The following is a 72,089-nucleotide window of genomic DNA, read 5'->3' as shown; positions in this document are numbered from 1 at the left end:
CTTCCACTGTGGAGATCAAGGCCACTGGGCGATGCAGTGCCCAAAGAAGACGGCTCAGCAGCAGACCAACCCCAATGCTCCAACAAGACAAGGTGTACTGCAGCCGGCAGCAGGCAATCGTAACCAAGCGTACAACCGTGGAAAGGTGAACCACTTGGAGGCCGAAGCAATCCAGGATGCACCAGATGTGGCAGTAGGTATGTTCTCAGTCGAATCTCATCCCGCGAAAGTGCTATTTGATACTGGTGCAACTCATTCTTTTGTCACTGCAACATGGGTAGAATTGCATAACATCTCAGTAGAGGCAATGATGCCACCCATGAGGATTAATTCGGTTGGTGGCAAGGTGCAAACAGATAAAATATGTTCAAACATAATGGTGGAAATAAGGGGGATAGGATTCCCCAGTGACTTAATAGTAATAGGCACCCCTGGGATAGATGTCATTCTAGGGATGAACTGGTTAATGAAGTATGAAGCAAATGTTAGTTGTGACAAGAGGACCGTAACATTGAAGTCCCCGTCAGGAGAAGAGGTAGTGGCCGAGCTAAGGGTGCCTAAGTCAGAAGAGGGAGTCTGTCACCAGATTTCAGTTGATAGTAAGGAGCCCAACCCGCTCGAGGCTATCAAGGTTGTGTCAAACTTTCCGGATGTGTTTCCCGAGGAGCTAACGGGCATGCCACCCGAGAGAAAGGTTGAATTTGCCATAGAGCTTATCCCTGGTACCGCCCCCATTTCCAAAAGAGCCTACCGAGTGTCTGGACCAGAATTGGTGGAACTCAAGAAGCAGATAGACGAGATGTTAGAAAAGGGTTACATCAGGCCAAGTACCTCGCCTTGGGCCGCTCCAGTGTTGTTTGTAGAGAAGAAAGATGGTACCAAAAGGATGTGCATAGACTACAGAGCCTTGAATGAAGTCACTGTCAAGAACAAGTACCCCCTGCCAAGGATAGAAGATTTGTTCGACCAGCTCAGAGGTGCCAGCGTTTTCTCGAAGATAGATCTGAGATCAGGTTACCATCAGCTCAGAATCCGACCCTCAGATATACCGAAGACGGCATTCATCACCAAGTATGGGTTATATGAGTTCACAGTTATGTCCTTTGGTTTGACAAATGCGCCAGCCTTCTTTATGTACCTGATGAACAGTGTGTTCATGGACTATCTGGACAAGTTTGTGGTGGTGTTCATCGACGACATCCTCATATACTCTCAAAGTGAGGAAGATCATGTAGAGCATTTGAAGATGGTATTGCAAAGACTTCGAGAGCATCAGTTGTATGCCAAGCTGGGCAAATGCGAGTTCTGGATTCACGAAGTCTTGTTTCTGGGTCACATCATAAACCAAGATGGGTTAGCAGTGGATCCAAAGAAAGTAGCAGATATCCTGAACTGGAAAGCACCGAAGGACGTTCGTGGGATCAAGAGTTTCATTGGAATGGCTGGATATTACAGGCGTTTCATTGAAGGCTTTTCAAAGATTGCTAGACCGATGACAGCGTTACTAGCGAAGAAAGTTGAGTTTAAGTGGACTCAAAAGTGTCAGGAAGCATTTGAGGAACTGAAGAATAGATTGACTACAGCTCCTGTGTTAGTCCTGCCTGATGTCCACAAGTCATTCTCAGTGTATTGCGACGCTTCTTACACCGGATTGGGATGTGTGCTAATGCAAGAAGGGAGAGTTGTAGCATACTCATCTCGACAGCTGAAGATCCATGAGAAGAATTACCCCACACATGACCTGGAATTGGCAGCAGTGGTTCATGCCTTAAAGACCTGGAGACATTACCTGTATGGGCAGAAGTGCGACATCTACACGGATCATAAGAGTCTGAAGTACATATTCACCCAGTCAGAGTTAAACATGAGGCAGCGAAGATGGTTGGAACTGATCAAAGACTATGAGTTGGAGATACATTACCATCCGGGCAAAGCCAATGTTGTTGCAGATGCTCTGAGCAGGAAAAGTCAAGTCAATATGTTGGCCTCGCACCCAATGCCGTATGAGTTAGCCAAGGAGTTTGACAGACTGAGCCTCGGTTTCCTGAACAGTACACAAGGAGTAACAGTGGAATTAGAGCCCACCCTAGAGCGGGAGATCAAAGAAGGGCAGAAGGATGATGAAAACATCAACAAGATCCGGCAGCTGATCCTAGAACGAAGAGGCAAAGACTTTCGAGAGGATGAAGAAGGGGTAATCTGGTTCAAGGACCGATTGTGTGTTCCCGACCTCAAACCTATTCGGGAACTGATCCTCAAGGAAGCTCATGAGACAACCTACTCCATACACCCAGGGAGTGAGAAGATGTACCAGGATTTAAAAAGGAGGTTTTGGTGGTATGGTATGAAAAGGGAGATCGCAGAATATGTCGCCATCTGTGATAGCTGTCAGAGAACCAAAGCAGAGCACCAGAGGCCTGCCGGATTGTTGCAGCCATTGCGGATTCCTCAGTGGAAGTGGGATGAGATCGGGATGGATTTCATAGTTGGCCTACCTCGTACCCGGGCCGGCTACGATTCCATCTGGGTGGTTGTGGACCGCTTAACAAAGGTGGCCCATTTCATACCTGTGAAGACGACATACACCGGAGCAACGTTAGCTGAGTTATACATGTCACGAATAGTCTGCCTTCATGGTGTGCCGAAGAAGATAGTGTCAGATCGAGGGACGCAGTTCACATCTCATTTTTGGCAGCAGTTACAAGAAGCTTTGGGCACGCATTTGAACTTCAGCTCAGCTTATCACCCGCAGACAGACGGCCAGACTGAAAGAACTAACCAGATCCTAGAAGATATGTTGAGAGCCTGTGCGTTGCAAGACAAGTCAGGATGGGACAAAAGGTTACCTTATGCAGAATTCTCCTATAACAATAGTTACCAGGCCAGCTTGAGGATGTCACCGTTTCAGGCACTCTACGGACGGAGTTGCAGGACTCTGCTGCACTGGGACCAGCCTGGAGAGAGACAGGTGTTTGGCCCCGACATCTTGTTTGAAGCCGAAGAGAATATCAAAATGGTTCGGGAGAACCTGAAGATAGCCCAATCAAGACAGCGAAGCTATGCGGACCGAAGGAGAAGAGAACTGAGTTTTGAAGCGGGAGACTACGTCTATCTGAAGGTGTCACCTATCAGGGGAGTCAGAAGGTTCGGAGTCAAAGGCAAGCTAGCACCCCGGTACGTCGGACCATACCAGATTCAAGCCAAGCGTGGAGAAGTGGCCTACCAGCTCGACCTACCAGAGAGTTTGTCAGCAGTGCACAATGTGTTCCATGTATCGCAATTGAAGAAGTGTCTGCGAGTACCAGAAGAACAGTTGCCAGTGGAAGGTTTAGAAGTCCAGGAGGATCTGACATACATAGAGAAGCCAACGCAGATTCTGGAGTTTGCAGACAGAGTCACCCGGAGGAACACCATCAGAATGTGCAAAGTCAGATGGGGTCACCACTCTGAGGAAGAAGCAACCTGGGAACGAGAAGATGACCTGAAGGCCAAATACCCTGAACTCTTTGCTGACCAACCTTGAATCTCGGGGCGAGATTCTTTTAAGGGGGATAGGTTTGTAACACCCTGAATTTGGGGGTATAAAATTTCTTTGCTAATATTCACAAATTCAGGTGTTACTTCCTTTTCTCATCCTTCCTAATTCTTTTCTCTCTCATTTCTATAGGAGCTAAGTGCTTATTTTACTTGTAACTATAGTTTATTATGTTAAACCCTAAGGGAGTATGAATTGGTGCATCATGTTGAACCCTAGGTTTCACTTTTGTTTGGTGCATAATTCTCAAAAAGTCTAATTTGAATTTGGGGCTCATTTGAATTTGAATCAAATAGAATAAGTAAAAAGAAAAGGGAAAAACAATTCAGAATAAAAGAAAAAGGCAAAGCAGCCCACTTACCCGCCCTCCTCGGCCTTTCGGCCCAGTCGGCCCATCTCCCGCGCGTGCCTCCCTCCCCTCCTCTCTCTGCGCAGTGGGCCCGGCCTGTCGGCGCGGCCGCCTTCCGCGCACCCGCCTCCCTCTCTCACTGCTCGCCCGGCCCCACCTGTCGGCGCTGCCGCTTCCCCGCGCGCGCCCGCTCCCTCGCTCTCTCTCTGCCCGTGGGCCCAACCCGTCAGCCCCGCTTCTCTCGCGCCCGCACCCGCTTTCTCCTCTCTCTCTGCGTTGCGGGCCCGGCTTGTCAGCCCCGTCGTCCCCGCGTAACCGCCGCCGAGCTGCTCGCGCCCACCTTCCCCGCGCCCACGTCGCGCGTGGAACTCGCCCCACCTCGCCCTCGGCCACTTGTGCCCCGAGCCCCACTCGCCCTCACCCTCTCCCCCCATTTGCGCCCCAGTAGACCCTCTTTCCCCCTCACTGCGTGCACGCAGAGCGCCGCCGCCATAACCCCGCCGTCCCGAGCTCGGTTCCTCGTCGCCGTTGGAGCTCCGCCGCGCCCTTAGCCCCGCCGCCACCGTCGACCCGGGTCCCCGTCGCGTCCCCGTCGCCGCCGAGGAGTCCCCGGAGCCCGCCTTGAGGTAACGGACCTCTCCCGCCCCTATCGCCCTTTGTTTTGCTCTCTGTTGCGTTTGATTGCTCGCCGGAGTAGAGTAACCCCGCCGCCGAGCCGCCCCGCCGTGAACCGCCCCCCTCCGGCGCCTCTGCCCCGACCCAGACCCCACCAATGGAGTCCCCGTGCCCTCCCCGACCTCCCCGACCACTCGGATTGCCCCAGAGCCCCGCAAGTCGCCCGTGCCCCTCGTCTCCGGCGAGCCCTCCGCCGCGGGGACGAGCGCCGCCGCCCCAGCTAGCCGTAGGGAAGACCCAGGCCGCCCACCCGATCTCCGCCGTTCAACCCAGATCGGGCGGCCCTGATTCAACTCGCCCGGACCTAATCCTGGCCGTCCGCCAGCGATCCAGCGGCCCAGGTCCACTGCCCCCTCACCCCGTCCCTCTGCCCGCTAGGCCCCGCTTGTCAGTCCGCCCGCGCGCGCTGCCCGCCCGGTCCCGCTTGCCAGTCGCCAGCGCGCGCTGCCCGCCCGGTCCCGCCTGCCAGTCGCCCGCGCCCGCGCTGTCCGCCCGGCCCCGCCTGTCAGCCGCTCCCGCCGCCGCGCGCCCGCGCGCCCGCCCGCAAGATCTAATCCTAGCCGTCGATCTGAGATCCAACGGCTGTAGGCGCCCGATACCCCTTCGCCCGCGCATTTTCTTAAAGAGCCCCCCTGTTTTCTGGAAATTGCGCCCGCTGTCCCTGGTTTCTCGCAGTTAAGTCCCTGGCCCTTTTATTTAATTAAAAATAAGTCCTTAGGGTATAATTTTAACCCCTAAACTTGTAAAATTCATAACTTGGTCATATGAACTCCAAATTAGGTGCTTCAAATTGCAAAATGTTCATAATATTATTATCTATCTGTTTATACAATGTTTCCCTGCTGTTTCCATGTATTAATTAATAGCTAATCACTAGGATAGGATTAAGACTATTGAAACCTTATTTAAGATAATTGGAAATGAGTAGACTTTAATAAAAGTTGGATTACTTAAGTTTATGGACTTAAACACTTAAGTTTAGGAACTTAAACCAGATAATTATTTAATCCCACCACTAACTTAGACCTGATTAGTAGATAGTGAATCACTTTGTGTAGTCCTCTACCCTAGACCTAGGGAACACTAGAGTGCCTATCCCTTTTCTGTTATGAACTTGTGACCCCTCTCTGCTGCATATGTTTGGTATATTGTTTTTGTTTGTTATTTTCCAAGTGCATAGTGTGAATGATTGCTTTGCGTAGACAACGAGCAGTCTGTGTTTCCCGAGGCAGTTGCAGAGGAAGTCCCTGAGCAGCAGTTTGGTGAAGGCAAGTGTCCTCTGTCCCATTATGTCCTACTCATTCATAACTTACTATCCCGCATTACTTACTTGAAACCTAAGGATTGACTAGCTTTACACTTTACTTTATCCTTGATGACCTTATGGGCTATTATGGTTAGCACTTTGCTATTGCTTTAACATAATCAATGAACATGATGTGGCTATTTATGATACTGTTATCCTGTTGATGTTGATGATCTTGTGATACTCTAGGGGGCTCAGGCTGTTTCCTGAGTACCTCTCCGTAAGGACTGGTTCGTTGAGAGACCACCCGGGATAACAGTGCAACCATGAGGGTGAAATGGGATGCCCGTAGCTGATTAATTAGATGAACTAGAGGTGTAGTTGCTTAGCCGTCGTGCCGTCAATGGGGTCCAGGCACAGTGCTTGCTCTGCCGAGGCTGAGTGCCGAGGTTCTTTCGTTTTGCTCTTTGTTAGTCACTCTCCTGCGGGGAGGGGTACTGTGTTTATCAAACTGGAGAAACCTAACGGGCAGCTACGATCTCTAGGGAATCTTTGTAAAAGCTACGTAGTGATGCCCTGCCGGACCACCTAGGTAGTGGTCAATGGGGATTAGCTCTCCCCGGGTAGAAAGGGAATCATGACTCGTGGGTAAAGTGTGCAACCTCTGCAGAGGGTAGTGAAACTGGTATATCAGCCGTGCTCACGGTTAAGAGCAGCCTTGGGATCCTCTTTGATTAGAGATACAGATGGTTCGAGATACATGGATTATATTACGATTTTGGTTCGACTACGATGGTGATGATGATTTTCCTCGATGAGGAAATGGTTTACGGGTTGATTAATACTAAAATCTGGCTTCTACTAATGATAAATACCTGACCAACTAAAAGCAACTGCTTGAGCCTAACTCCACATAAAGCTAGTCCACCTTAGCCAAACGGGACATTTGCTGAGTACGTTGATGTGTACTCATCCTTGCTTTACCACAAAACACCAGGTTGTCCGCATTGTAACCACTGCTCAGGAGAAGGCGAAGCCGTGGAAGGAGACTTCCAGGAGTTCCAAGACTACGATGAATTCTAGGTGTGGGTTGGCGGCAACCCCCAGTCAGCTGCCTGTGAAGGCCTTATCTTTACTGCGTTTCGTTTAGCACTTTGATTTACTTGTTAAGACAATGACTATGTGGATGTCTACGACTCTATGATGTAATAAGTACTCTTTTATGTTATTATTCGAGCATTGTGTGATGATGTTCATTTATGTAATCGCTGTGTACGTGAGTTCTGATCCTGGCACGTACATAGTTCGCATTCGGTTTGCCTTCTAAAACCGGGTGTGACAATCATGCAGGCCCAATATCACAGGGTTTCATTCAATAGTCATTAAGCCTAATCATCTAGCTTTGATCTAGACGGACTAGAGTTTTTTGTGCATTTGTTAGGTGCCCAATTGTCTAAATCTCTACAACTCAGATGAGACCAAAACGCCTACTCCAATATTTAATCAGATTTAGTCCCATAAGTTGTATGAGTTATTATTTGTCCATTAGTCGCCTTCTATAGCACCGAAAGCATCAGTGTTCTTTCGGGGCTACAGGTACAGAACCAATCTCCCATGTTCAATTTATTTTGTTTTGGCTACCATAACCATTCTTTTTGTGTGGCAGATTAGCTTATTACCTCCATGGGTAAAAGAAAGTGGTCGTCATGTCAACAAGATAACCATAATGATTCTCTAGCTAGCAAAATAATGAGAAGTAGAATCCCATATCTTCCTGAGGTACCAAGGCATTAAATTCTGATTATTGCAAGCATATGCTCACTGTTACTGCACATCTAATTACTTGGGATTATGGTAGGCTACCTGAATATTACGATTTATAAACATTGATATTGTTTAGTGCTATGATTTGGTTAGTCATACATCATTAGTTCATTTATCACATTTCTATTATCAATTTAGAGCTAATAACCTTAGTTTTTTGTTTGATTCAGGCAACTTGACTCCACCAGCTTGTCTTCAAGTTTTTGCTTGTTTTCCGGCTTATCTTCATGTATTTTTTGGTTGAGATTTCATTTGGACTTAAGTTATTAGTACTTGGATCAAATAAGAGTTTTGGTTGCTTCATTTGAAGTTGCTCATATTTTTCTGTTTTTGTTTTATTCATATCGACCTGAGAGGGATATGGTAGCTATGGCGAGAATTGATTCAGTCTAACACCTTGTACAAGCAGAGAGATTTTGTTCCCTCCGTTGAGCAGATATAACAACTCCTTGAGCTATGTAGCCCCTGTTTTTGTTTTTATGTTCTTCCTTTTATGCTTTTATACTAATTTGAATTGGTCCTCACATGATCATGTATCATTACCCAATGATTTAGACTCATCTAATGCTTCTGCTTCCTCACATGATCATGCATCAGTTTCTACATAATACTTTGCATGCCAATCATCTCAGTGTATTTGTAGTAGTATGGTGTATAAATGTTGTTGGTCATAAAGCCACGCTTGATAAGGTGTTCTAAACTGGATTAAGGTATAATGTAATTAGTGATTCCTTGTACAACTTTTGGCCTCTAAGTTATATAGTGACACCTCCCGGTGACTAAGTATCTGAATCAAGCGTAATATTGCTTATACTCGCATATTTAAGCAACTATAAATTCCTTGAAGTTTATTACCCTACCAAAAATTAATAATTAATCCCTATATTTACCATCATTACTCCCTGAAAACGTTCGTGCAGTTAGTTTTTTAGGGGGCATTATTTATTGTCGCATATGCATCTGACTGAATCTGATTTTTAGTAATTTCAAATAACTGTCATTTGGTTGATGGTATTGGAGGTTATAATAAGTAGTCTGCATCATTTTTACATTGTGTAATTTCAAGAAAAATATAGTAGTGTCTTTTCAGACATGAGCAAGTTGAGTATACGTTGTAATCATTGTACAAACAAAAGATGGCTGCCAGTCATAAACAATTTGTTTCTGCAAGAGGTTTGCACATAAACATTTTTTATTGCAGTCTAGGCTCTAACCTTTGGTTGATAAACACTCTCACCATAAGTAACAAAGGAATAAGAATAAATGATGGGAGATGCAAGAATCTGAGAATGAATAAATGATGTGACAGGTTGTTGTAGAGCAGCATGATCTAAGTGAATGCATAACTCTACTCTTATATTATATCATTCCTCTCAATCCATGTCTTTTAACTGGTGAATCATTTTAGGTTTCTGTTTGATTTACTTATGCTTGTTTCGACGTGTCTTTATGCTTTATACAGGCTTGCACAGACCTGTTTTGACAAGAGCCGAGCAGCGATGCTTCCATTTCGGACCACGACCTAGCCAAAGGCTAATGGTTTCAAATGTCTGAAGTACCGAAGACAGGGCTAGCTGCTCGTTTTTTTCATGTCAAACAATTGTGTATGATTGCAACAATATTGGCAAAATATCGTTGTACTTTATATTTTGATATATTGTGAACAAAACAAGTGCCCTATGAGATCATCGTGATTTATGTATTTTCAAAATAAATTTTACGACACTTCTTGTTGTTTTTATGCTTCCATTAAAAAACAGTCTTACTGCGTTTTGCGCCAAATTTATGACACTTTTTGATGTGTTTTACAGCAATCTCTTGCGAAGTGAGATTGTGCGCGTGTTTTGCACTAAATTTTGTACTCATTTACGCTGTTTTAGCTCACAGTTTATGCTGAAATCATTCGAGCCAGAACCCGCACACGATTGGCTGCACGCGATTTTCACGTTGTAATTTTGGGCCTCGTTTGCTGTTACAAAACAGATATAGGATTTACGATAAATTTCGTACTCATTTACGCTGTTTTAGATCACGTTTTAACCTGGAATCCGCCCGAGCCAGAACCCGCGCACGATCGGTTGCACGCGATTTTCACGGCATAATTTTGGGCCCCGTTTGCTGTTACAAAACAGATATAGGATTTACGCTAAATTTCGTACTCATTTACACTGTTTTAGCTCACGTTTTATGCTGGAATCCGCCCGAGCCAGAACCCGCGCACGATCGGCTGCACACGATTTTCACGCCGTAATTTTGGGCTCTGTTTGCTGTTATAAAACAGATATAGGATTTATGCTAAATTTCGTACTCATTTACGCTGTTTTAGCTCACGTTTTACGCTGGAATCCGCCTGAGCCAGAACCAGAACCAGAACCAGATCGGGCGCGCCTGGATATACCTGACTGGGGCTTCCCATACTAATGGAAGCCCAGGGCTTCCATTAGCTCTTCCCTATATATATATTATGTATTTAGAGCCCTGGGCTTCCAATAGCTGAGCGGAAGCCCTGACCCGATGTTGCCAACCGGTTCAGCCGCACCAGGTCCAGAATGTCTATAAAAGAAGCTCCAGATCTCTAGCCGCTAGGGTTCAATTTTAGCGACGCTGGCAGTTACGCCCCATCCATGAGAGGCATGCGACGATGGATCCTGGGAGCAAGCGCGCGACGGTGGATCTGGGGGACACGCTCATGGCGGTTGATCCCTGAGGCGCGCACGACAGCGAGGTGGGAGCGGCTGCGACATCGGATCCCGAGGGCACGCACGCGGCGACGGCCCCATGAGGTGCGCACGATGGTGATGTGGCAGCGGCTGCGGCGGTGGATCCCGTGGGGCTCGAGCGCGACAGCGTCTCCCTGAGGTGCACGCGACAGCGACCCCTTGAGGTGCGCACGACGGTGACGTGGGAGCGGCTGCGGCGGCGCGACGGCGGATCTCGGGGGCATGTGAGCAACGACGACACCCCTAAGGCGTGTATGATGGCGAGGTGGGAGCGGTTGGTGCAACGGATCTCGGGATTCATGCGCGTGAGGGTCGACCCCTAAGCGCGTACGACTGCGATGCCATTCAAGGTAGGAGCAGCGATGGCGGGTTTCTCTAGGCGCAAGCGATGACGACATCCTCCCCTAGGCACGAACTAGTGGCGCATCCCAGATGCGAGGCGTCGGTTCCACAGGGCGGCGATCCTATTTTTTTGCTATTTTGTATACATATTTATGCCAATGTCAATAGGGTTTTACGACCTATATTTCAGTTCATGGCTTTGCTTCCATCTATTTGTGCGTTTATGATATTTCTATTCATATTTTACACAAACGATTTATTGATTGTATGCATTATCTCGTTTACTTAATCCAGTGTGTATTGGGTTCCTACCATTTATGCCATATGTATAAGATATATTTACGACCCACACATTTATGCAACAAAATAGAAATTTAGAAAATGGTAACCGCTCTAAGAAATGAGATCATTTGCCACAATTCCATAAATCTCGTGTATGCTGATCCATTTCCTTTTGAACTCACATTATTGTCATCCTAAATTTGTGCACATGCAGTAGAAAACTGATTTTTTACGTAGTCCACCGTAGGGCATAAATAATTTCACTGTGTTGTATAACTAGTATCAGTATATATCATAAACTGGTTATAGTGAGCCTTGATGCATGGATGTTGGAGAGATCCTATATTTATGGAGGAAATAAAGCATTTAAATCAGATTTTTTTTGTTTCCATACATGTTTTCGTTATGAAATAGATCGATGATTTACACTAAAATTTATACCCATTTATGCTATTTTGGTTCACGTTTTACGCTGAAATGCGTCTGAACTCCCACGCACGACTAGCTCCATATCTTCTGTTCCGATATATACGGTAACTTCCAGCTTCGTGGGCGCGCTAATCACGGTGGTGTGTGGATCCACCTGAACGAACCAATGAAAAGTTCGTTGCCGCTCTCATGTTATGCAAGTCTGAACCATTAAATATGCTAGCATAAACACGAGTAGGAACCAACTACCCGACCGGCGAAAACAATGCTGACCCACCTTCGTACATCCCAACTCGACCCCAACACGTGCACACCTTCTGTTTACGCAAAATATAACACATGTTTACACATGCATAAACGTGCCCCACAATCTCGCAGACGCACGCGTCCCACTGGTCCGACCTGACCACACGCGTGACCACTACCTTGGCTAGGGCTTCCCATGTCTATCTGAAGCCCAGGGCTTCTATTACCAACAACCTATCTCTACTAATCCTTAAGGGTGGACGAAGGGCGTCCACCACCTCACCGTGCCCCCGCCAGCGAGGCACGCCCCGCGTGCGTCGCCCTCCCGCGCCAGGCACCCCGCCCCCTCCCCCGGCGCGCTGTGATGCCCGCCGTCGGGTATCCCGCCCGCCCGCGTGTCCGCACCCGGAAATCTCGCCTCGGCAGCAATGGAAGCTCTGCGCGTCTGCCACCAGAAATCTCGCCTCTGCAACATCCGCGCCCTCCTCCTCTCTCCAGCACTGCGGGCAGAGCATAGATGTGTCCCGTCCTGTCCACGGGAACGGCCCCCCACTCCACGCAACCGCCCGTCCGTCACACCGCCTGCGCCGCCACCTCCTCCTCAGCCGCCGTCAATGGAAGGAGCGCGCGTCCAGCCCGCATGGAAGGTACACGCCCCTGCGCCCCCAAATCGCGCGGAGGCATAGAAGGTCCGCGCGTCCGCAGCCCCTACGCCACCTCCTCCTCGGACGCGCGGATGGAAGGTCCGCTGCCCTGTGCCCCTAAATAGCGCAAATGCATGGAAGGTCCGCGCGTCCGTAGCCCCTACGCCACCTCCTCCTCCTCATCTCCCCCTCACTGCGCCGCCAACTCCTCCTCGGACGCGCGGATGGAAGGTCCGGGTCCCTGCGTACGCTGCCATCTCGTGCGTGTGAGGAAGATGAGCTTCAACAAGTTTGTTGTTAATCTTCTTGTTTGATTGTACCATCTTATTTTGTGTCTGATTCTAACCTGCTATTGTTTAGTTAGCCTTTTAAATCCATCGCTTATGCTGTTGTGTTTGCCCTCTTTTTTTTGTTTGCTCTAACCATGGACGCAGGCTCTCACTCGATCTCCTCGGAGAAGAGCCACGCCGCCGCGCCCCGGCTGCCGCCGCAGGAGGCGGGCTTCCGCCCCTACATGCCATCGCTGAGCTCGGGATCCCGTAACCCGTCGACCAAGTGCTACGTGAGTCCATTCTCTTGCTACTTGGACAAGCAAGGGGGGTGTTCGATGGTTTGCCTGACCAAGTTTGTCTTGTTCTCCACTTCTCCTCCTGTTTGTGTCCTGCACGGCGACAGGTTCATCCCCGACAGATCGGCGATGGACATGGACATGGCACACTACCTACTCACAGAGCCCAGGAAGGATGAGGAGAACACGGCGGGCATGGTGGCATCCCCGTCCAAGGAGGCATACAGGAGGCTGCTTGTGGGGAAGCTGTTCAACAACCGGACACGGATCCTCGCCTTCAGGAACAAGCTGCCATAACCCGAGAACGTGTCTTTCACCAATGTCGCTTCCTCCAACCTGCAGGCCGAGCCGACCAAGCAGCGGCGCCACATTCCCTAGGTACGTGTAATAGCTCTTCTGATTCCACATCTAGCAATCTTATGCAACAGTGTAGTGGCATGTGAAAATGGTGGATCACTGACGCGGTTGAGTCAAAATATGTACAGTCTGCCGAGAGGACCCTAAACGCACCAGAACTTGTTGATGACTACTACCTCAACCTGCTTGACTGGGGGAGCAATAACATGTTGTCCATTGCTTTGGGAAACACCGTGTACCTACGGGATGCATCGAGGGGATCCACATCCAAGCTTGTGACCATCGATGAGGACAGCGGTCCTATTACCAGCGTTAGCTAGGCTCATGATGGTCGACACATTGCTGTTGGGCTCAACTCGTCCGATTGTCCGACTGCTGAAATGTGGCCAGTTCCCTAACGACGCGGCTGTGGTTTGAAATGCTCCGGCTCGCCGCCCACTGCCTCGTTGCACGTTGCAGGTGAGTGAGGTTCTTAGATTCCCCCAAACTCAGCCCATCTCTGACGATCCATTGTTCATCCATAAGAAAATGCATCCTTTTTGTACCCAGTTGTTACCTACCTGCAGAGATGCATGCTTTTACTGCCTCGTTCAGTTATGGTCATGTACATTTTTTGAAAACTAGACATGTTCAGGCAAAAAACTAACATGATCAATGAATGCCAGCGAAGTGACTACATCTACATATAAACCACATACTGGCAGTAAAAAACATCACATGAATACCTTGGTACTGCTCAATTAAATATCTTCTAAATGAGAAAATTATGAATATCTTTGATGGTCGTGTACATTTATAGTTGTCTCTTGGTGTGCTAATAGCTTCTCGATTTTTCAGTTGACCATCACTAACAGGCATGGGTTCAAGTTTTGTGTTAATAGCTTCTCAATTTTTTCAGTTGTCTCTTGGTGTATCCATAACCTTGGATGTCTACATGTAAATTATGAATATCTTTTGTTAACTTGGCGTTGTGTCATATGATTTGAAAAATGTAGATTATTTCTGTCCTGATTGCAAATAAAAAAGTAAAACAGTTCCAGAGATTGAAAATTTGAATAGTTCCAATACTTCAGAGTAAGTCATTTATTGCTCCCTAACCAATGGATACAAAGCAACTTGAATGAAGGTTTGCTGGTATAAATTACTTGGCATATTGCTATGATTGGCAACCCTTTTTCTTAATTTAACGAGGATATTTCCTCTGCTTCTATGGAACCCTTCTCTTACTAAAAGATAATTCTTAGTCCCAAGACATAATGCAGAGCTAATACTTGAAACCTCAGTTTTGAGCAGATTAATCGTGGTGCATGGTCAGCCTAGCTTGCCAATCTCTTTTGATTTGATCTATATTTGAGCGTGGCTCCTGTTGAGCTTCACCCAGTCATTGCTTTGTTTTTCATTTTTTAGAAATAAATCACATGTGTCAATGGTGATAGGTTTCATGATAGCCTAAATGCAAGGATAGCCTTAATCCTGAAACCTGTGTCAATGTAAAATCTTGAATCATGATACCTCGATTGGATGTGTTGACTGGTTCTTATTTTCCAGCTTACATAAGGAATGCTCAGATTCTTAGTTAATGTCAACCGATTCATTTCTGTAACTATGTTCTGTTTTTGCATTTTGCTAGAGCATTTCTCCAGCTCCACCAAAATCACTATCAGGTGCTAAAGATGTGCCTGTTCCTTCAAGGTCGCTGCAAATTGATAGGTTCATTCCAGCCCCCCCCCAAGATTATCGCAAGTTGATAAAGCTGCTCTGCCTTCTTCAGAACAACCACATATATCTCCAGCTACTAATTCTGAAGCCCAAGGGGCAACTACTTCTAGGAAGGTCACAATCAGCTCAGTTTTGGAAGTTGCTGCAGCATCGAGGCCTTCAAGTGCTCCTCTGTTACCCACACCAAGATCAACTGCACCAGTTGCTTCACATATTCAAACTTCCACGTTGCTTTCCCGCTCGATGAGTGAGGCAGCTGGGAGAAGGTCAGTAAATGATCCTTCCTTTTCTGACCCATCTTATACTCCCCAGACCTACCGAAATGCAATAATTGGTAAGACTGGTCTGGCTACTACCTCTGCAAGCCTTGCATATCAGTCCTATTCTCTGGGTCAAGATACTGCTCCTTCACAGCCTCTATCAGCATATGCATCAAGCACAACAGTCATGATGCCTCCTGCTGGAAGATCTGATCAATCATCAGCTAGGCATGGATTCAAGCCTGGGTCTGGTAAGCTAGAAGCACATGACAGCTGGCAGCAGTGGAAAGGTGATAATAATGTTGAAATGCATCTCTGGAGGGATCACACTCCCTATCAACAAATGACCAGGAGTCAAGCATATGACCAATCTCGGAGGGACGATACTTATCAGCAAACATGCAGTAGAGGAACAGAAAAGTTCAGCAGGCACGCAGGACTGCAAGCTAGGCAGTTCCAAACCGAGACACCCGCCAGCCATGTCTGGCACCAACAACAGGGGCAAGTGGCAGAAGAGTTTCCACACCTTGACATCATAAACGATTTGCTTGAGGAGGACCAGATCAACGGCAGTATACCAGAGTCATTTCATCAAGATTACAATGTGTTTGGCCTGCCATTTTCACCAAGAGGAAACTTGTCAGATATGGGAATGGCTTCTGTTAGAAGTCCTGCTCGGTTCAATTCAACCAAGTATGAGTATGACGGTGGATTCTCGGGGGCTTATGACATAAATGCGGTCAATGGGTTGAGGGAATGACAGTTTCCCTCGTTGGATAGTTACTCTAATGGCCTGTTTGACGTGAGTGCATCAAAGCCTTGGCTGAATGGCTCTCCCAGTCCATCGTTGATGAGCCTTGGGGTTAACACAAATGGATACCACCCCCAGGTTGCGGACTACCCCAGTCTGGGAAATGGGGTGAATGGAGTCTCCTTGTGGCGCCGCCATGCTAACGGGCACTGGTAATGCGAGGTTGTAACATCCCAAAAATCCCATCCTGAGGTTTGAAACCCTAACCCCCTAATTTCCCCCTTCATTTTATTCTTCTCCCTTAACTCTACCCCTAGGTCACCTAATCATATGCATACACTTAAAATGATTTGGAGCACCTCACATAGACCATATTTATCACCCAAGTTCATTTAGAGATTTTTTGTTGCAAGGGAAAAAGAAACAAAAAGACACAAAAGTAGACAAGGAAAAGAAAAGAATTAGAATAAGAAAAGAAAAAGAAACACTCTCTCCCCTCCCTCGGCTGGGCCGAATTCCAGCCCAGCTCGCGCGCGCCCGCATTCCCCCCTCTCTTCCCGGCCCAGGCGGCCCAATCCGCGCGCCGCTCCCTCTCACTGACACCAGGGCCCCGCCCGTCAGCGCCTCACCCCCCTCCCTCTCTCACAGACTCCTCTCGCTGGCAGCCAGGGCCCACCCGTCAGCTTCGTCCCGCTCGCCCATCCCTCACCGGCGCGATCGCCGCCGAGCGCCCCTCGCCTCGTCGCCTCGCCATTAATGCTCGCCAGCCTCCGCGACAACCCCGCCACTGTGCTTGAGCCTTCCTCTCACCCCCCTCAGCCTGCCCGAGCCGTCCCAATCGGCGTTAGCGCCATTCCCGCCATCATGGCGAGCTCGCCGGTGTTCACCGTCTCCCCCATCCCCCTCCCTCCCCGAGCGCCTATAAAAGGACCTGCCCGAGCCCCGTCTTCACCACACCAGCTCCGACCACCTCCTCTGTTTTCCCCCGCGCCAATCGAGCTAGCGCCGCCGTGCTGCCTACCTTGCCCCGGTGAGCTCCCCTCTCCCTCTCTCGCGATCTCCCGTTCAATTAAGTTATGCCAAGAGCTCCGCCACACTCTCACGTCCACGACACGCCACTTCCCCCTCTCAATTATGGCCGGAAACCTCACCGGCGGCTTCACCGCCGCGGGCACCCGCCACCGTGCCGCGGACCGGCCGCCATAGGCCCCCGCAGGCGAAATTCGCCCCACCCCTGTGATCCCCATCCACCACCCATGCTCCGCCACCGCTTCCCCGTCGCAAAACCGGACCGGTGGCGGAGAACCGCTGCGGAGCTCGCCGCCGACCGGCCCCGGTCGAGCCCTTTCCCCCCCCCTCCGTTGCCGTCAACGCCGTCAGCCCCTCTCTCTCCCTGGCTGGTGGGCCCACGCTACGGCGCCGTCCCCCGCCGTCGCTCCCTCGCAGCTGGGCCAGCTGGGCCGCAAGCGCGCCCGCGCGTCCGCGCCGAGTGGGCCGAAATCCCCTCCCCTGGCCCAGTTAGCTGGAGAATTCCTTCTCTTTTTCTTTTCCTATTTCTTTTTCTCATTTTCACATATATATTTAGATGCTAATATTTTATGCACCAAAAATTGTCTAAATAAATTATTAAGGCACAAAAATAATAAAGTATAAAAATTTGCACACCCCACAAAGGTCACTATGTTTGATGTATTGTTATTATCTGTGTTTAATTAGCGGAAGAGGGATCCGATCCTCTGGAACTCTTAGCTCTGGAAGAAGGGCAAGAACCCGACCCCTCCGAGATTAACCTCTTGTGCCAGGAAAGCTTCGACGAAGGCAAGTCCATCTTTCCCTTGATGCATTATTTCCCTATTTCTCTCTACCACTGCCTAAGCCTGGAATATGGGATGGGAATCGAATTGCATGGTGAGCATGAGAGAGCCCGCATTAACTATTACTTCGATTAAAAGATATGGGACGAGTGAAAAGGGTACAAGTGGAATGCTTTCCAAAAGAGTGCGATGAAGGGTACTCACCCTCATCACCTGGTGGAGTAGGATGATCAGGGACTCCCTGGTTTAGGGGAGGGCCTAAGGTCTTGGCTCAGCTGGTTTAGGCGTGAGCAGAAGGATCGTCCTCTCATATAAGGACCGGTTTGTCATCTTTCATTACCTGTACTTTCAAAAAGTACAACCACTCGAGGCTGTGTGGGCAGCCACTCAATCTAAACTCGTACGGTCCAACCCCAGGGTTATGAAGGCTGGGGTAGCACCGGGAGGATAAGGAGGGGGAATGTTTTGTCCGGTTTGGACATGGCAGTGGCCTGACTCCTTTCGGTATAACCGTTAAGGTTCGGACGTACAAGGAAGGAAAGAGTTTCGGATTCGAGTCTCATTGGCCATGAGATCGCAGAGCCGGACTAGTGGGTAAAGTGTACCCCTCTGCGCAGAGTCTAAACCTATTCGAATAGTCCGTGTCCACTGGTATGGACGAGTCTGGTATGGTATGATAATTAGTGTTTCTACTACAACCGGGAACAGGGAAATGTGTGTGTATGTCCTAGAAGGAAGGTGGTACCACGGGAGCGGGAAGCTCAGTGGTGGTCAAGCAAGTGTTACTTCTATTGTCTTGGGAAAACCTTAAACTTTGAGTACTGCCTTTCTCAAAAAAAGTATGAGTGACTTCAACTCCACCATATAAAGCATGTACAATATAGGTCACTTTCTCTTTACGGGAGCCGGGTGGGCTTGCAGAATACCTAGTGTATTCACCCAAATTTATTTATGTTTTTCAGCAGCTGAAGACTTCTTTTCTGCTATGCTTGATTGATGGGGCTGTGTCTTCACCCAGTTCTGCCTGTGGCCTGGGCTATTTTGTCTTCCACTGCGCTTTATGTTTTTCGGCTCACTTTCGAGCTTGTATCCCCGGTATTGTAATAACATTATTCAGACTCTATAACTATTTGAAGTAATGAATGTGGTTACTAGCCTCCTGGGACTAGTAATTGTATCACATTTGAGTCCCAAAGGATCGGGACGCTTCAGGTGGTATCAAAGCCTATAGGACTGGCCGTAGACCACAACCCTGACCTTAAAAGTTGCCTTAACAAGAAAACACCTCTTACCCCCCAAGAAACACTCTTCCCCTTTTCCCGATGTTAATAGACCTTTCTTTTCGTCTACCAGATGGAAAACCCCTGGGTGATTAGGACCTCCTATTGCTTAGAGGAGGAAGGCTTCCCTCACCTTCTTCGGAGTTGCACGCTACGCTTGGGGATCCGCAAGAAGCCCGAATATGTCTGGAAGGAGTACCGTGAAAATGGAATAGAAAAGTGCTCTATGGCGGTCTACTTGGGAGAAAGCCGGAACTACCTAAACCACCCTCCCTTCCAAATTACCTTCATCGGGCACCGCTTCCCAGACACTTGTCAGGGCGTTGCTCGAAAAGCCCTCAAACAACTGTGCCAAAACTATATCCGAGAGATCTTTGAGACCCCCCTCCGATATTTCCCACCCAGCAACAAAAACACCCCCACCTGGAGGAAAAGACTCTAGGCTCTGTCAGGAGGAAACCCCACAGAGGATGACCCCACTATCGTCTCATGGCCGGATACCTCCACACCCTCGACAACCACTATGACGAGCTCTCCTCCCACTGCACCCACCTAAACTCCCGAGTGGAAAGCCTAGAGCAGCAAGTCAAAGAGCTTAAGCAAGAGAAGGCATCCCTCCAGGAGAGTCTCAACATAGCTGAAGGCGAGGAAGCCAACACCCGTGAGGCCTATCGGAATTTGAAGATGGACTATGACAAGAAGCTAAAGAAACTCGCCCCTAAGAAGAAAATCCAGAAGAAGACCACCAACCAAGGATGCCAGACAGAGAAGAAGAAGAAGAAGGCCCCTCTAGCCCTACCTCCCCCCAGAATAGATGATTGGTCCGACGACGAGGATGTATCCCTAGCAAGCCTCGATGATCTTCTCAAGGCATTTGGGGACACCTTAGATAAGGAATTCGTTAGTACCTCGGGGAACGCTCTCGTGTAGTTCCACCTGTAGTAGTCTTATGCTTGTAATGTGATGGTGTAATGAATAAAATAACTTGGTTGAAAACAATTTGCATGTGCATAATAGTGACTCTCTTCCCTGGCAGATGGCTTCAGATAAAACCACGCCTACCGCCTCTGGGATTGGACCAGGGTTTCCCCTGAGAGCTGAAGGGGAAGTCGTTAGAGAAGAAAGTGAAACCCACCTCCCCGCACCTCCACCACTACCCTTAGACCTAGCCCAAGTTCTAGCCAATCAAACCCAACTCATCGAAGTCCTCACTCGAAATATGGAAAATCAACGGCCGAATGGTGGAAGACCACAAGACAGAATGGGGGATTTCCTGAGACTCAAACCTCCCACGTTCGCTGGATCAAGCAACCCCCTCGATGCAGACGATTGGATGCGCACGATCAAAAGAAAACTGGAAGCCATTGGTTGCCCAGAAAATCAGCGTGTTCAACTGGCTGCCCACCAACTTTCTGGGATGGCCTTAGCCTGGTGGGACACCTTAAACGTCACCATCAGAGATGCTACCTGGGCGGAATTTGAAGCAGCTTTCCGGGAGCACCATGTGCCCCAAGGACTTGTACAGCTTAAGGAGGACGAGTTCCGAGAATTGACTCAAGACGGAAGATCTGTCAGCGAATATGTGCACAAGTTCACAGAATTAGCCCGCTACGCGCCAGATGATGTCAGTACCGAGAGCAAGAAGATGGCCCGTTTCCCGAAGGGACTCAGGCCAGAACTCAAGACAATTCTGGCTAGCCAAGACTTCCTCAACTTCTCTCACCTTTCCAACAAGGCCATGCAAGTTGAAAGGGCAAAGGAGGAAGAAAAAGGGCATCTTAAAAGGAATTTCCAGGTTCTCCGGGCACAACAGCAGGACCGACACCAGAAGACTCGATCATTTGGGTTTCCACCCAAGGGGCCAAACTTCAGTAGACCAGCTGGACCCACTTCGTCACGATTCAGCCAGCAGAGTCAGAGCTCTTTCCATTCCCCCTCAGTGGCAAGCAACCAACCCCCGGCAAATGCTTGTTGGCACTGCGGTGATCCCAGTCACTTCAAGAACAACTGTCCGCAGCTGAAGCCACCAGTACCCGCCTACTCCAACTCGGTGAATGGCCCCAAGAATACCTCGGCATCCGCCCCCAAGGCGCCATCCGCCGTCAGCCAGCAGAACAAGGCTCCGTACCAAGGAAGGGCATGTGTAAATCACGTCGATGCCCAGGAAGCTCAACAAGCTCCGGGAGTAGTACTCGGTGAGTTCCTTGTTGAATTTACTCCCGCTACCGTACTTTTCGATTCTGGAGCATCCCACTCCTTCATAGCCACTAGCTTTGTGGAAAAGTATGGCATTCCCTCTACTCCTCTAGAGATTCCTTTGGTCACCCGAACCCCAGGGTCCGACCTTCTATGCCAGCTAAAATGCTCCCAAGTCAGAATCCTTTTAAGTGGGGTAGTATTCCTGGCAGACTTAACCGTCTTGCCATCCCAAGGATTTGATGTGATCTTAGGGATGGATTGGCTAACTAAGCACAGAGGCATCATCAGTTGCGCAGACAAGACGATCCTCCTCACCGACCGGCAGGGAAAGTCAGTCTCTTGTCAGGCACAGCCACCCGCCAGTGACCCAATGATGTTCAATCTAACAACGGAAAGTGTATCAGTAGTAGAAGAATTCATGGACGTATTTCCAGAAGAATTGCCAGGAATGCCACTAGAAAGAGAAGTGGAGTTCTACATAGATCTGATCCCTGGAACAGCACCCATCGCAAAAGACCATACCGCATGGCTCCAACCGAGTTAGCAGAACTAAAGCTTCAAATCGCAGATCTTCAGCAAAAAGGGTACATTCGTCCCAGCTCATCACCTTGGGGAGCACCAGTCCTGTTCGTCTCTAAGAAGGATGGAAGCATGAGAATGTGTATTGATTACCGATCGTTAAATGAAGTTACCATCAAGAACAAGTATCCACTTCCTCGGATTGACGACCTCTTTGATCAGCTTCAAGGAGCCAAGTATTTCTCCAAGATAGACCTAAGGTCTGGTTACCACCAATTGAGGATCAAGGAAGCAGACATCCAAAAGTCTGCATTTGTCACCCGATACGGGCAATATGAATTCACAGTGATGCTGTTCGGACTCACAAATGCACCCGCCTTTTTCATGAACCTCATGAATAAAGTGTTTATGGAAGAGCTAGATAAGTTTGTCGTAGTCTTCATCGACGACATCCTTATCTACTCCAAGAACCGCGAAGACCATAAGCGTCACCTTCGGATCGTCCTTGGAAAACTCAGAGCACACCAACTATATGCCAAACTCAATAAATGTGAATTCTGGTCGGAAAAGATAGCCTTCCTTGGGCATATCTTAACCGCAGAAGGGATAGAAGTGGACCCTTCCAAGGTGGAAGCAGTATCAAAATGGAGGCAGCCAACCAACATCAGTGAAGTTCGAAGCTTCCTAGGAATGGCAGGGTATTACCGCCGCTTCATCAAAGGATTCTCCAGCATAGCAAGATCGATGACAGAACTTCTCAAGAAAGACCATAAATTTGTGTGGACCCCAAAATGTGAAGGGAGTTTCCAGGTCATAAAGGAGAAACTTACAACAGCACCCGTTCTATCACTTCCAGATATTCATCAAGATTTTGTCGTCTTCTGTGATGCCTCGAGGCAAGGCTTAGGGTGTGTGCTAATGCAAAACGAGAAGGTCATTGCTTACGCATCACGCCTACTTAAGCCGCACGAACAGAATTACCCCACCCATGATTTGGAATTGGCAGCCATAGTGCATGCCTTGAAGATATGGAGGCATTACCTAATCGGAAACAAATGCCACATTTTCACCGATCACAAGAGTCTGAGGTATATATTCACTCAACCAGATCTCAACCTCCGTCAGCGAAGATGGTTAGAACTGATCAAGGATTATGACCTAGAAATTCACTATCACCCCGGGAAGGCCAACGTGGTAGCCGACGCCCTCAGCCGAAAACCATTCGGAATAAAAGGAACCAACTTTCTAGAAGATTGGAAGAAAGAATCAGCACAACTAAATGCATGTCTGGGAAACAACGACAGTCTCGAAGTCAAACCAATGCTAGAAGACCTCATCTGCAAAGCTCAACGTCTAGACTCAGAGACAGCAAGGCTTGTGGAGAAAGCCCGCAAGGAACAACTCCCGGACCTCAGGACAGATGACCAAGGAATCCTTTGGTTCAAACACCGTCTGTGTGTACCAAAAGGGGAGGCCCGAGAAGTCCTACTCAAGGAAGCTCACGACTCGGCCTACTCCATTCACCCAGGAACTACCAAGATGTACCTGGACCTCAAAACCAGATACTGGTGGAAAGGGATGAAGAAAGAAATAGTTCAGTATGTGGCCCGATGTGACATCTGCCAACGGACGAAGGCCGAACACCAAAAACCTGCAGGCCTATTACAACCCCTTCCGATACCTGAATGGAAGTGGGAAGAAATAGGCATGGACTTCATAACCGGACTGCCCCGGACGCAAAAAGGGAATGATTCCATCTGGGTAATAATAGATCGCCTCACCAAGGTAGCCCATTTCATCCCAGTGAAAACTACCTTTGGAGGAGCCACCCTTGCCCGGATTTATCTCAAGGAGATAGTCAGACTCCATGGCATCCCAAGGAAGATAGTGTCAGACAGAGGAACCCAGTTCACATCCAAATTCTGGACAAGCCTTCAGAAAGCTATGGGCACCAAGCTAGATTTCAGTACCGCTTATCACCCTCAGACAGATGGGCAGACAGAGAGAGTCAACAAAGTCCTTGAAGATCTGTTAAGAGCATGTGTGTTAGCTTTTGATAGAAGTTGGAAATCCAGTCTACCCTACGCAGAGTTCTCATACAACAATAGCTATCAGGCTAGCATCAAGATGTCGCCATTCGAAGCACTATATGGACAGAAATGCCAGACCCCTCTCATGTGGTCCAACGTGGGGGAAAAAGCACTAGAAGGACCAGTCTTTGTCAAAGAGGCGGAAGAGAAAGTTGCACTGATCCGCAGAAGGTTGCTTGAAGCTCAGAGTCGGCAGAAGAGTTACGCAGACAACAGGCGGAGGGAACTCCGATTTGAGGAAGGAGACTTCGTCTACCTCAAGGTTTCTCCAATGCGTGGTGTCAGGAGGTTCCAAGTAAAAGGGAAGCTAGCCCCACGTTTCGTAGGTCCCTATCCCATCATTGGCAGGGTAGGACCCGCAGCATACCGAGTGGAACTACCAGAATCCATGTCCGACATCCACAATGTGTTTCACGTATCCCAGCTCCGCAAATGCCTGCAAGCACCAGAAAGTCACCTCGAAGAAGAGACAGTGCAGATTCAAAAAGACCTTCAGTACCGTGAAAAACCAGTGAAGATTCTTGATTCAGCAGTCAGAAAAACCCGCACCTCAGAAGTAAAGCTCTGTAAAGTTCAGTGGAGCAGAGAAGGAGAAGAGGAAGCTACCTGGGAGAGTGAGGACTTCTTGAGGAGGGAATACCCTTATCTTTTCCCAAATCCAGTCTAAATCTCGAGGGCGAGATTCCTTTAAGTGGGGTAGGTTTGTAACATCCCAAAAATCCCAACCCGAGGTTTGAAACCCTAACCCCTAATTTCCCACCTTCATTTTATTCTTCTCCCTTAACTCTACCCCTAGGTCACCTAATCATATGCATACACTTAAAATGATTTGGAGCACCTCACATAGACCATATTTATCACCCAAGTTCATTTAGAGAATTTTTGTTGCAAGGGAAAAAGAAACAAAAAGACACAAAAGTAGAAAAGGAAAAGAAAAGAATTAGAATAAGAAAAGAAAAAGAAAAACTCTCTCCCCTCCCTCGGCTAGGCCGAATTCCAGCCCAGCTCGCGCGCGCCCGCATTCCCCCCCCTCTCTTCCCGGCCCAGGCGGCCCAATCCGAACGCCGCTCCCTCCCGCTGACACCCGGGCCCCGCCCGTCAGCGCCTCACCCCCTCCCTCTCTCGCAGACTCCTCTCGCTGGCAGCCAGGGCCCACCCGTCAGCTTCGTCCCGCTCGCCCATCCCTCACCGGCGCGATCGCCGCCGAGCGCCCCTCGCCTCGTCGCCTCGCCATTAATGCTCGCCAGCCTCCGCGACAACCCCGCCACTGTGCTTGAGCTGACCTCTCACCCCCCTCAGCCTGCCCGAGCCGTCCCAATCGGCGTTAGCGCCATTCCTGCCATCATGGCAAGCTCGCCGGCGTTCGCCGTCTCCCCCATCCCCCTCCCTCCCCGAGCGCCTATAAAAGGACCCGCCCGAGCCCCGTCTTCACCACACCAGCTCCGACCACCTCCTCTGCTTTCCCCCGTGCCAATCGAGCTAGCGCCGCCGTGCTGCCTACCTTGCCCCGGTGAGCTCCCCTCTCCCTCTCTCATGATCTCCCGTTCAATTAAGTTATGCCAAGAGCTCCGCCACACTCTCACGTCCACGACACGCCACTTCCCCCACTCAATTATGGCCGGAAACCTCACCGGCGGCTTCACCGCCGCGGGCACTCGCCACCGTGCCGCGGACCGGCCGCCATAGGCCCCCGCAGGCGAAATTCGCCCCACCCCTGTGATCCCCATCCACCACCCATGCTCCTCCACCGCTTCCCCGTCGCAAAACCGGACCGGCGGCGGAGAACCGCCGCGGAGCTCGCCGCCGACCGGCCCCGGTCGAGCCCTCCCCCCCTCCGTTGCCGTCAACGCCGTCAGCCCCTCTCTCTCCCTAGCTGGTGGGCCCGCGCTATGGCGCCGTCCCCCGCCGTCGCTCCCTCGCAGCTGGGCCAGCTGGGCCGCAAGCGCGCCCGCGCCCGCGCGTCCGCGCCGAGTGGGCCGAAATCCCCTCCCCTGGCCCAGTTAGCTGGAGAATTCCTTCTCTTTTTCTTTTCCTATTTCTTTTTCTCATTTTCACATATATATTTAGATGCTAATATTTTATGCACCAAAAATTGTCTAAATAAATTATTACGGCACAAAAATAATAAAGTATAAAAATTTGCACACCCCACAAAGGTCACTATGTTTGATGTATTGTTATTATCTGTGTTTAATTAGCGGAAGAGGGATCCGATCCTCCGGAACTCTTAGCTCTGGAAGAAGGGCAAGAACCCGACCCCTCCGAGATTAACCTCTTGTGCCAGGAAAGCTTCGACGAAGGCAAGTCCATCTTTCCCTTGATGCATTATTTCCCTATTTCTCTCTACCACTGCCTAAGCCTGGAATATGGGATGGGAATCGAATTGCATGGTGAGCATGAGAGAGCCCGCATTAACTATTACTTCGATTAAAAGATATGGGACGAGTGAAAAGGGTACAAGTGGAATGCTTTCCAAAAGAGTGCGATGAAGGGTACTCACCCTCATCACCTGGTGGAGTAGGATGATCAGGGACTCCCTAGTTTAGGGGAGGGCCTAAGGTGTTGGCTCAGCTGGTTTAGGCGTGAGCAGAAGGATCGTCCTCTCATATAAGGACCGGTTTGTCATCTTTCATTACCTGTACTCTCAAAAAGTACAACCACTCGAGGCTGTGTGGGCAGCCACTCAATCTAAACTCGTACGGTCCAACCCCAGGGTTATGAAGGCTGGGGTAGCACCGGGAGGATAAGGAGGGGGAATGTTTTGTCCGGTTTGGACATGGCGGTGGCCTGACTCCTTCCGGTATAACCGTTAAGGTTCGGACGTACAAGGAAGGAAAGAGTTTCGGATTCGGGTCTCATTGGCCATGAGATCGCAGAGCCGGACTAGTGGGTAAAGTGTACCCCTCTGCGCAGAGTCTAAACCTATTCGAATAGTCCGTGTCCACTGGTATGGACGAGTCTGGTATGGTATGACAATTAGTGTTTCTACTACAACCGAGAACAGGGAAATGTGTGTGTATGTCCTGGAAGGAAGGTGGTACCACGGGAGCGGGAAGCTCAGTGGTGGTCAAGCAAGTGTTACTTCTATTGTCTTGGGAAAACCTTAAACTTTGAGTACTGCCTTTCTCAAAAAAAAGTATGATTGACTTCAACTCCACCATATAAAGCATGTACAATATAGGTCACTTTCTCTTTACGGGAGCCGGGTGGGCTTGCGGAATACCTAGTGTATTCACCCAAATTTATTTATGTTTTTCAGCAGCTGAAGACTTCTTTTCTGCTATGCTTGATTGATGGGGCTGTGTCTTCACCCAGTTCTGCCTGTGGCCTGGGCTATTTTGTCTTCCACTGCGCTTTATGTTTTTTGGCTCACTTTCGAGCTTGTATCCCCGGTATTGTAATAACATTATTCAGACTCTGTAACTATTTGAAGTAATGAATGTGGTTACTAGCCTCCTGGGACTAGTAATTGTATCACATTTGAGTCCCAAAGGATCAGGACGCTTCAGAGGTGCCTGTATACAATCATACAAATGGAATAATGTTTGTTGTACCAAATGGTTTCAGGTCTGAGCTGATGTGCCATGTAATTAAAAGTTTTAAGTTTTAAAAGGGAAAGAAAGCGATAAATGCTGCAAAAATTGCTCCGTGATTTGGTTAATTTGATTGCTTTTCTGGTTAAATTCTGTCCTATAACGTTCTTAAATTTCAAAGCTAAATTTAGCAGTGGCTGGTGGGAGAAAGCTACTTGGAAACTCAAATCCTAAAATTAGTCGCAGATCTCCATCTCTAGGATAATGTTCAAGATACGTGAAAGCTTGGTCATATCCTTAGCACAAGATGTGTAACCATCAATAGAGGTCTTGAAGAAGACATAAGCTCTATTTTAGAATATATTACATGATGAAAATATTGCAAAACACCAAGATTTTTTATTAATACGACGCAAGCTACCAAAAGATATTACATGATAGAAATATTAAGAATAATGTACATGTAATCGACTGAAAAGTGGACCTACACAATAATCATTAGAATGACATCTCAGTAAGCAATGAATCCAAGTGTTTGCACGACACTAAAAAGAGCACAACAAAAGCGAAGCTGTATCGTACCAGGTAGCTTGCATCATATTAATAAAGCTCGTTCCTGATGGTTGACTTGCCTACACCGGGCAGCCCAATTACCCCAATCATCATGATTTGGTTCCGTTGCATATTTGTTATAATTCGGTTCCGTTGCAACGCACGGGCACTCACCTAGTATATATATATATAATGGATGGGGGTTATATATAAGTCTTGGACTTCCAATAACTAGAGAAAGCTATGTCCCAGTACTGCATCTGGTTCAGCCACACTAGGTTCCGAACATCTATAAAATGAGCACAGGGTTCAGTTTTGACGCCCCGCCCTGATGCACAAGCAAAAGACGGTTCCTGAGAGGCACGCGGTGGCGGCGGTTCCCGAGGGAGCGATAGCAGCGGTTCCCGAGGGGCGCATGGTGGCGGTGGCTCCCCCAAACGTGCGGTGGCAGCAGTTCCTGAGGCACGATCGCGTGGCGGCTGCTCCGCGAGGCACGCGCCGGTGACTCCCAAGGGGCACGTGTGGCAGTGGCCTCGGGAGGTGCGAGCGGAGACGATGTCCATAGGCGTGCACGAGCAGCGGCACCCCCCTGATGTGTGCGTGACGACGAGCCCCTCCTACCTCTAACTATTCTTCGAGCTCAGATGAGTCGGTCGCCGCTGCGACAACATGGATCGTTCAACGAAGGCCTCCTCCGATCCGGCGGCTTTGGGGCATCCTCCAACAACGACCTCATCTGATCCATGTGTTATGCATTCCATGATATTTTTATGTCGACCACTTCAATTTTTATGCATTCCATTTAAGAATTTTATGACGATGAATATGTCGTTTCTCACGTGGCTTTGGTATTTTTATGAGAATAATATTTACGCTACATTTGCCATTATTTTATGCACAAAGTTGATGATCTTTATGATCATAAATACAACACATCTGAGTTATCAACATCTCTGACTTTGGCTCGATTTTTACGGTTGAAATTGAGATTATTTACGCTAAAAATTAAAGGATTTTACGCAAATATGGGGTGCGCCACCAATATCTCGTATGCATATTTTCTGCGTGCACTGTGAAAAAGAAAACCTCTTAATTTTTGGTATATGTAACTGTCATAAAAAATCAAATCCCATAATAAACTCCTCTAATCAAATCCCATTATCAACTCCCTTGATTTATGGTGGTTGCATGGACGTGGTGGCCGTTGGTTGGGATTGAATCAACGTTTACGTTGTATCTAACATTATTTGATGCTTAAACTTTAGGATTTTTATGATCATAAAGACAACGTATCAGAGTTGTCAACATCTCTCATGTTGGTTCGGTATTTACAACCAAATCCGAGGGGTTTTACGCTAAACACTGAAGTATTTTACGCTCGAACGGGAGTGCGTCCACCAGTGCATATTTTTCGTGAGCACACAGAAAAAAGTAAGTCACTTGATTTATGGTGTTCGTGACTACCATAAAAATCAAATTCCTTGATCAACTCAACTAAATAAATCATCTAATCAACTCCCCCAATCACATATGTGCTATATCTAACATTATTTACGCTCAATCGTGAGAATTTTTAAGCTCAAATCTTGGTTGCACCCACACAGTGTCCCGCATGCACAACAATTTCCGGATCTGCCATAATTTTTGGACATACCATAATTTTAGGATCTGAAACCGCACCTGCTATAAAAATCGAAAACCCCAAGCACATTTAGTGGGTGATGACTGTACCTTCCATAAAAACAGGACTCTGCATGCGAGGTGACAGAAACATGATTTTATGCTATGCCTGATACTATTTTACGCTCAAACGTGATGAGTTTTATGCTGAAAAACTGACGTTGGGATGCGGGATGGTGAGGCCGTACGTGTGTGTGTCGTGGGGGGAGGGAGCCGACTAGGGCTTCATATAAATATTTGAAGCCCTAGGCACCAAATAACCAAACCCTACATAAATAATTAAGAACACATTATTGAACATTGAATAGGAAACACTTCTATTCCATGTTTAAAAGATTATAAGATGACAAATATAAACTGGAGCCATAACACTTACTTGTCACATGCCACATGATATCATGCTAAAAATTTCTTCTAACATTTTGTGATACAAAGTCGTCGATTATACCATTGAGATCAATCTCATCCAACAACTCTTCTCAATGCATAGAATTGCTAAACCATTTAATCTCTCTTGAGTCATTGTTGATCTCAAATAGTTCTTCAATAATTTCAATTTTGAAAAGCTTCTCTCAGCTGATGCAACCATCACAGACACAGTAAATAATATTAGATAAGCGATTGAGATATTAGGGTAGCAATTTAAATCTCTGACCGGGCAGACTGCCAGGCCGAGCGACGGATGGGCTAATGGCGTGCACGCGCAAACGCCAGACGCGTTAATCGCTGGCAAGCAGAAGGCCAACATGCAGCAGCCAGGAGACCAGGAGCGATTATCAATCGCCGGTCGTGGGGCGGACACCATACAGGCGGAGGCAGCGTCGTTCCAACTTCTAGGAGATGAGGGATTTACGTACGGTAGGCAGTTGTGAGCGATAGGGCCTCTATTTTTTGAGGGGGTGGGGCCCATATCTTTGGGGGGGGGGGGTCCGGTGTGGTTGCACCCCCTGCACCCCTATAGGTCCGGCCCTGCAGGCCACACAACCACATGGTACAGGCTTGGGTCTTAAATGAATCTGTCGGGTGCCCGGTCTTCCACTTGCACCGACTGACTCCAAGAATCTCTCTTTCCCCTAGAGTATCTTATATTATCTTTACACTATTATCTTATAACCTCTACAGCTGACCGAGTTCGTCATTTGTTGGAACTAGCATATTACTTGTGCTAACGCTACGATCCTGAAAAGGGGAGGGATGGACGACGACAACGATGGTGCAAGGGAAGAGGTTCACAGCGGTGGCGGCTGCGTGTAACGCCCTGAATTTGAGGGGTAAAGTTTTCTTTCTCCGATACTCACCAAATTCGGATGCTACCTTTCCTTTTCCATTTCCTTTTCACTATGCCTTGTCCCTTTTAAAATTCTAGAGAGAGAGAGTTAACTCGATGTATTGTACTAATAGACCCAAGAAATGATGTTTGGAGGTTGCATCATGCCGGAACTTGCATCTATTTTTTGTTTGTTGAGTGAATTTGTGAAGCATACATTTTAGTAAGGAATTAGAGCTAAAACAGAAAATAAAAAATGGGAACCCCCTACACCCCTTCCCCTCTCCTTGTGGCCCAGCGTGGCGCGCGGCCCAGCCGCGGCCTGCTCTACGGCCCAGCCAAGGTCCCCCCTCTCTCTCCTCCCTCGTCTGGGGCTGACCGGTTTGCCGCGCAGCCCAGCTGCTCCCCCCCGTGTGGCCCATCTAGCTCGTCTTTGTGGCCCAACCGCCTGGCAACTGCAGCCCAACTTCCTAGCGCGTCATGCTCTGGTCGTGCCTAGTTGCCGCTGTAGCAAGCGCGCGCTTGCGGCCTCGGCGAGCGCGCAACTGCCGCCGCAAGCCACGCCCACGACACCCAAATCCAAAAACCGACCCCTCCCTCCCACGTCCTTGTCCAGTTCTCAATCGCGGGTGAGATCATGTAGTGAGACCCTGCTAGGTCACCTTGGTAGTGATCAATGGAGAGTCATGATCTCCGGGCCGAACAAGAATCACGACTCATGGGAAACACTACCAGAATCGCAGGCTTTGCCGAGTGCCCGAAGCACTTGGCAAAGCTTTAAAAACACTCGGCAAACTCTTTGCCGAGTGTCGTACTCGGCAAAGACGGCTCGACATACAGTGCATCGGCAAAGCCGTCTTTGCCGAGTACTTTTTCTCGGGCACTCGGCAAAGTGGTTTGCTGAGTGCTAGAGAGCACTCGACAAAGAAAAGCAGTCGTTACAACGACGGGTGACAGAGACGGAGTATTTGCTGAGTGTCCCGGGCGACACTCGGCAAAGGAGTTCACTTTGCCGAGTGTCTACCTGACAGCACTCGGCAAAGAATCCACCAGAGGGGTCCCCCTGTCAGGTACTTTGCCAGTGCCTGGTATGGCACTCGGAAAAGCGTGGTTCTTTGCTGAGTGTCAGAGCCACTACACTCGACAAAGAACCTATACCGGTGCCTAGGTCTTGGTTCTTTGCCGAGTGCTATGCCCCTGACACTCAGCAAAGCACCTCTTTGCCGAGTGTCACACTCGGCAAAGTGACCAATATACACCTTTTTATTTGTTTTATATATTCCATCCAAACAAACAAAAGATACCACATATACATCACATATATCGCATATATACATCACAAATATCATCACAAACATAAATATCCAACACAAACATAAATATCCATCACAAACATAAGTATTCAGCACAAGTATCCAACACAAACATAAGTCTCATAAGTCTCAAGCTCTGACATAAGTATCCAACACAAACATAAGTATTCAACACAAGTTCTGAAGTCTAAACACTAAAAACATAACACTTATGGAGGTGGGCGGTTCGACTGGTGTTGCATTGGGCTGAACCCTTCATGAGGGTTGTTGGATGCCGCCCCAGATTGGCCCTGCACAGAGAAGAGATTGCATGTGTTATACCAAATGCATTACCAACATGTAACTACAATTTTGATACTCATAGGAGTATGGAACTGAGCAGGGTCAACTGCAGGAAACAATGGAGGTGGCGGAGCGAAACCCTGTGCGGCGCCAAGGCTCTGCATGTACTAGAACATCTCCGCCATCCTCTGATCAGCCGCCAGGTGAGCCTCCCGCTCCACCTCCCGCTCTGCCATTATCCTCGCCTCCATCTCTTGACGTTCCCTCCTCTCTTCTTCTAGTTGGGTCTGTAATATTACAAGCCATTGTTATAGTAACTCAAAGAGAAGGTATATAACTCAAGGAAGGATGAGTTACAGAAGCACTAACCTTGAGTTGCTGTATGCGATGCTGTGAGCTGTCGTGCCGAGGTCGTATGGCTGGACTCGAGCCGATGCTCCTTGCTCTCACCTGAGACAGAGTGGGAGTGGAGGACGAGTCGATTGCCCCGTCGGCAATCCAGTACTGTTCATGTCTCTTGCCTCCTCCGACCCTCATGAGCACATCAGGGTCGATCGGCTCGGTGCTCGGATCATAGTCTGGGCCATGGACCTCCTACGCCATGGCAGTGTAGTCATGAAGGCGGTTGTAGACGGCGGGGTTGGTGTAGGCCTCGGGCCCGTCATCCGGATTGTAGGTGACGTCAGACGTCGCCTTGCCCTTATGGGCCATAGCATAGGCCGAGAAGGTGGAGCAAGGCCGACCACCATGTGACGCCGACTGCAAGAAAACCAACGAGATAGTTAGAAATAATATCTAATCTAGTGCTATATACCTAAATAAAAAAGAGGGCGTACCCATGCTTCTGCATATTGGCCTAGGCTCCGGCTGCCTTGGTGGTGGGAGGGACCTTGCATCATCATACGCCGTTCCCGGCTAGCATTGTGCGCCTCGTCCCACTCAGCCGAACACCACCTATCCACCATCTGCTCCCAGCACAGAGGATGTGTGGTGTACCAATGTGGAATCATCTACAAAGTAAACATGTAAAGTATATATCAGAAGATAAAATAAAATTCATGCATGGAGTACTGGTACCAAACATGCATGACTTTACCTGCAGGTACTGGTCCCTGGTCAACGACATGGTTCGGGCTTGCTGCTTGGACACCCTCTCCCCAAGGACGGAGCCGTGGTAGCTGACAATGGCCTGGATTCGGGCCTCATAGTGCATGTCCACGACGAGCTTCTTACAGCTCGTGGTGGCCACCACATCCGCCCTAGCCTCGTATCTAGCCTCACATCTGAAGAAATCCTGCATACAAAAACGATGTATCCATACATTATTTCAAGAATTTGCAACGAATGCGACATATTTTACATTATATTAATACTTACCCATAACTCTTGCTTCACCCGCTCCGCCTTGTTGTTGAATTCCCGGCCGTCCCGGCCTACTGCATCGGGGGCGACGACGTAGTGGTCGAAGGTGTAGGCTGGGCCCGTCACTCCGGCGTACTCAACCAGTCTAGGGAAGTGTTCCCTGCACAGCAGGCCGAGGATGCCATTGGGGAGGCGACGATGACCCCAGCATAATCCACAACCGTCCAAGACCTGTCCAAGTGATAAATAAAAAGTATTAGTTTATATTATGATTTTGAACACATAATATGAACAAGAATGAAGAACATAAAGTTATATACCTCTCCTCATCCGGCCGAATCAGCGGTCGCCTGTCCCGAAGTATGGGACGCTGAGGGAGACTCGCGAGACCTCGCAGGTAGATGTTCCTCGAACCTGAGGCCCCAGAACCTGAGGCGTCCTGCTGCTGGTCGTCGTCGTCCTGCTGCTGGTCGTCGTTGTCCTGAGGAGCCGCCTGCTGCTGGACAAGGTCGTCCTATTGCGCCGCCTGCTCTACCTCGTCCGCCGTCCTACTCCTCCCCCCTCCTCCTCCTCAGCCAATTACTGCCGACCATATTTGTCCAAAAACCTGCAATTAAGAGTAAACAAATAAGCACATATAAAAAGATGTATTTAAAAACAGATGCGGAATAAAAAGTCATATATCATTACATCGATTAAAAATAATCTTCATATGTGTCGGGGTTAGCCGGATCATAACTCTCATCATCACTATCAACCATTTCAATCTCAACACCATCGGAAGACGCAACCTCGTCATTAATATCATTGCCTTCAAGGATTACTAAGTCATTATCATTTTGCACCTCATCCTCCTCCTCATCAACAATCATTTCAATATCTACGTCCATTCCGATAGCTTCGGTTAAGTCTATCTCAAATCGCCCTTCTAGCCCATCTTCTTGGAAGAACTCTCCATCATATGTGTCCGGGTCTAAGTTGTAATCTTCATCATTAGGAATAGGTAACCTCCCGTGAAGCGATACCTTATACACAACATCCCAACACTTAAGATGTTCTTTTGTTTGGCACGCATATCGGCATATGAGAGATAATACACTTGTGTGGCCTGTTGGGCCACAATATAGACATCGTCTCCTGGTAAGGTGGAATCTTGTCGAATTTCGACAATCCCAAGATTAGAATGTGTCTGTCTCGTCACTTGAGGGTCAAACCAATGACATTTGAATATCACTGGAGTAAGAGGTTTGGAACCATAAAAATTGAGCTCATATATTTCTTCGATTCGTCCAAAATAATCGACATCGTCAAGGCCGGGCTTAAAGACTCCAGAACACGTTGTTTTCTGATTGGGCCGACTTTTGTCGTAGTTTGTTGTGCGAAAACGATATCCATTGACGTCATACCCAGAATATTTCTTGACCCTATAAGCAAAGCCGTTGGCTACTTGTCTCAACTCGGCACTCATAGACGGATCTCTTTGGCCCTGCAAGTATTCGCAAGTTAAAAGACGCTAAATTGAGTTCAAAGACGTATCTCTTTTACAAACTAAGCACGTACCTTACGTTTGAACCAGGAAATGAAATCGTGCAACCCATTTCTCGCACCCTTTCTAAGAAGAGTGTCATATTCCTGTGGAGTGGGGTCCCTTGATCGACGCCAGAATTCATGAAGAAATTGTTCCATGTATGGCGTCACCTCTTCAAGGTTGGTCAATACATATAGCATGATATGCCGCCACTCTTCATGTGTCAGGGTCTTGGTGGTCGAGCCACTTGCGCTTCCGAGTTGGCCTCGAAATATGCTAAGGTTCGATTCATTGTTGCCATCATTGTAACGAGGGGGTGGATTATGCACGCTCGGTAGTTTGTCACCATAATAAGTTGTCAAGTTTGACACCTCCTCTAGAATGTATGCCTCTGCAATGGAAGCCTCGATTTTGCATTTATTTCTACATTTCTTTCGAATAGTCTTTAGACATCTCTCGATTGGATAGCACCAATGTCCCTGCACGGGCCCCCCATTCGTGCCTTATAGGGGAGATGAAAAATCAAATGCTACATTGGATTGAAGAAGCCGGGTGGAAATATCTTCTCAAGCTTACACAGTAACACATGTGCCAATCTTTCCATGTCTGCAACCACGATCCAAGATAACCCTTTTGCACAAAGCTGATGGAAGAAATAACTCAACTCTGAAAGCGCTAGCCAGATGTGCCCAGGGACATAGCCTCGAACCATCGTAGGAAGAATCCGTTCAATCCATATGTGGAAGTCATGACTCTTCATCCCTAAGACTCGCATAGTAGATAAGTTCACCCCCTACTCAGGTTAGTTGCATACCCATCAGGGAACATCAACATCTTGATCCACTGAAGTACTTCCTTCCTCTGGGCCCTGCTTAGGATGAAATCGGCCTTAGGCCTTCTCCACGTCTTTCCGCCACTTGGCGGCTTCATCTCTAGTTTGGTCTATCACATAACGCTGCCAGATTCACTCTTGCCTTCACGTTATCCTTTGATTTATCAGGAATGTCCATAATTGTTGCCCACAGTGCCTCGACTACATTCTTTTCAGTGTGCATCATGTCAATGTTGTGTGGAAGGAGCAGGTCGTCATAATAGGGGAGCTGAGTCAAGCCAGACTTATGTGTCCACATATGCTGCTCACCATATCCAACAAAACCACCTTCTGTATTTGCCACAAGCCCATCTATCTGTTGACGAATTTCGGCACCACTCATCGTTGCAGGTGGGCGGTCTGTCACTACGACACCTTTCATAAAGTTCTTGATGTCTAGGCGGAATGGATGGTCAGGAGGGAGAAATTGTCGATGTTTATCGAAGGACGAATATTTGTCACCCTTTTTCAACCAAATGAACCTGAGAGCTTCCTTGCAAACTGGGCATGGAAACTTACCATGAACACACCAGGTGCAAAATAGCCCATACGCCGATAAGTCATGCATGGAGTTCTGGTACCAAACATGCATTCTGAAGTTTGTCTTTGTAGCTCGGTCATACGTCCATACCCCTTCCTCCCATGCACGTACCAATTCATCGATCAAAGGCTCCATGTACACGCCCATTTTATTCCCCGGGTGTCCGGGAATTATCAACGACACGAATATATTCTGCCTTTGAAAGCACACACCAGGGGGAGATTGATTGGGATAACAAACACGGGCCAACATGTGTACGGGGCAGCACTCATTCCATAGGGATTGAACCCATCTGTGGCCAACACAACACGTACATTACGAGCCTCTTCGGCTTTCTCACGGTGAATGGCATCAAAGTGTTTCCATGCTTCACCATCGGATGCATGCACCATCTTGTCAGGATTGTATTGTTTTCCATTTTTGTGCCATGTCATCTATTTCGCAGATTCCTCTGTCATGTACAGACGCTGGATCCTCGATATGAATGGAAGGTGTCGTAGGATTGTCAAGGGGATGTCGAGCTGCCTCTTCTGTCCATCACCAGAGTCTACCTCCATGAACCTAGACGATTTACACTTGGGACAGTACTTTGCCTCCGCGTATTCTTTCCTAAATAGCACGCAGCCCTTCAGACAAGCATGAATCTGCTCATACGTCATCTTGAGTGCACAAAGGAGTTTATGTGCGTCGTACATGCTCTTTGGCAGAACGTGATCATCTAGAAGCAGGCTCCCAATAACCGTCAACAAGCCATCGAATGCATCTCTACTCATGATGTACTGCGACTGGAACGCCATTACACGCCCAATGGCATCCAGTTGAGAAACCTTTGTCTGGCCGTGAAGGGGCTTCTGTGCCGCATCAAACATGTCGTAGAACGCCTTTGCAGTCGGCTCTGGCTCGTCATCCATACATCCTCCCGTGTACTGTGCCTCCTGATAGTCGTTTAACATATCCGCTAGCCCCGCATCCGCGTCATAATCCTCGACACGTTGTCTCAGCACCTCCTCTCTCGTACGATGCACTTCACCATGAAATATCCACCGAGTATAGCCCGGCGTAAATCCATTCTTCCAAATATATTCTACCATGGCCTTCTTTGGTTTTCTTTTCCGGTTGGCACATTTGCTGCACGGGCATGGGACTAGACTCGCTCCTTTAGCAGTTTCACCATATGCCCGTTCCACGAAATCATCGGTCTTTCTAATCCATTCAGTGGTGACATCGTTCCTTCCTCTACGTCCCGTGTACATCCACTCACGGTCCTCCATCCTCTAACAGAAGCCTAGCAACAGAAAATTTCGGCAGCACCTCCCCTACACGGGGAGGTTTCGAAATCCTACAAATAAAACTATCAGCACGATGGCTGACATCCACACATAATTCAACGGCACGATGGCCGGCAATCAACAATACTACATATTAACCTAATCATACACGTACATAAATTTAACACAACAAGACTACATATTAACTTAATCATACACGTATATAATTAACTCAATATTAAACCTAATCATTTCATATAAATCACACACGTAGAACATAAAGCTTTTTAATTACAATATCACAAAACAAAAGCAAGCAATCACCTTGGAGGTTTAGTCACGGGCGAGACGGCGGGTCGCGGGCGAGACGGCGGGCGAGGCGAGGGCGCAGGCGGGGCGAGGGCGGGGGCGCGGGGTGAAGTGAGGGCGCGGGCACGGCGGGAGCGGCCTAGAGCATGGGCACGGCGGCGGCCTAGGGCGGGGGCACGGGCACGATGGGGGCGCGGCTGCGGCCGTGGGCACGGCGGTGGCGCGGCGAGGGCGTGGGCACGGCGGCGGCGCTGCAAGGGCGTGAGCACAGCGAGTGAGAGAGTGAGGAGGAAGAAGAACTTACCAGTGCTATGTACGAGTGCTTTGCCGAGTGCCCGCGATCTGGCACTCGGCAAAGATTTTTTTAATTTAAAAATACGCTTTGCCGAGTGCCAGATCGGAGGCACTCGACAAAGACGCCTTTGCCGAGTGTCCCCTGGGCGACACTCAACAAAGATTATTTTACAATTCTTTGCCGAGTGTCGCCCAGGGGACACTCGGCAAAGGCTACTTTGCCGAGTGTCATTTCTGGACACTCGACAAAGTACATTTTTTTTATTTTCCCAACCAAAATTTTTGTGGTATGTTCCTACGCTATGTAGACCTACATGTACCATTTTGGGACAATTATAACAGTGTTTTCAATAGCTAGTAGATTTAGTTCGTTTATTTGAATTTCTTCAGAAAATTCAGATTTGAACTGCAGGTCACTCGAAACTTGGAAAACCGTGCATGCAAAAATGATATACATGCTACTTAGCACAAGTTACGACCGATTTTAGGAGCGAACCGGAAACTTCGAGCACCATGCTCACTCAACATGGCCGTGAACTTGCCATCTAGTTGTTTAAAAATTGTATAAAACACAAACAAAGTCAGAAAATCATGAAACCTGTCCACGTGTCATGATATCATATGTAGAGGCTATGATAAAAACTTTAGAATGTTCGGAGAAAGTTGTAAGACATTATGTGTAGAAACCTAATAGAACTACACATGAAATCATAGAGTTTCAATGTGGATCTCTTAGGTTTGTACACATAGTGCGTCACAGCTTTCTCAAAACTTTTTCAAATTTTTATCACTGTCTCTACATATGATATCATGACACGTGGACATGTTTCATGATTTTCTGACTTTGTTTGTGTTTTATAAAAATTTTAAACAACTAGATGGCAAGTTCACGGCCATGTTGAGTGAGCATGGTGCTCGAAGTTTCCGGTCCGCTCCTGAAATCGGTCGTAACTTGTGCTTAGTAGCATGGATATCATTTTTGCATGCACGGTTTTCCAAGTTTCGAGTGACCTACAGTTCAAATCTGAATTTTCCGAAGAAATTCAAATAAACGAACTAAATCTACTAGCTATTGAAAACACTGTTATAATTATCTCAAAATGGTACATGTAGGTCTACATAGTGTAGAAACATACCATAAAAAGTTTCGTTGGGAAAATAAAAAAATAAAAATATGCTTTGCCGAGTGTCCACAGAAGACACTCGGTAAAGACACTCTTTGTAGAGTGCCAGATATTTGACACTCGGCAAAGAATCTGCTTTGCCGAGTGCCTACTTTCGGCCCTCTGCAAATACTGACGGCCATCAGCTGCAGACGGCCGCTAACGGCCCTTTGCCGAGAGCCGTCTTTGCCAAGTGTTTGCCGCTTGGCAAAGCAGTCTTTGTCGAGTGCTTCGCTGTGCCGAGTGTCCTGCACTCGGTAAACAAGCTCTTTACCGAACGCAGGACTTTGCCAAGGGCGGCACTCGACAAAGTCTGCTTTGCTGAGTGCCCGATAAAAAGCACTCGGCAAAGCCGCCGGCACTCGGCAAAGGCCCGAATTCCGGTAGTGAAAGTGTGCAACATCTGCAGAGTGTTATGAAACTGATATATCAGCCATGCTCGCGGTTATGAGCGGCCAAGGGAGCTCCATTGATTAGAGGTACATTGACCAAAGATGTTTTGTTCACAGGTGATGATGAGGATAATATGGGTTTTGATTATGGTTATGGTTTCTGGTATTCTTTCCATTTGGAAAGGTTACTTTTGGGTTAACAACTTGGGTTAATGCTAAAACCTGGCTCTCTACTAGTAATGATAACCTGACCAACTAAAATCAACTTCTTGATCTTAACCCCACATAAAGCTAGTCCACTACAGCCAAACGGGACAATTGCTGAGTATGTTGATTTGTACTCACCCTTGCTTTACATACCAAACCCCCAGGCTGTCCATATTGCAACCACTACTAAGAAGAAGGTGACCGTAGAGGACTTCTAGGAGATCCAAGAGTACGATGAGTTCTAGGCATGGGTTAGCGGCAAACTCCCAGTCGGCTGCCTGTGAAGGCCGCGTTTGTCTACGTTTCATTTCCGCACTTTGATAATTCTTATTGACTATGTGGATGTCTCGGACATCAGGATGTAATCAACTATTACTATCTTTTATGTTATTATTTGAGCGCTGTGTGATGATGTCCGATTATGTAACTGCTGTGTACATGAATTGCTGATCCTGACACGTACATGGTTCACATTCGGTTTGCCTTCTAAAACCGGGTGTGACATAAGTGGTATCAAAGCCGTGCTGACTATAGGATCACTAACCTAGAGTAGAATGGTCGTTCTAAGGACTATAAACCCCTATTATCACCTTGACTTTGGTATCCCTTCAATAGTTGCTCATATCGACCAAATCTTTGTTCTATTATATATATTATACCTTGCTGAAAATTTTGTTTATTTCTATTTCCTAATTTTTTATGGTCTACTTGCTGGTCATACTAGTTCTATTCTCACTCTTATGCTTATGATGTCTTTTGTAGATGGCTCGTCTTAGACACAATGCACGGAAGTCAGTCATTCCTTTCCTGCCTTCTCGTCTCGCAGAGCGTCCGCTTCGCCGTCCGGTGACTGGTCAGTCTAGCCATTTGGGGAGGCTGCACCACCGCCTGCATCAGGAGCAGGATGAAGCGTCCCAATCCTTTGGGACTCACATGTGATACAGTTACTAGTCCCAGGAGGCTAGTAACCACATTCCTTACTTCAAATAGTACAGAGTTTAAGTAAAAGTTATTACAATACCGAGATACAAGCTCGAGAGAGCCAGAATATAGAGCGTAGTAGAAAGTACACTAGCCCAAGCCACAGACATAACTGGGTGCAGACACAACCCTCTCAATCAAGCATAGCAGAAAAGAAGTCTTCGGCTGCTGAAAAACATAAATAAATCTGGGTGAATACACTAGGTATTCCGCAAGCCTAACCCGCTCCCGTAAAGAGAAAGAGACCTATATCATACATGCTTTATTCGGTGGAGTTGAAGTCACTCTTCATTTTCTTAGAGAAAGGCAGTTGATGTGAGGTTTTTCCCAAAGACTTAAAGTAACAAAATACTCAACCACCACTGAGCTTCCCGCTCCCGTGGCCTTGTTTCTTTTATCAGTACGCACTTACACACACATTTCCTTGTTCACGGAGGTTGTAAAAATCTCTAATTGTCATACCACACCAGACTCGTCCATACCAGTGGACACGGACTATTCGAATAGGTTTCAACTATGCGCAGAGGGGTACACTTTACCCACTAGTCCGGTTTCTGCGATCTCACCGTCGTGAGACCCGAATGCCGGATCTCTTTCTTTCCTCGCACGTCCTAACCTTAACGGTTTATACAGGAAGGAGTCAGGCCACCGCCATGTCCAAACCGGACAAAACATTCCCCCTCCTTATCCTCCCGGTGCTCCCCAGCCTTCATAACCCTAGGGTCGGACCGTACGAGTTCGGATTGAGTGACTGCCCACACAGTCTCGAGTGGTTGTACTATTTATGAGTACAAGTAGTGAAAGATGACAAACCGGTCCTTATATGAGTGGACAATCCTTCTGCTCACGCCTAAACCAGCTGAGCCAACACCTTAGGCCCTCCCCTAAACCAGGGAGTCCCTGATCATCCCACTCCCAAGGTGATGAGGGTGAATACCCTTCATCGCACATCCCTTTTTAAAAGAAACCTCATTTAAAGAAACATATTGCCCTTCCTCCCAATCCACATTTTGTATCAAAAGATATAGGTTAATGCGTGCTATCTCTCTATTCACAATGCAAATATCCCACCCTGAAATCCCGGCCTGGGTAGTGGTAGAAAGAATAGGTAATTTATGCATCAAGGGAAGGATGGACTTGCCTTCGTCAAAGCTTTCCTGGCACAAAAGGTCTACCTCTGGGAGATCGGGCTCCGACCCTTTTTCCGGGGCTACGGGTTCCGGATCGACGGTCCCCGCTTCTTCTAGTAAAACAGGCAATAAAACAATACATCAACAGTGGTTTTCTAGTTGTAGTATGTCATTTTCTAACATTATTATTACATGTGACTTTAGAAATCATTTTTGATAATTTTTGGTGCATAAAATATTGAGAAGTACTAATTAAAGGAGAAAAGGCTGAAAAAGAAAAAAGAAAAAGGGTTTCAGCTCTGGTGGGCAGGGGGAATTCTGGCCCAGCCAGGCACAGCGCGCGCGGGCACGAGTGCGCTGGCCCAGTTGCGGCCTAAGGCGGTAGACGGCGCGAGCGCGCGAGGGTGACGACGTCTCCGCGGGGCCCACACGCCAGAGAGAGAGAGGAAGGGGGGGAAACAGCGCCAGCGTTCGATGGCGGGGTGAACCGACCGTCCGCGGGGAGAACCCGGCCGCCGATGGGCTCGGCGGCGATTCACCGCCGGTGACCCGGTTCTTGGGCAACGGGTAGGCGCGTTAGCACGAGGAGGGGCTGGCGAACCTAGGGGCAGGCTCAATTTGGCTAGAGGGGGTCGGGAGGGGGCTGTCCGCGGGGAGGTGGTGGAGCTCCGCGACGGAAGTTGCCGTCGGTGAGCTCCGGGTGGGGATTGGGGTAGGGGAGTGGCGCCCCAAGTTCACGACGGTGTGGCGAAGCTGACAAGCCACTCCAATTCCTCACTGGACCACCGGAGGGGAAAGGAGAAGAGGGGGAGGAGGCTTACCGGAGGGGAAGAAGGCGGCAACGCTTCTACGACTGAGCTCAGGCGAGGGGAGGAGAGGGGTGGCTGAGGCCGGTGCGGGGAAGGAAGTGCTCGGGGCGACCCTTTTATAGGCGCCCGAGGGGAGGGGAGCGGTGGAGCTCGGCGGACGCCGGTGAGGTGCACATCGTCGGAAATAAATGTCGCACAGCGGCAACGACGAGACCGCACGGCGTGGGCGGTACCGGGTAAGGACGCGGTCAAGCGGCAAGGACGGGGCAGTGCCGAACTTCTCTGTGCGGTGAGGGGATGGGCGAGGGGACGGGGCGAGGACGGTGGCCGGAGGTGACCGCGACGAGCCATACGTGGGGAGGACGACGGGGCGGCTGACTGGTGGGGCCAGTCTGCCAGCGGGAGTGAGCACGAGAGAGAGCGATGGTGAGAGCGGCTGGCGGGTGGGGTCGGCTCATCAGCGAGAGAGAGAGGGAGCGCAGGGTGGGCTGGCGCGCGCGCGGAGGCAGGCCGGAGATGGGCCGAAAGGGAGAGTCGCGGGTGCGAGGGGGGGGGGAAGCGGCCGCGGCATGGGCTAGATTCAGCCCAGCTAGGGGGGAAGAGGGTTTCTCTTTTTCTTTTTATTGTCCAATTTCTATATCCCTTTTTATATCCTTTTTATTTTGAACAATTAATTTAATAGATAATCTTAGGTGCTAGAAAATAAAATTTTTAAGTGAGGTGCTTCTAATCACACAAAGTTTATGCATATGATGAGAAAATCTAGGGAGGTTTGGGATAGATAATAGGAAGGGGGGGTTAGATTAGGGTTTCAAACCTGGTTTGAAAATTGGGATGTTACAAACCTACTCCACTTAAAGAAATCTCGCCCTCGAGATTCAGACGGGGCTCGAGAAAAGGTAAGGGTATTCCCTCCTCAGAGAGTCCTCACTTTCCCAAGTAGCTTCCTCTTCTCCTTCTCTGCTCCACTGAACCTTACGGAGCTGGGACTGGATTAGGGTTTCAAACCTTGGTTGAAAATTGGGATGTTACAAACCTACCCCACTTAAAGAAATCTCACCCTCGAGATTCAGACGGGGCTCGAGAAAAGGTAAGGGTATTCCCTCCTCAGAGAGTCTTACTTCTGAGTTGCGGGTCTTTCGGACTGCTGAGTCAAGAATCTTTACTGGCTTTTCCCGGTACTGGAGATCTTTTTGAATCTGAATTGTCTCTGCCTCGAGTTGGTTCTCTGGTACTTACAGGCATTTACGGAGCTGGGACACATGAAACACATTGTGAATATCTGACATGGATTCTGGTAGTTCAAGGCGGTATGTTGCGGGTCCCACTCTGCTAATGACGGGATAGGGACCGACGAAACGCGGTGCTAACTTTCCTTTCATTTGGAATCTTTTGACACCGCGCATCGGGGATACCTTGAGGTATACGAAATCTCCTTCCTCAAATCCGAGTTCCCTCCGTTTGTTGTCTGCATAACTTTTCTGGTGACTCTGAGCTTCAAGTAACCTCTTGCGGATCAGGGCAATCTTCTCTTCGGCCTCTTTAACAAAGTCGGGTCCCTCCAGTGTCCTTTCCCCTACATTGGACCACATTAGTGGGGTCTGGCACTTTTGTCCATACAATGCTTCGAACGGTGATATCTTGATACTGGCCTGATGGCTGTTGTTATATGAGAATTCGGCATATGGCAAACTGGACTCCCAATTCCTGTCGAACGTCAACACACAGGCTCTTAGTAAATCTTCGAGGACCTTGTTGACCCTTTCTGTTTGACCATCTGACTGGGGGTGATAAGCGGTGCTGAAATCTAACTTGGTGCCCATAGCTTGCTGAAGACTCTTCCAAAATTTTGAGGTGAACTGCGTCCCTCTATCTGACACTATCTTCCGAGGAATACCATGGAGCCTGACTATCTCTTTAAGATATATCCGGGCAAGGGTGGCCCCTCCAAAAGTGGTTTTTACTGGAATGAAGTGGGTCACCTTGGTGAGACGGTCTATTATTACCCAGATAGAGTCATTCCCTTTTTGCGTCCGGGGCAATCCGGTTACAAAATCCATGCATATTTTCTCCCACTTCCATTCAGGCACTGGGAAGGGTTGCAGTAGGCCTGCAGGCTTCTGGTGTTCGGCCTTTGTTCGCTGGCAGGTGTCACACCGGGCCACATACTGTGCTATCTCCTTTTTCATCCCTCTCCACCAGTATCTGGCTTTGAGGTCTAGGTACATCTTGGTGGTTCCTGGGTGGATGGAGTAGGCTTAGTTGTGGGCTTCATTGAGCAGGACTTCCCGTGCCTATCCTATTGGTACACACAGACGGTTCTTGAACCAAATAACTCCTTGTTCATCTGCCATAAGGTCCGGAAGTTGCTCCTTGCGAGCTCTTTCCATAAGTCTTGTTGTCTCCGCGTCTAGGCGTTGAGCCTTGCATATGAGGTCTTCTAGCATTGGCTTGACTTCCAGGCTACCGTTGTCTCCCAGACATGCATTTAGCTGAGCCGATTCCTTCTTCCAATCTTCTAAAAAGTTGGTCCCCTTTATCCCGAAAGGTTTTCGGTTGAGGGCGTCTGCTACCACGTTGGCCTTCCCGGGGTGGTAATGGATCTCGAGGTCATAATCTTTGATTAGTTCAAGCCATCTTCTTTGACGGAGGTTGAGGTCTGGCTATGTGAAGATATACTTTAGACTCTTGTGATCAGTGAAGATGTGGCATTTGTTCCCAATCAGATAGTGCCTCCATATTTTTAGGGCGTGCACTATGGCTGTCAACTCCAAGTCGTGGGTGGGGTAATTCTGCTCATGCGGCTTGAGTAGGCGGGATGCATAAGCAATAACTTTCTCATTTTGCATTAAGACACACCCTAAGCCTTGCCTTGAAGCATCACAGAAGATGACGAAATCCTGGTGTATATCTAGTAGTGTCAAAACGGGCGCGGTCGTGAGCTTCTTCTTTATGATCTGGAAACTTTCCTCACACTTTGGAGTCCACACAAACTTATTGTCCTTCTTGAGAAGTTCGGTCATAGGTCTTGCTATGCTGGAGAATCCCTTGATAAAGCGGCGATAATACCCTGCCGTTCCCAGAAAGCTTCGTACTTCACTGACGTTGGATGGCTGTTTCCATTTTGAAACGACTTCTACCTTGGATGGGTCTACTTCTATTCCTTCTACAGTCAAGATATGCCCAGGGAAGGCTATCTTTTCTAACCAGAATTCACACTTGCTGAGCTTAGCATAGAGTTGATGTGCCCTAAGTCTTCCGAGGACGGTTCGAAGGTGATGCTCATGGTCCTTGCGATTCTTGGAATAGATAAGGATGTCGTCGATGAAGACTACGACAAACTTATCCAATTCTTCCATGAACACCTTATTCATGAGGTTCATGAAAAAGGCGGGTGCGTTCGTTAGCCCAAACGGCATCACTGTGAACTCATATTGTCCGTATCTGGTGACGAATGTAGTCTTCTAAATATCTGCTTCCTTGATCCTCAATTGGTGATATCCTTACCTGAGGTCTATCTTGGAGAAATATTTGGCTCCCTGCAGCTGGTCGAAGAGATCGTCAATCCGAGGAAGTGGGTACTTATTCTTGATTGTAACTTCATTCAAGGACCGGTAATCAATACACATCCTCATACTTCCATCCTTTTTGGTGACGAAAAGGACGGGTGCTCCCCACGGAGATGAACTGGGACGAATGTACCATTTTTTTTGCAGCTCTGCAATCTGGAGTTTTAATTCTGCTAACTCTGTGGGGGCCATGCGGTATGGTCTCTATGCGATAGGCGCAGTGCCTGGAATGAGATCTATATATAATTCCACTCCTCTTTCAGGCGGCATTCCAGGCAATTCTTCCGGGAATACATCCATGAATTCTTCTATTACGGATATGTTTTCTGCTGCCAGATTAAACATCATTGGATCATTGGCGGGTGGTTGGGCCTGACAGGAAACTGCTTTTCCTTGGCGGTCGGTGAGAAGGACGGTCTTACTTGCACAACTTATGATGCCCTTATGCTTAGTTAGCCAATCCATTCCTAGGATCACATCAATCCCTTGGGATGGCAAGACAGTTAAGACTGCCAGGAACACTACCCCACTTAAAAGAATTCTGACCTAGGAGCATTTGAGCTGGCATAGAAGGTCTGACCCCGGGGTTCGGGTGAACAAAGGAATTTCTAGGGGTGTAGAGGCGATGCCATGCTTTTCCACAAAACTAGTGGCTATAAATGAATGGGATGCTCCTGAATCAAAAAGCACAGTAGCGGGAGTAAATTCAACAAGGAACTCACCGAGCACTACTCCCGGAGCTTGCTGGGCCTCCTGAGCGTCGACGTGATTAACTCGTGCTCTGCCCTGGTACTGGGTCCTGCTCTGCTGACTGTTGGAGGGGGGTGCCTTGGAGGCAGGTGCCAAGGGAATCTTGGGGCCATTCACCAAGTTGGAGTAGGTAGGTCCGGGTGCCTTCAGCTGGGGGCAGTTATTCTTGAAGTGACTAGGGTCTCCACAGTGCCAACAGGCATTTGCTGGCGGTTGGTTGCTTGCAACCGAGGGGGCCTGAAAGGAACTCTGACTCTGCTGGCTGTAACGTGACGGAGTGGGTCCAACTGGTCTATTGAAGTTTGGTCCCTTGGGTGGATGTCCGAAGGATCGAGCTCTCTGGTGACGGTCTTGCTGCTGAGCTCGGAGAACCTGGAATTTCCTCTTGAGGTGCCCTTTTTCTTCCTCTTTTGCCCTTTCCACTTGGATGGCTTTGTTGGAGAGGTGTGAGAAGCTGAGGAAATCTTGGCTGGCGAGGATGGTCTTGAGTTCTGGTCTTAGCCCTTTTAGAAAACGGGCCATCTTACTGGCCTCGGTGCTGACATCATCAGGCGCGTAACGAGCCAACTCTGTGAACTTGTGCACGTACTCACTGACAGATCTTCCACCTTGAGTTAGTTCCCGGAATTCCTCTTCCTTGAGTTGAACGATCCCCTGGGGTACATGGTGCTCGCAGAAAGCAGTTTCAAATTCGGCCTAGGTAGCATCCCTGATGGCCTCGCTGAAGATATCCCACCATGCTAGGGCCATCCCAGAAAGTTGATCAGCAGCCAATTGAACCCGCTGATTTTTGGGGCATCCGATGGCTTCCAGTTTCCTCTTGATCGTGCGCAGCCAGTCGTCTACGTCGAGGGGATTGCTAGATCCAGTGAACGTGGGAGGCTTGAGTCTCAGAAATTCTCCCATCCTGTCCTGTGGTTTCCCACCACCTGGGCGCTGATTTTCCAGACTTCTAGTGAGGACTTCAATGAGTCGGGTCTGATTGGCTAGAACTTGGGCCAAATCTAGTGGTAGTTCCGGAGGTGCGGGGACGTGGGTCTCACTCCCTTCTCCGCCAGCTTCTCCTTCTACTCCTAGGGGAAATCCTGCTCCAATCTCGGAGGCGGCAGGCATGGTTTTATCCGAAGCCATCTGCCAGGGGAAAAGAGTTACTACCATGCACATGCCACATTTTTTTCAACAAGTTACTTTATTTATTACACCAGTTCATTACAACACACAACTACCATAAGTTCGTTACACGCGAGTGCTATCTAGGGTACTCCCGAACTCCTTCTCTAAAGTGTCCCCAAATTCCTTGAGAAGGTCATCAAGGTTGGCTAGGGACATTTCCTCGGTGTCGGACGAGTTCCCTATCCTGGTAGGTGGTAGGGCTGGAGGGGCTTCTTCCTTCTGCTCAGTCTGACATCCTTGGCTTTTGGTCTTCTTGCGGATTTTTCTTGCGGGGGCGAGCTTCTTCAGCTTCTTGTCGTAATCCATCTTCAGAGTGCGGTAGGCCTCACGGGTGTTGGTTTCCTCGCCTTCTGCTATCTCTAGGCTCTCTTGAAGGGACGCCTTTTCCCTTGTAAGTTCCCTGACTTGATGCTCTAGGTTTTCCACCCGGGAGTTTAGGTGAGTACAGTGGGAGGCAAGGTCATCATATTGATTATCGAGGGTGTGGAGGTATCCAGCCATGTAGACGATGGTGGGGTCATCCTCGGTAGGGTCTCTCCGTGACAGGGCCTGAAGTCTTTTCCTCCAGGCGGGGGTATTTTTGTTGCTGGGTGGAAAGTAGCGAAGGGGGTTTCAAAGATTACTCTGCTGTAGTTTTGGCATAGTTGCCGGAGGGATTTTCGGGCAACATTTTGGCAAGTATCTGGGAAGCGGTATCCGGTGAAAGTGACTTGGAAAGAAGGGTGGTTTGGGTAGTTTCGGCTTTCTCCCAGGTAGACTGCCATAGAGCACTTCTCCATTCCGTTCTCGAGATACTCCTTCCAGACATATTCTGGCTTCTTGCGGATCCCCATGCGAAGCGCACAACTTCGCAATAGATGTGGGAACCCCTCCACCTCTGAGCAGTAGGATGTCCTAATGACCAGAGAGTCTTCCATCTGGAATAGGAAAAGAAGGGTCTGTTAATATCAGGGGAAGGGAGAGAAGATTTTTCTTGGGGTAAGAGGTATTTTCTTTTAAGGCAAGTTTTAAGGCCAGGGCTGCGACCTACGGCTAGTCCTATGGCTCTGATACCACCTGAAGCGTCCTGATCCTTTGGGACTCAAATGTGATACAATTACTAGTCCTAGGAGGCTAGTAACCACATTCTTTACTTCAAATAGTACAGAGTTTAAGTAAAAGTTATTACAATACCGGGATACAAGCTCGAGAGAGCCAGAATATAGAGCGTAGTAGAAAGTACACTAGCCCAAGCCACAGGCAGAACTGGGTGCAGACACAGCCCTCTCAATCAAGCATAGCATAAAAGAAGTCTTCGGTTGCTGAAAAACATAAATAAATCTGGGTGAATACACTAGGTATTCCGCAAGCCCAACCCGCTCCCGTAAAGAGGAAGAGACCTATATCATACATGCTTTATTCGGTGGAGTTGAAGTCACTCTTCATTTTCTTAGAGAAAGACAGTTGATGTGAGGTTTTTCCCAAAGACTTAAAGTAACAAAATACTCAACCACCACTGAGCTTCCCGCTCCCGTGGCCTTGTTTCTTTTTTCAGTACGCACTTACACACACATTTCCCTATTCATGGAGGTTGTAAAAATCTCTAATTGTCATACCAGTGGACACGGACTATTCGAATAGGTTTCAACTCTGCGTAGAGGGGTACACTTTACCCACTAGTCCGGTTTCTGCGATCTCACTGTCGCGAGACCCGAATGCCGGATCTCTTTCTTTCCTCGCACGTCCTAACCTTAACGGTTATACCGGAAGGAGTCAGGCCACCGCCATGTCCAAACCGGACAAAACATTCCCCCTCCTTATCCTCCCGGTGCTCCCCAGCCTTCATAACCCTAGGGTCGGACCGTACGAGTTCGGATTGAGTGACTGCCCACACAGTCTCGAGTGGTTGTATTATTTATGAGTACAGGTAGTGAAAGATGACAAACTGGTCCTTATATGAGGGGACAATCCTTCTGCTCACGCCTAAACAAGCTGAGCCAACACCTTAGGCTCTCCCCTAAACCAGGGAGTCCCTGATCATCCCACTCCCAAGGTGATGAGGGTGAATACCCTTCATCGCACATCCCTTTTTAAAAGAAACCTCTTTTAAAGAAACATATTGCCCTTTCTTCCAATCCACATTTCGTATCAAAAGATATAGGTTAATGCGGGCTATCTCTCTATTCACATTGCAAATATCCCACCCTGAAATCCCGGCCTGGGTAGTGGTAGAAAGAATAGGTAATTTATGCATCAAGGGAAGGATGGACTTGCCTTCATTGAATCTTTCCTGGCACAAAAGGTCTACCTCCGGGAGATCGGGCTCCGGCCCTTCTTCCGGGGCTACGGGTTCCGGATCGACAGTCCCCACTTCTTCTAGTAAAACAGGCAATAAAACAATATATCAACAGTGGTTTTCTAGTTGTAGTATGTCATTTTCTAACATTATTATTACATGTGACTTTAGAAATCATTTTTGATAATTTTTGGTGCATAAAATATAGAGAAGTACTAATTAAAGGAGAAAAGGCTGAAAAAGAAAAAAGAAAAAGGGTTTCAACTCTGGTTGGCCGGGGGGAATTCTTGCCCAGCCACACGCAGCGCGAGTGCGCCGGCCCAGTTGCGGCCCAAGGCGGTAGACGGCGCGAGCGCGCGAGGGTGACGGCGTCTCCGCGGGGCCCACACACGAGAGAAAGAGGAAGGGGGGAAACGGCGCCAGCGGTCGACGGCGGGTGAACCGGCCGTCCGTGGGGAGAACCTGGCCGCCGGTGGGCTCGGCGGCGATTCGCCGCCGGTGACCTGGTTCTTGGGCAACGGGTAGGCGCGTTAGCATGAGGAGGGGCTGGCGAACCTAGGGGCGGGCTCAATTTGGCTAGAGGGGGCCGGGAGGGGGCTGTCTGCGAAGAGGTGGCGGTGCTCCGCTGCGGAAGTCGCCGCCGGTGAGCTCCGGGCGGGGATTGGGGTAGGGGAGTGGCGCGCCCAAGTTCACGGTGGTGTGGCGAAGCTGATAAGCCACTCCAATTCCTCGCTGGACTACCGGAGGGGAAATGAGAAGAGGGGGAGGAGGCTTACCGGAGGGGAAGAAGGCGGCGACGCTTCTACGACTGAGCTCAGGCGAGGGGAGGAGAGGGGTGGCTGAGGCCAGTGCGGGGAAGGAAGTGCTCGGGGCGACCCTTTTATAGGCACCCGAGGGGAGGGGAGCGGCGGAGCTCGGCGGACGCCGGTGAGGTGCACAGCGCCAGAAATAAATGTCACATAGCGGCGACGACGAGACCGCACGGCGGAGGCGGTACCGGGTAAGGACGCGGTCAAGCGGCGAGGACGGGGCGGTGCCAAACTTCTCTGTGCGGTGAGGGGATGGGCGAGGGGACGGGGCGAGGACGGTGGCCAGAGTTGACCGCGGCGAGCCGTACGAGGGGAGGACGACAGGGCGGCTGATCGGTGGGGCCGGTCTGCCAGCGGGAGTGAGCGCGAGAGAGCGATGGTGAGAGCAGTTGGCGGGTGGGGTCATCTCGTCAGCGAGAGAGAGAGGGAGAGCAGGGCAGCTGGCGCGCGCGCGCGGAGGCAGGCCGGAGATGGGCCGAAAGGGGGAGTCACGGGCGCGAGGGGGGGAAGCGGCCACGACATGGGCTGGATTCAGCCCAGCTAGGGGGGAGAGGGTTTCTCTTTTTCTTTTTATTTTCCAATTTCTATATCCATTTTTATATCCTTTTTCTTTTGAACAATTAATTTAATAGATAATCTTAGGTGCTAGAAAATAAAATTTTTAAGTGAGGTGCTTCTAATCACACAAAGTTTATGCATATGATGAGAAAATCTAGGGAGGTTTGGGATAGATAATAGGAAGGGGGGGTTAGATTAGGGTTTCAAACCTGGGTTGAAAATTGGGATGTTACACAGGAGTGTCGACGACAGGAGTTGGAGCAGCAGGGCTCTTCTTCCTCGCCTCAACAGGAAGTAGAGTCGATGAGGAGCTGCTCTCCTGTGCCCCCGCTGGGGATGTCCCTTGCACCACCACTAGATGTCCTAGCCGCTGGGGTAGCTGTCGGAGGAGACCCCAACGACGGAGGCGACGACAGCGGCTCGAGCCATAGCACCGACCTTTCAGAGGAGCAGGAGCCGGAGGGACGGGTTGCTCAACCCATCACTCGTGACACCGCTCGCGGGTGTGACTTCCACGACGCGCTCGACAGCTTGTTGCGCCAGGCACTCGACCGACACACTTGGTCCATCGAGTATCATTGTGTTGTCTTCCATCATAGTCGAGGGGTTTGCCTAGACCTCTGGGTGGTAAATTGTTTGGTGCACCGTCCGGAGAATAGTCTCCAGGGTGCGGAGGTCTGCTCGAAGCATTACTCTATCTCTGAGTGGGACTCAGCTGATGTGGCCATGCAAGATGCCGCACGGCGTGCGCTTTCGCACTACTGCTCAGTGCTCGGTGGGGTGGCAGATTGTCTCGACCTGAGGTATTACCTCCGCTGTCCATCTGGCAGCACAGGAGGCGTGGTTGTCTCACCTGTTGGTGAGGACAATCCTAGGTTGAGCAGCATAATCAACCAAGCCACTGTGTTAAACACGGAGCTGGACCATGTCTTAGATGAGCTAAGTTGGGCTCGTGCTGAGATTGCCTAGTTGCGGGCTGAGCGCACGGAGTGCCGTCACCTGGAGGATGGCTCTCCCACCCCCGTCGGGACTCAGCACCCGTGCCGCTCACCTCAGCGTGGACACCATGCCTACGGCAACCCTGACTGCAGGACCAGGATAAATTTAGAACCATAGATTGTCAGTGTTGGATCTTGTAATATATGTTTAAAATAGGAGTCTTAGCCTTAGTCTTGTTCTCAGTTAGTCTTAGTTAGACAGGGTAGTTTGCTTATCCTGTGTTTTTATGTTTGTCATGATAAACTATGATGGATTTGAATCTTTGTAATGACTGTCGCCAGAGTGTGGGTACCCCTGCACTTTGGTTTACATGTTAAATGTTAATAAAATTAGTTATCTGGTTGGGAAGCCTTTTTATTCTACTTTCCTCTTTATCTGAGTAGCTGTGTTTGCCTGTGTTGGGAGTCAGTGAAGATGCTTATCTGTTCAGTATTGTGGAAGAATTCTATACTTTTTTCCTATGCTGCACGATTTGCAAGGTCAGTTCTGATATGTGATTGCATTCCACGGATGTCAGACAACAGGCGCAGAGGAGGAAGACTGCTCAGCAGGAGCAGCAAGCACCACAAGATGAGGCACCTCAGCAACAGCTGCCACCACCACCCCCGATGACAATAGAGCAGATGTTCCTGATGCAGACTCAGGCAGTCCAAGCTATTGGTCAGACTCTGGCCGCTATGCAGCAGCAACAACAGCCCCACCTCAACCTCAGATGCCTAGAGACAAGCGTGCTGAATTCATGAGAGGTCATCCCCTAGTGTTCGCTCACTCTGCTGACCCCATGGATGCTGAAGATTGGCTGCGTACCATGGAGCGGGAGTTGCACACCGCTCAGTGTGTTGATAGAGAGAAAGTTTTGTATGGTCCCCGTCTGTTGAGGGGAGCAGCTCAGTCTTGGTGGGAGTCCTACCTCACCACCCACGCCAATCCCGACACCATCACCTGGGAGGAATTCAGAGATAATTTCTGTCAGTATCATGTTCCAGCAGGTCTGATGACAGTGAAGAAAGAGGAATTCCTGGTGCTCAAGCAAGGGCTCATGTCAGTTACTGAGTACCAAGACATGTTTCTGCAGCTGTCCCGCTATGCTCCTGAAGATATCAACACAGATGCCAAGAGGCAGTATCATTTCTTGACAGACTTAGTTGATCCCTTGCATTATCAGCTGATGAACCATACCTTCCCCATATTTCAACACCTGATCGATAGAGCGATCATGACAGAGAAGAAGCACAAGGAAATGAAGGATCGCAAGCGCAAGATTGGTGGACCTCAGCCTGGGAGCAGCAATCGCCCTCGTTTCTCAGGCAACCCATCTCAGCAGTTCAGGCAGAATCAGCGCCCGCCTGGCCGCCTCAGCAGCAGTTTTAGAGGCAGTGCCCTCAGTATCAGCAGCAGAATCACCATAACAGTAAGACAGGAGGACGTCAGTTCCAGAGGCAGAATCAGCAGGCACCTCGTCTTCCTGCCCCAGCAACCAAACATAGCAGTCAAGCAGCCCCAGTTCAAGGCGGAGGCAGAGCGTGTTTCCATTGTGGAGAGCAAGGCCATTGGGTGATGCATTGTTCAAAGAAGGAAGCTCAGCGGCAGCCAGGCCCCAGTGCCCAGAGAAGCAGAATGTGTCTCAGGCAGGAGCAGGCAACCGCGTCTAGACACGTTACAATTATGGGAGATTGAACCATTTGGAGGCTGAAGCAGTTCAGGAGACACCAGGCATGATAGTAGGTATGTTTCCGGTCGATTCCCATATTGCAGAAGTGTTATTTGATACTAGAGCAACACATTCATTTATTACTGCATCATGGGCAGAAGCGCATAACCTTCCAATAACTACCATGCCAACACCCATTCAAATTGATTCAGCCGGTGGTAAAGTTCGAGCTGATAGTGTTTGCTTGAATGTAAGTGTGAAAATAAAGGGGATAGAGTTTCTCGCTAACCTCATAGTGATGGGTACTCAGGGAAAAGATGTTATACTAGGGATAAATTGGCTAGGTTAGTACCGGGCAGTTATCAGCTGTGATAAGAGAACAATTAAGTTGGTGTCCCCACTAGGAGAAGAAGTGGTGACTGAGTTAGTCCCACCCGAGCCAAGGAAAAGAGGTTGTCACCAGATGGCTATTGGTAGCAGTGAGGCAGATCCACTCAAAACTATCAAGGTTGTGTCAGAATTTCCGGACGTGTTCCCAAAAGATTTACGAGGTATGCCACCTGAGCGGAAACTTGAGTTTGCCCTAGAGCATCTTCCTGGAACCGCCCCTATTTTTAAAAGAGCCTACAAGGTATCTTGACCAGAGTTGGTTGAGCTCAAGAAGCAAATAGATGAGCTGTCAGAGAAAGGTTACATCAGATCAAGTACCTCACCTTGGACCGCCCCTGTCCTGTTCGTGGAGAAGAAGAGTGGCACTAGGAGGATGTGCATCGATTATCGAGCTCTGAATGAGGTCACAATCAAGAACAAGTACCCATTGCCCAAAATAGAAGATCTGTTCGACCAGCTGAGAGGAGCCAGCGTGTTCTCAAAGGTAGATCTGAGGTCAAGTTATCACCAGCTCAGGATCCGACCCTCAGACATCCCGAAGACGACATTCATTACCATGTATGGGCTGTATGAGTTCACCGTTATGTCTTTTGGCCTAACGAATGCACCAACCTTCTTCATGAATCTGATGAACAGTGTATTCATGGATTCTCTTGACAAGTTTGTAGTGGTATTCATTGATGACATTCTTATATATTCTCAAAGTGAGGATGAGCATGTGGATTATTTGAAGATGGTATTGCAGAGATTGCGAGAGCACCAGCTGTATGCAAAGTTGAGTAAGTGCGAGTTCTAGATCGATGAAGTCATGTTCTTGGTTACATAATAAACAAAGATGGATATATTGGCTGTGGATCCAAAGAAAGTGGTAGACATTCTGAACTAGAAAGCGCCAACAGATGCCCGAGGAATCAAGAGCTTCAGCGGAATGGCCGAATATTATCGGTGATTCATTGAAGGATTTTCGAAGATCGTAAAACCGATGATAGCTTTGCTAGGCAACAAAGTTGAGTTCAAGTGGACTCAGAAGTGCCAAGAAGCCTTTGAAGCGCTGAAAGAGAAGTTGACTACAGCGTCTGTCTTAGTCTTGTCTGATGTGCACAAGCCCTTCTCGGTGTATTGCGATGCTTGTTACACTGGCTTGGGATGCGTATTGATGCAAGAGGGAAGAGTTGTGGCTTACTCGTCCCGGCAGTTGAAGGTTCATGAGAAGAATTATCCAATCCATGATCTAGAGTTGGCAGCAGTGGTTCATGCATTGAAGACATGGAGGCATTATTTGTACGGGCAGAAGTGTGATGTTTATACAAATCATAAGAGTCTTAAGTATATATTCACCAAGTCGGAGCTGAATATGAGACAACAAAGGTGGTTAGAATTGATCAAAGACTATGAATTGGAAATTCACTACCATCCAGGCAAAGCGAATGTGGTGGCAGATGCTTTAAGCAGGAAAAGTCAAGTCAATATGATGGTCGCTCACCCGATGCCTTATGAATTGGCCAAAGAATTTGATAGGTTGGGTCTCGGATTTCTGAATAACATGCGAGGAGTAATAGTCGAGTTAGAACCCACCTTAGAGCGGGAGATCAAAGAAGCACAGAAGAATGATGAGAAGATCGATGAAATCCGACAACTAATTCTAGAAGGAAGAGGCAAAGATTTTCGAGAAGATGTAGAAGATGTGGTATGGTTCAAGGACCGCTTGTGTGTTCCCAGTGTCCAGTCCATTCGGGAGTTGATCCTCAAGGAAGCCCATGAGACAGCTTATTCCATACACCCTAGAAGTGAGAAGATGTATCAGGATCTGAAAAAGAAATTCTGGTGGTACATAATTGAAGCGTCTCGATCCTTTGGGACTCAAATGTGATACAATTACTAGTCCCAGGAGGCTAGTAAACACATTCCTTACTTCAAATAGTACAGAGTTTAGATAAAAATTATTACAATACCGGGGTACAAGCTCTAGAGAGCCAAAATAGGAAGCGCAGTAGGAAAAATATACTAGCCCAAGCCACAGGCAGAACTAGGTGCAGACACAGCCCTCTCAATCAAGCATAGCAGAAAAGAAGTCTTCGGCTGCTGAAAAACATAAATAAATCTGGGTGAATACACTAGGTATTCCGCAAGCCCACCCCGCTCCCGTAGAGAGAAAGAGACCTATAATATACATGCTTTATTTGGTGTAGTTGAAGTCACTCATCATTTTCTTAGAGAAAGGCAATTGCTGAAAGGTTTTTCCCATAGTCTTAAAAGTAACCAAAACTCAACCACCACTGAGCTTCCCGCTCCCGTGGCCTTAGTTTCGTTATCAACACCCACTTCACCACTCCCTTCCCTTTTTGAATTCAGAGAAAAATCTCTAATTGCCATGCCATACCAGACCCGTCCATACCAGTGGACACGGACTATTCGAATAGGTTTTCGACTCTGCGCAGAGGGGTACACTTTACCCACTAGCCCGGTTTCTGCGATCTCACCGTCGCGAGACCCGAATGCCGGATCTCTTTCCTTCCTCGTACGTCCTAACCTTAACGGTTATCCGGAAGGAGTCAGGCCACCACCATGTCCAAATCGGACAAAACTTTCCCCCTCCTTATCCTCCCGGTGCTCCCCAGCCTTCTTAACCCTGGGGTTGGACCGCACGAGTTCAGATTGAGTGACTGCCCACATAGTCTCAAGTGGTTGTACGATAAAGGAGTACAGGTAGTGAAAATGACAAGCCGGTCCTTATATGAGGGGACAATCCTTCTGCTCACGCCTAAACCAGCTGAGCCAACACCTTAGGCCCTCCCCTAAACCAGGGAGTCCCTGATCATCCCACTCCCAAGGTGATGAGGGTGAGTACCCTTCATCGCATAACTTTTCAAAAAGAGATTTTATTTGAAGAAACACATTGCCCTTCTTCCCAGTCCATATTTCGTATCCAGAATGTGTATGTTAATGCGGGCCATCTCTCACTCACAATGCAATATTCCCCCTGAATTCCTGGCCTAGGCAGTGGTAGAGAGAATAGGAAATTTATGCATCAAGGGAAGGATGGACTTGCCTTCGTCGAAGCTTTCCTGGCACAAAAGATCTACCTCCGGGTGATCGAGCTCCGGCCCTTCTTCCGGGGCTACGGGTTCCGGGCCCTCGGTCCCCGCTTCTTCTAGTGAAAACAGTCAATAAAAAAATACATCAATCAGTGGTTTCACCATCATAGTGTGTCATTATTATTACATGTGACTCTAGAAAGTGTTTTGATGATTTTTGGTACATAAAATATTGAGAAAAACTAATTAGAGGAAAAAGGGCTGAAAAAAGGAAAAAGAGAAAGGATTTAGGCGCTGGTGGGCCGGGGAGGGGGAATCTGGCCCAGCCGGGTGCAGGGGCGCTTGCGGGCGCGGGGGCGCTGGCCCAACAGCGGCTCAAGGCGGGGAGACGGCGTGGGCGCGAGGGGAAAACGCCGTCGCCGCGGGGCCCACACGACAGAGAGAGCGGGAGGGGAAGACGGCGCAACGGTCGACGGCGTGGGGCGAACCGGCCGTTTGCGGGGAGGAAAACCGGCCGACGGTGGCCTTGACGGCGATTCACCGCCGGTGGGTCGGTTCTCGGGCAACGGGCGGTTGCCCTAGCTTGTTGATGGTCTGCCGGACCTAGGAGTGGGCTCAATTTGGCTAGAGGGGGCAGGGAGGGGGTTGTCCGCGGGGAGATGGCGGAGCTTCGCGGCGGGTTTGCCGTCGGTGAGCTTTGGGCGCGGAATCGGGGTGGGGAAGTGGTGTACTGCGTTCGTGGCGGTGTGGCGAAGCTAGGAGGCTTAAGCAATCGCTTGATGGACCAACAGAGGGGCAGGGAGAAGAGAGGGAAGGGCTCACCGGGGAGGAAGACGACGACGGCGGCTCTTCCACGAATTGAGCTCGGACGAGGGAGGAGAGGGGTGGCTGAGGCCGGTGCGGGGAAGGAGGAGCTCGGGGCGGCCCTTTTATAGGCGTCCGAGGGAAGGGGAGCGGCGGAGCTCCGCGGTGCCGGTGAGACGCATCGTACCGGAGTTAATGCCGCATAGCGGCAATGACGAGACCACACGGCGGCGGTGTCGTGCAAGGACGCGGCCGCTGCAGCGAGGACGGGGCAGTGCCCAACTTCCCTGTGCGGCGAGAAGACGGAGGAGGGGACGAAGGTGATGGCCGGAGGTGATCGTGATGAGCCGTACGCGGGGGGGGGGGGGAGAAGGACGACGAAGTGGCTGACAGGTGGGGCCACACTGCCAGTGGGAGTGATCGCGAGCGAGAGCGAGGGGTGGGGCGAGGCTGACGGGTGGGGACGGTTCGTCAGCGAGAGGGAGCGAGGAGAGCACACAGGCGACTTCGCGCGCGAGCGGGCCGGCTAATGGGCCGAGGGGGGGATGCACGGGCGCGCGGGAGGGAGGCGGCTGCAACATGGGCCAGAGTTGGCCCAGCAGGGGGGAAAGCTTTTTCTTTTTCCTTTTTATTTTCTATAACTCATTTCATTTTTGTTTCTTTTCTTTTTGAACAAACTTATTCAGTGGATAATCTAGGTATTGAAAATAAAATCTAGGTGAGGTGCTCGTGATCAAACAAAGTGTATGCACATGATGGGAAAAAATCTAAGGGAGTTTTGGGATAGAAAATAGAAAAAGGGGAGAGGGTAGATTAGGGTTTCAAACCTGGGTTAGAATTTTGGGATGTTACAAACCTACCCCACTTAAAGGAATCTCGCCCTCGAGATTCAGACGGGGCTCGAGAAAAGGTAAGGGTATTCCTTCCTCAGAGAGTCCTCACTTTCCTAGGTGGCTTCCTCTTCTCCATCTCTGCTTCACTGAACCTTACAGAGTTTCACTTCTGAGTTGCGGGTCCTTCTGACTGCTGAGTCAAGAATCTTCACTGGCTTTTCTCGGTACTGGAGATCCTTTTGAATCTGAATTGCATTTGTCTCGATGTGGTTTTCTGGTACCTTTAGGCATTTGCGGAGTTGAGACACATGGAACACATTGTGAATATCTGACATGGATTCTGGTAGCTCAAGACGGTATGCTGCGGGTCCTATTCGGGCAATGACGGGGTAGGGACCGACGAAACGTGGTGCTAGCTTTCCTTTCATTTGGAACCTTTTGACACCACGCATCGGGAAGACCTTGAGATAAACGAAATCTCCTTCCTCAAATCTGAGTTCTCTTTGTCTGTTGTCTGCGTAACTCTTCTGTCAACTCTGAGCTTCAAGTAACCTCCTGCGGATCAAGGCAACTTTCTCTTCGGCTTCTTTAACAAAGTCGGGTCCTTCTAGTGTCCTTTCCCCTACATTGGACCACATTAGGGGAGTCTGTCATTTTCTTCCATACAGTGCTTCGAACGGTGACGTTTTGATGCTGGCCTAATGGCTGTTGTTGTACGAGAATTCGGCGTACGGCAAACTGGATTCCCAATCCCTGTCGAAAGTTAACACACAGGCTCTTAGCAAATCTTCGAAGATCTTGTTGACTCTTTCTGTTTGACCATCTGACTGGGGGTGGTACGCGATGCTGAAATCTAGCTTGGTGCCCATTGCTTGCTGGAGGCCTTTCCAAAATTTTGAAGTGAACTGCGTTCCTCTATCTGATACTATCTTCCGCGGAATGCCATGGAGCCTGACTATCTCTTTAAGGTATATTCGGGCAAGGGCAGCTCCTCCAAAAGTGGTCTTTACTGGAACGAAGTGGGCCACCTTGGTGAGACGATCGATTATTACCCATATAGAATCATTTCCTTTCTGTGTTCGGGGCAGTCCGGTCACGAAATCCATGCCTATTTCTTCCCACTTCCATTCGGGTACTGGGAGGGGTTGAAGTAGGCCCGCAGGCTTCTGATGCTCGGCCTTTGTTCGCTGACAGGTGTCACACCGGGCCACATACTGTGCTATTTCCTTCTTCATCCCTTTCCACCAGTATCTGGCTTTGAGGTCCAGGTACATCTTGGTGGTTCCTGGGTGGATGGAGTAAGCTGAGTTGTGGGCTTCATTGAGCAAGACTTCCCGTGCCTCTCCCACTGGTACACACAGGCGGTTCTTGAACCAGAGGACTCCTTGCTCATCTGTCCTAAGGTCCGGAAGTTGCTCCTTGCGAGCTCTTTCTATAAGTCTGGCTGTCTCTGCTTCCAGGCGTTGAGCCTTGCATATGAGATCTTCTAGATTTGGCTTGACTTCCAGGCTACTGTTGTCTCCCAGACATGCATTTAGCTGAGCTGATTCTTTCTTCCAATCTTCCAGAAAGTTGGTTCCTTTAATCCCGAAAGGTTTTCGGCTGAGGGCGTCTGCTACCACGTTGGCCTTCCCGGGGTGGTAGTGGATTTCGAGGTCTTAATCCTTGATCAATTCAAGCCATCTTCTTTGACGGAGGTTGAGGTCCGGTTGCATGAAGATGTACTTCAGACTCTTGTGATCAGTGAAGATGTGGCATTTGTTCCCGATCAGATAATGCCTCCATATCTTTAGGGCGTGCACGATGGCTGCCAATTCCAAGTCGTGGGTAGGGTAGTTCTGCTCGTGTGGCTTGAGTAAGTGGGATGCATAAGCAATAACTTTCTCATTTTGCATCAAGACACACCCTAAGCCTTGCCTTGAAGCATCACAGAAGATGACGAAATCCTGGTGTATATCTGGCAGTGTCAAAACTGGCGCAGTTGTAAGCTTTTCCTTGATGATCTGGAAATTTTCCTCACATTTTGGAGTCCACACAAACTTATTGTCCTTTTTGAGAAGTTCGGTCATAGGTTTTGCTATGCTGGAGAATCCCTTGATAAAGCGGCGGTAATACCCTGCCATTCCCAGAAAGCTTCGTACTTCACTGACGTTGGATGGCTGTTTCCATTTTGAAACGGCTTCTACCTTGGATGGGTCCACTTCTATTCCTTATGCAGTCAAGATATGCCCCAGGAAAGCTATCTTCTCTAACCAGAACTCACACTTGCTGAGTTTAGCATAAAGTTGATGTGCTCTGAGTCTTCCGAGGACGATCCGAAGGTGACGCTCGTGGTCCTTGCGACTCTTGGAATAGATGATGATGTCGTCGATAAAGACCACGACAAACTTATCCAATTCTTCCATAAATACCTTATTCATGAGGTTCATGAAAAAGGCGGGTGCGTTTGTTAGCCCAAATGGCATCACTGTGAATTCATATTGCCCGTATCTGGTGACGAATGCAGTTTTCTAAATGTCTGCTTCCTTGATCCTCAGTTGGTGATACCCGGACCTGAGGTCTATCTTGGAGAAGTATTTGGCTCCCTGCAGCTAGTCGAAGAGGTCATCGATCCGAGGGAGAGGGTACTTATTCTTGATTGTAACTTCGTTCAAGGATCGATAATCAATACACATTCTCATACTTCCATCCTTTTTGGTAACGAAAAGGACGGGTGCTCCCCAAGGAGACGAACTGGGATGGATGTACCCTTTTTGCTGTAGTTCTGCAATCTGGAGTTTTAACTCTGCTAACTCTGTGGGGGCCATGCGGTATGGTCTCTTTGCGATGGGCGCAGTGCCAGGAATGAGGTCTATATAGAACTCCACTCCCCTTTCGGGTGGCATTCCAGGCAACTCTTCCAGAAATACATCCTCAAACTCTTTGATTATGGACATGTTTTCTGCTGCCAGGTTAAACATCATTGGATCGTTGGCGAGCGGCTGGGCTTGACAGGAAACTGCTTTTCCTTGGTGATCGATGAGAAGGACGGTCTTATTTGCGCAGCTGATGATACCTTTGTGCTTAGTTAGCCAATCCATCCCTAGGATCACATCGATCCCTTGGGATGGCAAGGCGGTTAAGTCTGCTAGGAACACTACCCCACTTAAGAGAATTCTGACTTGGGAGCACTTGAGTTGGCACAGGAGGTCTGATCCCGGGGTTCGGGTGACCAAAGGGATGGCTAGGGGTGTAGAGGGGATGCCATGCTTTTCCACAAACTTAGTGGCTATAAAAGAATGGGATGCTCCCGAATCAAAAAGTACAGTAGCGGGAGTAAATTCAACAAGGAACTCACCGAGCACTACTCCCGGAGCTTGCTGGGCTTCTTGAGCGTCGACGTGGTTGACTCGGGCTCTGCCCTGGTACTGAGTCCTGCTCTGCTAGCTATTGGAAGGAGGTTCCTTGGAGGTAGGTGCCGAGGGAATCTTGGGGCCATTTACCGAGTTGTAGTAGGTTGGTCCGGGTGCCTTCAAGTGAGGGCAGTTATTCTTAAAGTGACTGGGGTCCCCGCAGTGCCAACAGACATTTGCTGGCGGTTGGTTGCTTGCAACGGAGGGTGCCTGAAGGGAGCTCTGACTCTACTGACTGTAGCGCGACGAAGTGGGTCCAGATGGTTTATTGAAGCTTGGACCCCTGGGTGGGAGTCCAAAGGGTCGAGTTCTCTGGTGACGTTCTTGCTGTTGAGCTCGGAGGACTTGGAATTTCCTCTTGAGGTGCCCTTTTTCTTCCTCTTTTGCCCTTTCCACTTGGATAGCCTTGTTGGAGAGGTGAGAGAAGCTGAGGAAGTCTTGGCTGGCGAGGATGGTCTTAAGCTCGGGTCTTAGTCCTTTCAGAAAACGGGCCATCTTTCTGGACTCGGTGCTGACATCCTCAGGCGTGTAACGGGCCAACTCCGTGAACTTGTGCACATACTCACTGACTGTTCTCCCGCCTTGAGTTAACTCCCGGAATTCATCCTCCTTGAGTTGAACTATCCCCTGGGGTACATGGTGCTCACGGAAGGCTGTTTCGAATTCTACCCAGGTAGCATCTCTGACAGCCTCACTGAAAGTGTCCCACCATGCTAAAGCCATTCCTGAAAGCTGATGAGCTGCCAGTTGGACACGCTGATTTTCGGGGCATCCGATGGCTTCCAGCTTCCTCTTGATCGTGCGAAGCCAGTCATCTGCATCGAGGGGATTGCTGGACCCCGCGAACGTGGGAGGCTTGAGTCTCAAAAATTCTCCCATCCTGTCCTGTGGCCTTCCACCACCTGGGCACTGGTTTTCCAGACTTCTAGTGAGGACTTCAATGAGTCGGGTTTGATTGGCTAGAACTTGGGCTAGGTCTAGTGGTAATTCCGGAGGTGCGGGGAGGTGGGTCTCACCCCCTTCTCTGCCAGCCTCTCCTTCAGCTCTCAGAGGAAATCCTGCTCCAATCCTGGAGGCGGTAGGCGTGGTTTTATCCAAAGCCATCTGCCATGGGAAGAGAGTCACTATCATGCAGATGCCATTTTTTTAACTAGTTATTTTATTCATTACATCAAGCCATTACATAATACAGCACACTGCTACCATAAGCTCATCACACACGAGTGCTATCTAGGGTACTCCCGAACTCCTTCTCTAAAGTGTCCCCAAATTCCTTGAGAAGGTCATCAAGGCTGGCCAGGGACATCTCCTCGGTATCGGACGAGTTCCTTAACCCGGGAGGGGGTAGGGTTGGAGGGTTTTCTTCCTTCTGCTCAGTCTGACATCCTTGGCTTTTGGTCTTCTTGCGTATTTTTCTTACGGGGGTGAGCTTCTTCAGTTTCTTGTCATAGTCCATCTTCAGGGTGCGGTAAGCTTCACGGGTATTGGTTTCCTCGCCTTCAGCTATTGCAAGGCTCTCTTGAAGGGACGCCTTTTCCCCTGAAAGTTCCCTAACTTTTTGCTCCAGGCTTTCCACCCGGGAGGTTAGGTAGGTGCAGTGGAGGGTGAGGTCATCATATTGGTTATCAAGGGTGTGAAGGTATCCAGCCATGTAGACGATGGTGGGATCATCCTCAATAGGATCTCATCCTGCCAGGGCCTAAAGTCTTTTCCTCCAGGTGGGGGTATTCTTGTTGCTGGGTGGAAAGTAGCGAAGGGGAGTTTCAAAGATCACCTTGTTGTAGTTCTGGCATAGTTGTCGGAGGGCTGTTCGGGCAACATTCTGGCAAGTATCTAGAAAGCGGTATCCGCTAAAAGTGACTTGGAAGGAAGGATGGTTCGGATAGTTTCGGCTTTCTCCCAGGTAGACTGCCATAGAGCATTTCTCAATTCCGCCTTCAAGATACTCCTTCCAGACGTATTCCGGCTTCTTGCGGATTCCCATGCGAAGCGCACAACTTCGCAAAAGATGTGGAAACCCTTCCACCTCTGAGAAGTAGGATGTCCTAATGGCCAGAGAGTCTTCCATCTGGAATAGGAAAAGAAGGGTTTGTTAAAATCGGGGGGGAGGAGAGAAGATTTTTCTTGGGGAAAGAGGTATTTTCTTTTTAGGGCAAGTTTTAGGGTCAGGGCTGCGACCTACGGCCAGTCCTATGGCTCTAATACCACCTGAAGCGTCCCGATCCTTTGGGACTCAAATGTGATACAATTACTAGTCCCAGGAGGCTAGTAAACACATTCCTTACTTCAAATAGTACAGAGTTTAGATAAAAATTATTACAATACCGGGGTACAAGCTCTAGAGAGCCAAAATAGGAAGCGCAGTAGGAAAAATATACTAGCCCAAGCCACAGGCAGAACTGGGTGCAGACACAGCCCTCTCAATCAAGCATAGCAGAAAAGAAGTCTTCGGCTGCTGAAAAACATAAATAAATCTGGGTGAATACACTAGGTATTCCGCAAGCCCACCCCGCTCCCGTAGAGAGAAAGAGACCTATAATATACATGCTTTATTTGGTGTAGTTGAAGTCACTCATCATTTTCTTAGAGAAAGGCAATTGCTGAAAGGTTTTTCCCATAGTCTTAAAAGTAACCAAAACTCAACCACCACTGAGCTTCCCGCTTTCGTGGCCTTAGTTTCGTTATCAACACCCACTTCACCACTCCCTTCCCTTTTTGAATTCAGAGAAAAATCTCTAATTGCCATGCCATACCAGACCCGTCCATACCAGTGGACACAGACTATTCGAATAGGTTTTCGACTCTGCGCAGAGGGGTACACTTTACCCACTAGCCCGGTTTCTGCAATCTCACCGTCGCGAGACCCGAATGCCGGATCTCTTTCCTTCCTCGTACGTCCTAACCTTAACGGTTATCCGGAAGGAGTCAGGCCACCACCATGTCCAAACCGGACAAAACTTTCCCCGTCCTTATCCTCCCGGTGCTCCCCAGCCTTCTTAACCCTGGGGTTGGACCGCACGAGTTCGGATTGAGTGACTGCCCACACAGTCTCAAGTGGTTGTACGATAAAGGAGTACAGGTAGTGAAAATGACAAGCCGGTCCTTATATGAGGGGACAATCCTTCTGCTCACGCCTAAACCAGCTGAGCCAACACCTTAGGCCCTCCCCTAAACCAGGGAGTTCCTGATCATCCCACTCCCAAGGTGATGAGGGTGAGTACCCTTCATCGCATAACTTTTCAAAAAGAGATTTTATTTGAAGAAACACATTGCCCTTCTTCCCAGTCCATATTTCGTATCCAGAATGTGTATGTTAATGCGGGCCATCTCTCACTCACAATGCAATATTCCCCCTGAATTCCCGGCCTAGGCAGTGGTAGAGAGAATAGGAAATTTATGCATCAAGGGAAGGATGGACTTGCCTTCGTCGAAGCTTTCCTGGCACAAAAGATCTACCTCCGGGTGATCGAGCTCCGGCCCTTCTTCCGGGGCTACGGGTTCCGGGCCCTCGGTCCCCGCTTCATCTAGTGAAAACAGTCAATAAAAAATACATCAATCAGTGGTTTCACCATCATAGTGTGTCATTATTATTACATGTGACTCTAGAAAGTGTTTTGATGATTTTTGGTACATAAAATATTGAGAAAAACTAATTAGAGGAAAAAGGGCTGAAAAAAGGAAAAAGAGAAAGGATTTAGGCGCTGGTGGGCCGGGGAGGGGGAATCTGGCCCAGCCGGGTGCAGGGGCGCGTGCGGGCGCGGGGGCGCTGACCCAACAGCGGCCCAAGGCGGGGAGACGGCGCGGGCGCGAGCGGAAAACGCCGTCGCCGCGGGGCCCACGCGACAGAGAGAGCGGGAGGGGAAGACGGCGCAACGGTCGACGGCGTGGGGCGAACCGGCCGTTTGCGGGGAGGAAAACCGGCCGACGGTGGCCTTGACGGCGATTCTCCGCCGGTGGGTCGGTTCTCGGGCAACGGGCGGTTTGCCTAGCTTGGTGATGGTCTGGCGGACCTAGGGGTGGGCTCAATTTGGCTAGAGGGGGCAGGGAGGGGGTTGTCCGCGGGGAGATGGCGGAGCTTCACGGCGGGGTTGCCGTCGGTGAGCTTTGGGCGCGAAATCGGCGTGGGGATGTGGTGTACTGCGTTCGTGGCGGTGTGGCGAAGCTAGGAGGCTTAAGCAATCGCTTGATGGACCAACAGAGGGGCAGGGAGAAGAGAGGGAAGGGCTCACCGGGGAGGAAGACGACGGCGGCGGCTCTTCCACGAATTGAGCTCGGATGAGGGAGGAGAGGGGTGGCTGAGGCCGGTGCGGGGAAGGAGGAGCTCGGGGCGGCCCTTTTATAGGCGTCTGAGGGAAGGGGAGCGGCGGAGCTCCACGGTGCCGGTGAGGCGCATCGTACCGGAGTTAATGCCGCACAGCGGCGATGACGAGACCGCACGGCGGTGGTGCCGTGCAAGGACGCGGCCGCTGCAGCGAGGACGGGGCGGTGCCCAACTTCCCTGTGCGGCGAGAAGACGGAGGAGGGGACGGAGGTGACCGTGATGAGCCGTATGCGGGGGGGAAGAAGGACGACGAAGTGGCTGACAGGTGGGGCCACACTGCCAGTGGGAGTGATCGCGAGCGAGAGCGAGGGGTGGGGCGAGGCTGATGGGTGGGGACGGTTCGTCAGCGAGAGGGAGCGAGGAGAGCGCGCGGGCAACTTCGCGCGCGAGCGGGCCGGCTAATGGGTCGAGGGGAGGACGCGCGGGCGCGCGGGAGGGAGGCGGCCGCGACATGGGCCAGAGTTGGCCCAGCAGGGGGGAAAGCTTTTTCTTTTTCCTTTTTATTTTCTATAACTCATTTCATTTTTGTTTCTTTTCTTTTTGAACAAACTTATTTAGTGGATAATCTAGGTATTGAAAATAAAATCTAGGTGAGGTCCTCGTGATCAAACAAAGTGTATGCACATGATGGGAAAAAATCTAAGGGAGTTTTGGGATAGAAAATAGAAAGAGGGGAGAGGGTAGATTAGGGTTTCAAACCTGGGTTAGAATTTTTTGATGTTACAATAATGAAAAGGGAAATCGCAGAGCACTTGGCTATGTGTGATAATTGTCGACGGATCAAGGCGGAGCATCAGAAGCCAGCTGGGTTGTTGCAGCCGTTGCGAATTCGTCAGTGGAGATGGGATGAAATCGGGATGGACTACATAGTCGGATTGCCTCGTACTCGAGTTGGTTACGATTCCATTTGGGTAGTGGTGGACCGCTTAACCAAGTCAGCCCACTTCATACCAGTTAAGACTAGCTACAACAGTGCAATATTGGTGGAGTTGTACATGTCCCGAATCGTTTGTCTTCATGGTGTGCTAAAGAAGATAGTGTCCGACAGAGGAACGTAGTTCACCTCTTATTTCTAGCAGCAGTTACATGAAGCTTTGGATACACATTTAAACTTCAGTTCAGCTTATCATCCGCAGACAGACGGTCAGACTGAAAGAACTAATCAAATCCTCGAAGATATGTTGAGAGCCTGTGCGCTGCAAGATCAGTCTGGTTGGGACAATAGGTTACCAGGCTATCTAGATGATGTCACCATTTTAGGCGCTTTATGGGAGGAGTTGTAGAACTCCGTTGCATTGGGATCAGCCTAGAGAAAGACAAGTGTTTGGGCCAGACATTTTGCTCAAAGCTGAAGAGAACATCAAGTTAGTTCGGGAAAATCTAAACAACAAACGTACTCAGCAGCCCACCTTCACCCGCGGAATGGGGAAATCAGATATAATGCATGGAATATGTGGAACTCAGGATATTTTGCAGGAATAGCAATATTTGATGCAGGGTTATTTTGTAAAACATTTTGTATTTTTCAAAGAGCATCATATCCCAAAGGAGCAGGAAGTTTTTCAATATAGAACAAAATCCCCTGGACTAAACCATCCAGGTATCTCAGCAATTTCCCACTGGTTTCCATTTTCAAAAACCGCTACTAGACTTCCCGTCCACCATAGCTCACGGCTCAACCGCCGGACCTTTTAAAACCACTTTTCAAAAGCATTTTTGGAAAACAAAACACTAATTGTCATACCACACCAGGCTCGTCCATTCAAGTGGACACAGACTATTCGAATAGGTTTGAACTCTGCGCAGAGGGGTACACTTTACCCACTAGTCCGGCTCTGCGGTCTCATGGCCAATGAGACCTGAATCCGAATCTCTTTCTTTCCTCGCACGTCCTTACCTTAACGGTTATACCGGAAGGAGTCAGGCCACCGCCATGTCCAAACCGGACAAAACATTCCCCTCCTTATCCTCTCGGTGCTCCCCAGCCATCATAACCCTAGGGTTTGGACCGTACGAGTTCAGATTGAGTGACTGCCCATACAGTCTCGAGTGTTGTACTTGTCATGAGTACAGGTAGTGAAGGATGTAAAACCAGTCCTTATATGAGGGCACAATCCTTCTGCTCACACCTAACCTAGCTGAGCCAACACCTGAGGCCCTCCCCTAAACCAGGGATTCCCCGATCATACCGTTCAAAAGGTGATAAGGGTGACAACCCTTCATCATACCCATTTTGGAAAACATTTTCTTTTGAAAACTCACACCTTTTCTCAAATCATTTGTAACAAATATGTCAAGGAGTATAAAGATTGATTGCGGCAAGGGCTGGGTGGCCATAATAACTTGTTTCAAAATCATATCAAGCATAAAATAATAGGCTGAGGGTTCTGGTTGAAAAATCATAGGTAATTTATGCATCAAAGGGATCTAGTGAGCTTGTCGTGCTTATCCGACGAAAGGGGGGAGCTCACGGAACTGGCTTCTGGCTCCATCGCCTGGCGTAGACTTGCAGATTTGGCCTTCACGAGACGACACGAACGCTCCGATAACTATGCAACATGAACAAGCAAGCATACGAACCAGCAAGTATACCGACAAATATTTAGTATAGTGGTCAGAATGGCAATATATGAATGGGTACAGTCTTGAGCAGAATCTGTGTCATGTGGTGTTGTGATATTACTGGTGGTGTAGTGGAGGTGCTTACTAGGAGGGTGGATTGGAGGCGAAGCGACACTATGCACGTAGCCGGTAGAGCGGAGTAACTGAGTGGGTGGGGTGTTTGCCTTGGCTGAGTGTGTTGAGTGTGTGGAGAGGGAGAGGGTAACTGGGTCTATTTATAGCTGGGTGTATGTGGTGTAGTACAGTAGAGTTCACTATTGGTGAGAATAGTGACGAGTGAATCATCTGACTTAGTCTGAACAGGGAAATTATAGGCAGGATATGGGACAAGAGTATTTTGGGAGTTTTTTGGAATATGAACCATGCTTAAGGAATGACATGGTTGAATAGGGAATAGTTTGATAAAAATTTAGGAACAAGAATTATTGGAATCTGAGTTTGGAAGCCTGGTTCGAACGAATCTCAAAGTTAAAATTTGGGAAGTTCTTACTGGAAGAAAATCACAGTCACCGGAGTTCGTATGACTGGAATATTGGTCTGGCAGGTCTTAGAAGAACTGGACAGCATGATGAATGAGTAGTTGAAATTTGGGGTGATCGGATGATTGATGAATAGTAACGATAAATAGTGACGATGAAAAAGCAACGATAAATATTATCAATGAATAGTAACGATGATGAAAAGTAACGATAAATAGTAACAGTGAATAGTAACGATGAATAGTGATGGTGAATAGTCATATGAACGAACGATGAATAGTGACTGTGAACGAACGATGAATAGGAACTATAAACGAACGGACGAACGATCGAATGATCGGACGAACGAACGATCGGAATTTCGGCAGCATAACGGCTGGACAAAGATTATTTGGACGAACGATGAATAGGGACTATGAACGAACGATGAACGATGAATAGGAACTATGAACGATCGAATGAGCGAACGAACGAACGATCGGAATTTCGGTAGCATAACGGCTGAACAAAGATTATTTGGATGAACGATCGGACGAACGGACGAACGAACCATGAATGATCGGACGAACGAACGAACAAACTAAGAATAGGTGGACGAACGAACGAACAAACTAAGAATAGGTGGATGAACGATCGAAGAACGACCGAAGGATCCTGGTGCTAGTGTGTGCTTGTGTGGGAAGTGGAGTGGGCGTGTGGGGGGAAGAGAGTTGCCATGAAATGGCTTGGGGTGGCTTGAGAGGAGGCCCTTGCCCCTCTACTTATAGGCTCGGTGGGGGGATTAGAGGGGAGATGAGAGGATTAGTGGGAGGGTGCGAGGATTAGCGGGAGATAAGCATGGATTTGTCTTGTATAAGTGTAATTAGCTTGTAGAGCTCACTGTATGACACCGGAGGCGTACGTATACGTATGAGCATGAGGAAAATTATGGAGAAAATATTTGTGGGGACTTTAAAAATGATTCGGAAGGTATTTCTCAAGAGGAAAGTATTTGGAGAAATATTGGTGGAATATTTGGGCAGTATTTCTGGAAAGAAACTGAGGGGATTTCTGGGGAAATATTTGTAGGATATTTTGAGGAGGATTTTGGAGAGAATA

At 48.9% G+C, this 72,089-nt stretch overlaps 1 protein-coding gene across 1 annotated transcript; it reads left to right on the top strand.

Annotated features, from left to right (window-relative positions):
- The first annotated feature begins 14,859 nt into the window (after window positions 1-14,859).
- Window positions 14,860-27,397, top strand: LOC103645681 (uncharacterized). The gene is made up of 2 exons (XM_035964401.1): window positions 14,860-16,169; window positions 27,361-27,397. The coding sequence occupies exon 1, from the start codon at window positions 15,180-15,182 to the stop codon at window positions 15,954-15,956; it is 777 nt and encodes a 258-aa protein (XP_035820294.1). The 5' UTR covers window positions 14,860-15,179; the 3' UTR covers window positions 15,957-16,169; window positions 27,361-27,397.
- Window positions 27,398-72,089: the final 44,692 nt, after the last annotated feature.

This window comes from Zea mays, chromosome 1, assembly GCF_902167145.1.
Source record: "Zea mays cultivar B73 chromosome 1, Zm-B73-REFERENCE-NAM-5.0, whole genome shotgun sequence".
In the NCBI taxonomy this organism is placed as follows: Eukaryota; Viridiplantae; Streptophyta; class Magnoliopsida; order Poales; family Poaceae; genus Zea; species Zea mays.
This window is presented reverse-complemented; position numbering and strand designations above follow the sequence as displayed.

Excerpts from the sequence above, each read along its gene's own strand:
- LOC103645681 (XM_035964401.1), top strand. The coding sequence starts at position 15,180 with ATGAGTGAGGCAGCTGGGAGAAGGTCAGTAAATGATCCTTCCTTTTCT.